Source organism: Carcharodon carcharias, chromosome 33 (genome assembly GCF_017639515.1).
Source record: "Carcharodon carcharias isolate sCarCar2 chromosome 33, sCarCar2.pri, whole genome shotgun sequence".
Taxonomy (NCBI): Eukaryota; Metazoa; Chordata; class Chondrichthyes; order Lamniformes; family Lamnidae; genus Carcharodon; species Carcharodon carcharias.
In genome coordinates, this window is record NC_054499.1 from 11,181,524 (window position 1) to 11,244,503 (window position 62,980).

Sequence of the window (62,980 nt, forward strand, 5' to 3'; positions counted from 1 at the left end):
CTCGGACTCAGCAACATTCTGGCCTCCAGCAGTCCTGCGAGTGCCTGGGACCTGGGAAGACCCTGCCTCCACCTGCTGTGGATCAGAAAGTGCGATGTGCACAGCAGCTTGTGACTCCGAGGCGACTCTAAATCTAGGGCTTACTGAGGTGTGTGTCTCTGCGCTGGTAGAGGGTGTGGGCCAGCACTGTGATGGGAGTTCAGAGGGGCTACCTCCAGATTCCACTTCTGAGGTTTCCTCGGGGCTTGACTGGAGGCTCAAGGTGATGGAATTTATATATAGAATAACAGATTTACAGAATTACAGACTGGAATCTAATCTCAGGGTTTATGTGGTTTATTTAGAGAATAACAGATTTACAGAGTTACCGGCTGCACTTTAGGATTAGGAGTTTCCCTGTTCCTGAGAGCATTCCGGGACTGGGTTTCTATTGGGTGAGATTTATTGGCGATTCCGAAATAACCACTTTCTATTTCTCTCTCCCCGAGTGATGATAAATGGGGATGGTTTCACTGTGTCACAGCCTGAGCGCCTCGAGGGGCTGATAGGGAAATCGATCGATATCCCCTGTTCATTCACTTACCCAGAAACACACAAACCCAGAAAGATAAACATTTACTGGAGAAGATATAAGTTTGACGGAGAATTTATATTCAGCGTCTCAGAGAATTACACTCACTACCATTACCACGGCCGGATTGATTTCCTGGGAAATACATTTCGGAACGACGGAACCATCCGGATAAACCACCTGAAACTCAGTGACCACAACAGGTATTACTGTCGTGTGGAGACAACAGGAGATAACAGAGAGATCTGGCAAAACATCAATGGGACACTCCTGATTGTACGAGGTAAACACTGATTTGGATCTTTGCATTTCTCTCTCACAAAAATTGGATAAACTCGTTTTATTTACTTCTCAGTTTGTGGTTCAGATTTGACTCATTTTCAAATGTCTTTTTTTTTAATTTCCTCGCATCCCTTTAACCCTGTCTGAGTGATTTCCTCACAACCCACAACTCTCCAAATTACCTGCTCTCCTCCAGTTCCAGCCTTTCCCCTCCCTCCCCATGGTCTCCCATACTGACACTCCTGTCTCCCCCAGAGTCTCCGACACTGACTCTCCTGTCTCCCCTAGGGTCTCCCACACTGACACTCCTGTCTCCCCCAGGGTCTCCCACACTGACACTCCTGTCTCCCCCAGGGTCTCCCACACTGACACACCTGTCTCCCCCAGCGTGTCCCACACTGACACTCCTGTCTCCTCAGGGTCTCCCACACTGACACACCTGTCTCCCCCAGGGTCTCCCACACTGACACTCCAGTCTCCCCTAGGGCCTCCCACACTGACACTCCTGTCTCCCCCATTGTCACCCACACTGACACTCCTGTCTCCCCCATTGTCTCCCACACTGACCCTCCTGTCTCCCCCAGGGTCTCCCACACTGACACTCCTGTCTCCCCCAGAGTCTCCGACACTGACTCTCCTGTCTCCCCTAGGGTCTCCCACACTGACACTCCTGTCTCCCCCAGGGTGTCCCACAACGACACTCCTGTCTCCCCCAGGGTCTCCCAAACTGACACTCCTGTCTCCTCAGGGTCTCCCACACTGACACACCTGTCTCCCCCAGGGTCTCCCACACTGACACACCTGTCTCCCCCAGGGTCTCCCACACTTACACTCCTGTTTCCCCCAGGGTCTCCAACACTGACACTCCTGTCTCCTCAGGGTCTCCCACACTGACACACCTCTCTCCCCCAGGGTCTCCCACACTGACACACCTGTCTCCCCCAGGGTCTCCCACACTTACACTCCTGTTTCCCCCAGGGTCTCCAACACTTACACTCCTGTCTCCCCCAGTGTCTCCCACACTGACACTCCAGGCTCCCCAGGGTCTCCCACACTGACACTCCTGTCTCCCACAGTGTCTCCCACACTGACACTCCTGTCTCCCCCAGGGTCTGCCACACTGACACTCCTGTCTCCCCCAGGGTCTCCCACACTGAATCTCCTGTCTCCGCAGTGTCTCCCACACTGACATTCCAGTCTCCCCCAGGGTCTCCCACACTGACATGCCTGTCTCCCGCTGGGTCTCCCACACTGACACTTCTGTCTCCCCCAGGGTCCCCCAAACTGCCACTCCTGCCTCCCCCAGGGTCTCCCACACTGACTCTCCTGTCTCCCCCAGGGTCTCCCACACTGACACTCCTGTCTCCCCCAGGGTCTCCCTCACTGACACTCATGTCTCCCCCAGGGTCTCCCACACCGACACTCCTGTCTCCCCCAGGGTCTCTCACTTTGACACTCCTGTCTCCCCAGGGTCTCTCACACTGAATCTCTTGTCACCCCCGGGACTACAAGAAGCTTAATCCTGAGGAGATCCACACGATATGAGGAATGAAAGCATAATGAAGGTGATAATCAGGCCAGCCATGATGTTATTGAAGTCTCTGTTACGATGCTCCAATGGTGCAGAATGTCAACTTTTAATGTGGTGGATGTGGTTGGATTCTGTCTTGTTGGAGATGGCCATTGCCTGTCACTTGTGTGGTGTGTATGTTAGTTTGTCGGGTAGATGCCCGTGTTATAGGTGTACTCGGGCAACTTGGCTAGAGACATGGCTAGGTCTGGAAAACAAGTCTTCAGTACTATTGCCCTAGCCTCTGCTCTATCCGGTGCCTTCAGCTGTTTCTTGATATCACATGGAGTGGATCAAATTGGCTGAAGACTGGTATCTGTGAAGCTGGGACCTGCGGAGGAGGCTGAGATGGATCATCCACTCGGCACTTCTGGCTGAAGAATGGGTGGGTGAACCTCGTTCACAGACACCGAGTGCCTTCTCTAGATACCTGACGTCAGGAAGAGAGTGTACTGCTGAACGTTACCACCATTGTTCCCCCACAGTGCCCCTCCACGCACCCTGATCCACAGCGATCCCACTCTCTCTGAACCCCCCCATCTTGCCCCCACTTACCAGCATCCCGGGATCCACTGTCGATACTCAAGCTGGTCCTGGGCACAATAATCAGCCTCAGCCTGAGATGAGGGGAGGGGTTTTCTTAACCAGAGCAGGTTGTGAGATTAAAGAAACAGGAATTTGTAAAGCAGAACTAACTACTCAGATGTGTATAACAAAGTCCCATCTCATCGTTCCATGAACATCGAAGCCTCTCCCAGACCCGCAGAGTGAGGTGAGGAGCAGCAATGGGCTCTGCTGTCTGCCTGATCCTTCTCTACCTCTCTGTCGGTGACTAAACCGTATCTGATATCCCTGCCTCTTGCTTTGTACCCACCACTCCTCCCTCAGCCTCCCTGCAGCTCCTCACCACCCACCCAGACTCTCCCAAAGTCACAGAGCCTTGTGGGACCTCCCAAAGGTTTTCCTGGCTTTCCATTTGACGGAGGGATGGTCAACCCAACTGGCGCTGATGTGATGCCCACTCAGGTTGAAGAGTTAAGGAGAGACCACAACAACAACACTGGAGAAGCCCCTTTAACAAAGGAAAATTTTCCAAGGTGCTCACCAGAAGCGTCTTCATCAAAGGGACTCAGAGCCAAAGGAGATATTAGGAGGAGAGACCCAATGATCGGTCAAAGATATGGATTTTAAGGAAGGTCTTGAAGGAAATGGAAAGAGAGGCAGGGAGATTAGGGAGGGAATTCCAGAGCTAAGGATTCAGATAGTTAAAAGCACAAATTCCAACGTTGAGACAAAGGGAGTGAAAGACTGGACTTGGAGGAGGCCAGACCTGGGGGGAGGCAGAGATCTTGCAGGGTTGTAGGTCTGGAGGAGGTTCGAGTGAAAGGGGGGGTGGGTGTGGTGGAGGCAATGGAAGGATTTAAGGAGCAGGGTGAGGATTTTAAACAGGAGGTGTTGGTGGACTGAGAGGCCGTGGGGGTGAGTGAGAATGTGGGGCGGAGGGTGAAGGTGGGTGAGCAGGAGTTAGAGTGGGATAGGATACGGGGCAGTAGGGATTTGGACGATGAGTTGAGGAGTGTGGAGGAGGGAGAGTGAGCTGGAAGTGATCGATGGGGGAGGTCAGGAAATGGTTGTCAGGATAGACTGAGCTGTGGTTTTACAAAGTAAAAGACAGAAATGGAGACGGTGCTGGGAGCTGCTCATTACAGACACCGGGTGGAAATGGTGGGTTTAACAGTGCAGTGAGCTGGTGTTGTATCTCTGACGCTGATGGCTGAGGGGGTGGGAGGGGATTCAGTTACACAGAGAGAGTGGCCCAGGAACCAGTTAAAGATCAACACCCGCCCCCAGTCAATGCCTCTGTCCCAAAAAATCAGCTGCTTTGGGTGGAGTTTCCTGGCGGGCAGCGGGCATGATGGGTGGTGTGTGTGTTCAATATGTCGCCATCAGCTTCACGACAGCAGGAAGGCAGGTTCTCACACCCCACCCCCCACCCCTCCCGCCGGATCACCCATCCACGTTGGCGGGAAAGCACGTCAACGTGTTTCACAACAGCGCACAGGCCACGTACACTTGGCGGCCTTCACTCTGGGGGAAACTGGAGGTGAGTGAGCAGCAACGTCCTGCAGAGCTCGCCCAGGGTCAACTGTTGTCCACACGGGAGGGACCCCTGTATAAACTGACCTTTCCTCTGCAATCGGGACAGGTCAGGCACAGCCACAGTGATATGGTCGGGGTCGGCCTCCCAGCCAGCCCGCCCACACAAGCAATGCGGAGGCACCAATGTGCCACCAAGCCCTCCAGACCTTACCCACCCAGCACCCTGGCACAGGCTGCAAGTCCGCGGCCACTTTACTGGACTGCGGAGCAGTTGGACTGCACACGTTGCACAATCTCCTCGCTAACACTGGCCATGTAGCAGTCACTGCTGGAGGTGCTCACAGCCCCTTGCAATCTCAGCATCCCAGTTTGCACCAGTGTCTCCCGTGTCGCAGGTTGACAGGGCAGCCAAGCAGCGCACACATCTCTGGACATCCGAGGGGTGACCAGCACTCTCCGGGAAGCTTCAAGTGCCAGGAAAGGTGCTAAGTACAGCCATGATAACCACGTCTCTCTCTCTCATTCATGCTGCAGAAGAACCATGTCAGGATCAGGGACCCTGGTGGCCACTCTGTGTGCCTCATGGCCTACTGAGACCGGAGAAGACAGAGAACAGAGCAACTGAGGCTAGGGCTGTGCACAGGGAGAAGCAGCATCCTCTTGAAGAAGTGGCTGCTGGGGGTCCCACACTCGCTGCCCAGGACTGACAGCGAGCCATGTCTAGTCAGTGCACGAGACCCACGGTCTATAGACACCTCCTGCCATTCCTGCAGATGACTGAGAACCAATGTCGCTGACGACTGCGCATTTCTAGGGACCTGGTGACTCACATCTGCCACTTACTGCAGGACTTGGCACAAAGGGGACATGGAGGGCATCCACTGCCCATGGCTGTGAAAGTGATCGCGGTGCACAATTTCTATGCCAGTGGCTCCTTTCAGGGCTCCACAAGTGACCTCTGTGGGATTTCACAATGCACTGCCCACAAATGGATCCATGAAGTGAAGGATGCATCTTCTCCATGGCAACAACTTTGTGCATTTCGACCGAGACCGGGACAGCCTGGATGTAAGAGCCATTAGATTCTCACGGATCTCAGGATTCCCACAGGTGCAGGGTGTGATTGACTGCGCCCATGTGGTGCCCAGGTCTCCATCGCTATACTCGGTGGACTTCACCAACCACAAGGGCTTCCACTCACTGAATGTGCAGCTGGTATGTGACCACCAGAAACACATCCTGCAGGAATGCACATTCTTTCCAGGGAATGTGCCCGACTCCTACATCCTGAGTCCTTCACAAATCCCTGGAGTCTTCCAGGGTAAACAAATGTTTAAGAGATGACTGCTCGGGGACAGAGACTGTGGCTGATGATACCCATGTGGCAGCCTCAGACTGCAGCAGAGCGACGCTATAATGAGGCTCATGCAGCAACTCACATCTTGGTGGAGCAGACCATCGGGATGCTGGAGATGAGGTTCCGGTGTCTGGACCGGTCTGGTGGAGCCCTGCAATACAGCCCACAGAGAGTCTCACACATCGTTGTCCGCTGCACCCTTTACAACCTGGCGCTGCAACAGGGAGAGGAGCTGGCTGAGCAGGAGTTGCAGGAAATGCACGTCTCCTCTGATGAGGAACTTGAGGGTGAGGATGTCCTTGGAGGTGACAATGACGAGGATGAGGCCCTCGTACTGGCCAGACGAGGATGACGCACTCAGGAGGCCCTCATAGCTGCTAGATTTGTGGTGGATGATGACCAGATGCAGTGAGGTGTCTCCGTAGACCCTCACATCCCAGTTGTGAATGTTTGACTCCAGTCTGGCTTATGACAGCACAAATAGCATCTGTGAGAATGCTCCTGTCATGAAGATGCAGTGGAGGCCCTACTAGTCACTCAAACATAGGGAGATGATGATGCAGTGAGGACACTCCATAGATCTTCACATGGTCTCTGCGAATGTCTGTCTGGCCGAGGGCAGCTCGCTTGTGTTCCATGATCAGGGTCATATGATAGAGACACAGCCATGAAACTTTAGAAGTATCTGATGCTTTGTTCACCGTCAGCACCTGAGCCCTTCAGGAGCTGGAGAACAGCATCAGTGGTCACAGATGCTGAAGAGATGGGGCCAGACTCACTTTACAGGCACTGAGAACACATTGAGAGAATGGGAGAACTCTGTGACATCTGCCCACTACATTCTGGCAGCAATGACCAGCACCACCGAGGTGCAGACATCAGTAATGTTTCCAGGGAGTGTGAGGCTGGACCATCACTGTGGTCTGAAGGCTGCACAGACACAGGGAATAGGCCCTGGACTGAGACAGCTGCCTTTATCATGTGTAGAAAGGTTTCACATCTGAGTGAGAAGAACACTGCTCATCAGAACAAGGAGCCACAGGCAGGGAGACATTCTTGGGAGTTTATTGACAATAGTGAACATTATGCACAAGTGATCAACACCCGTATCCAGGCTGTGTAACTAATTCGCCTTAACCTTCCTAATCCTGCCACTACGTCTTGGTGCTCCCCAGACATCCACAGTGGAGGTGGAGACAGCCTGCTGACTGTGAAGCCCTGTCTGTGATGCCCCTGGCGGGAGTCCTCTGGAGGGCTGAGACTTGGAGGGCCTCGGCCTGCTTTCGGGGTCCTGCTGTGTGGCAGTGACTCCCTCCTCGGCCTGTGGAGCTGAAGCTACGGAGTTCACAGGAACAGGCGGTCGATGGGCCGGACACTCCCAGAGACTCCTGGGTGGGTGGGCAAGGAGTGTGCACCTGCTGATCCTCCTCCCTCTGGGTGCCCGAGGGCCCCAGGCTGACTCCATGTGGAGCAGGGGTGGCTGGAGTGAGACCGAGCTGCCCAGCACCGTCTCACGTACACACTGTTGGAGGCCAACAATGGCATCAGTGATGGAGTTCAGCCCGTGCAGCAGGGCAGGAGTGATGTCCTGGACCAAGGTCTCCATGGTGGCTGCCACCCTGCCAGTGTTGACCTCGATGCGTTGGCAATGTCGGCGCTATCAACTCAGACTGAAGACGGAGACTCCTCCATCGTGCCTTGCAATCTGAGGAGTGCAGCAGATATCCCTTCCTGAGGTTCCCCAGCTTGCCTGTGCAGCTCCAGCGACAGTAAAATGACTGAGTCCAGAGGCTCATCGTCTGACTCGGACTCAGCAACATTCTGGCCTCCAGCAGCCCTGCGAGTGCCGGGGACCTGGGAAGACCCTGCCTCCACCTGCTGTGGATCAGAAAGTGCGATGTGCACAGCAGCTTGTGACTCCGAGGAGACTCTAAATCTAGGGCTTACTGAGGTGTGTGTCTCTGCGCTGGTAGATGGTGTGGGGGAGCGCTGTGATGGGAGTTCAGAGGGGCTACCTCCAGATTCCACTTCTGAGGTTTCCTCGGGGCTTGACTGGGGGCTCAGGGTGATGGAATTTATATATAGAATAACAGATTTACAGAATTAAGACTGGAATCTAATCTCAGGGTTTGTGTGGTTTATATATATAGAATAATAGATTTACAGAATTACAGACTGGAATCTCATCTCAGGGTTTGTGTGGTTTATATATGGAATAACAGATTTACAGATTTACCGGCTGCACTTTAGGATTCGGAGTTTCCCTGTTCCTGAGAGCATTCCGGGACTGGGTTTCTATTGGGTGAGATTTATTGGCGATTCCGAAATAACCACTTTCTGTTTCTCTCTCCCCCAGTGATGATAAGTGGAGATGGTTTCACTGTGTCCCAGCCTGAGCGCCTAGAGGGGTTGATAGCGAAATCGATCGATATCCCCTGTTCATTCACTTACCCAGAAACACACAAACCTAGAAAGATAAACATTTACTGGAGAAGATATAAATTTGACGGAGAATTTATATTCAGCGTCTCAGAGAATTACACTCACTACCATTATCACGGCCGAATTGATTTCCTGGGAAATACATTTCGGAACGACGGAACCATCCGGATAAACCACCTGAAACTCAGTGACCACAACAGGTATTACTGTCGTGTGGAGACAACAGGATATAACAGCGAGATCTGGCAAAGCATCAATGGGACACTCCTGATTGTACGAGGTAAACACTCATTTGGATCTTTGCATTTGGCTCTCATAATAATTGGATAAACTCGTTTTATTTACTTCTCAGTTTGTGATTCAGATTTGACTCATTTTCAAATGTCATTTTTTTTAATTTCCTCGCATCCCTTTAACCCTGTCTGAGTGATCTCCTCCAATCCTACAAATCTCCAAATTACCTGCTCTCCTCCAATTCCAGCCTTTCCCATCCCTCCCCAGGGTCTCCCACACTGACATTCCTGTCTCCCCCAGGGTCTCCCACACTGACACTCCTGTCTCCCCCAGGGTCTCCCACACTGACACTCCTGTCTCCCCAGGGTCTCCCACACTGACACTCCTGTCACCCCCAGGGTCTCCCACACTGACATTCCTGTCTCCCCCAGGGTCTCCCACACTGACTCTGCTGTCTCCCCAGGGTCTCCCACACTGACACTCCTGTCACCCCCAGGGTCTCCCACACTAACACTCCTGTCTCCCCCAGGGTCTCCCACACTGACACTCATGTCTCCCCCAGGGTCTCCCACACTGACACTCCTGTCTCCCCCACGGTCTCCCACACTGACACTCCTGTCTCCCCAGGGTCTCCCACACTGTCACTCCTGACTCCCCAGGGTCTGCCACACTGACACTCCTGTCTCCCAGGGTTTCTGACACTGGGTCTATTTCCCTTGTTTCCCATCACACTCTGTTCCTGGTTTGCGTCCGTGTTCCTGTTTCCACATCATTGCTTTCCATTCCTGTATTTCACAGGACAGGGACCCACACCCTCAACAGCCCCGTTAACCCCCTCAGTGACTGCATCAACATCAGAGCTCACTGGGGAAGATGAAGACAAACTGGGCCAGGGTGTAATCCTGATCATCCGGTCCGTTCTAGCTCTGGGAATGCTGGCGATTGTCTGGCTGATCGGAATTTATCTGATGAACAGCAGGGAAGTTACGGTAATCTGAGTTCTGTGATATCATCAATATTTCCTGTGATGTAGATAAACATAATGTTTGTTTTAAAGAAATTGGGACATGGCCTCTCAATGAATCTGGAGCCCACCCCAGTGGACAGTCAGAGTCTCTGTATAACTGAGCTCCTGTCCTCATTCCAGCCTTGCTCCAAACCTGGATAACAGGGCTGAATTCCAGAGGTGAGGTGACAGTGACTTCTCTTGAGATCAGGGTAACATTTGACCGAGTGTGACATCAAGGAGCACTGGGGAATCTCTCCACTGGATAGAGTCACATCGAGCACAAAGGAAGGTGGTTGTGGTTCCCAATCCCAGGACCTCGATGCAGGCATTCCACAGGGATGTGTCCGAGGGCCAATCATCTTCAGCTGCTTCTTCAATTACCTTCCTTCCATCCTGAAGTCAGAGATGGGGATGGTCACTGGTGACTGTACAATGGTCAGCACCATTCGTGACTCCTCAGTTACAGATGCTGATGACACCTGCATGGTGCAAGACATGGAGACCATTCAGGCTTGGGCTGGTGAGTGGCAAGTAACGTTCGTGCCACACCGGTGCCAGGCAATGACCATCTCAAATAAGATAGAGTCTAACCAGCACCCCCTTGACATTTAAAGATGTTTCCATTGCTGAGTCCCCCACTATCAACTTCCTGGGAGTTACCATTGAAGAGACTTAAACTGACCCAGCCATATAAACACTGTGGCTACAAGAGCAGGGTAGGAATTCTGCAGCAAGTATCTCACCTTCTGACTCCTTGAAGGCAGCACACCATCTACAAGTCAGGAGTGTGATGGAATACTCTCCACTTGCCTGGATGAGCTCAGCTCCTACCACACTCAAGAAGCTCCACAGTATCCAGTACAAAGCAGCCCCGCTTGATTGGCACCATATCCAGAAACATTGAATCACTCCACCACTGACACACAGAGACATCAGTGTGTACCAGCTACAAGATGCACTGCAGCAACTCCCCAATGTCCCTTTAACTGAAGTTCGAAACAGGGAACCTCAACCACTCAAAAGGACAAGAGCAGCAGATGTATGGGAACACCACCAATTGCCTGTTCCCTTCTAAGTCACTCACTATCCTGCCTTGGAAATATAACACCATTCTTTCACTCTCTCTGGGTTAAAATCTTGGTATTCCCTCCCTAACAGCACTGTGGGTGTACCTACACCACACGGACTGCAGCGGTTGAAGAAGGAGCTTCACCACCACCTTCTCAAGGGCAGTTAGGGATGGGCAATAAAGATTGGTCGAGCCAGTGATGCTAACACCTCATGAGTGAAAGTTGCAAGCATTGAGTGTCCATCTTTCTGGTCTATTGGAATTCCTGTTTGTTGCCTCAGTCTTTTCACATGGGAGTTTTCCTGCTATAAACCTGTGTCATCAATTTCAGATTCTCCCGATCGAAGGTTCTGGGAACAGACCAAACGAGAGACGAGTGGATCAAACTGAAATCACCAGTCGGAATCTGTGACTGAGAGCCATGTATACCTGATGTGATGGGCCCTGCAATTTTACCGAATCCCACTTTCTCACACAACGGAGACAAACCCTCAACAGAACTCACTTTTCCGAACTAATTATAACCTCCTTTTGAAGCAGATGCTCTTGAAGGCTTGCTTTAGTGCAGAATTGAAACAAACTGGGTCAAAATCCTGGAGCTCCCTCCCGAACAGCTGTGTGGATGTACCTACACACCATAGGCTTCAGCGGCACAAGAAAGCATCTCATCACCACCTTCTCAAGGGGCATTAGTGATGGGCAATAAATGCTGGCCTAGCCAGCGATGCCCATATGCTGTAAAAGAATAGAAATAACAGACCCTGTTCACTGAGTAAATAAACTCTACATTCTGTTCATTTCTGTGTTGAAATAGTCTCTGTTTGCTGCTAATTTTTTTTTGTGGTAATTTAAATTCTGTTGAGTGTCAGCTCTGCCATGAACCCAGAGCCAGGGAGAAAAGTCACGGGCAAAGGCTCTTCTCCTGTTTCCGGACCCTTATTTGTTTATTTTTCACTCTTTCACAGGATGTGGGCTTCGCTGGGAAGTTCAGCATTTGTTGCCCATCCCTAATTGCCCCTTCAAATGAGTGGCTTGCTCAGACAATGGAGAGGGCAGTTAAAATTCAAGCGCATATTGTGGGTCTGGAGTCACAGGAAGGCCAGACAGAGTAAGGATAACAGATTTCCTTCCCTTAGGGGCATTAGTGACCCAGATGAGTTTTTACAATAATTGATGACAAATTCATGGTCACCATTCTCGAGACTAGATTTAGATTCCAGACTTCGTTAATTAATTGAATTTGAATTCCACCACCAGCCCAGATGGGATTCGAACCTGTTTCCCAGAGTGTTTGCATTTTCATTCCACCCACCTCACCCACAACACCCTGCCACCTCTTTAACCCTCTCCTCTCACTATTACTGATATTTTATCCCCCTTCCGAGATTCACCGACCAAGTCACCAAACAATGACAGAGAGGTGCTAGCAAAATGATAAAGCCAATTGTTGGCATCGGGTTAAAAATGCTGCTCGATATCTATGCAGCAAAGCTCGTTAATATTGAGAGTAGCAGCAATATAACGCTGTGTTAGTTTGAGTGCATCGTATAGGTGATCCCACCATGACTATTAAGCAGAGAGTACAAATTTTAATTCAACAGCATCATGCACTTTTATTAATTTGACAGGAAACTATCCCAGTGGCTCCTTCGAAAGCACCTTCCAAACCCACGAGCACTAGCATCTAGAAGGACAAGGTCAGCAGACACATGGGGAATATCACCAACTGGGAGATCCCCTCCAAGTCACTCACCATCCTGACTTGGAAATATATCGCCGTTCCGTCACTGTCGCTGGGTCAAAATCCCGGAAATCCCTCCTGAGCAGCACGGCGGGTGCATCTACATAATGTACTGCGGCAGCTCAAGAAAGCAGCTCATCACCACCTTCTCAAGGGCAACTAGGGATGGGCAATAAATGCTGGTGCAGCCAGTGAAGCTCACATCCCAGAGATGAATAAAATAAATTTTATTCGATATAATTATTTCATACAAGGGATGTATTTGGATTCTATTTTAACAGGTATCTCACACGGTAGAAAAAGCAAACGGCCCCTGAGCAGCATATATGGGATGATTGAACAACATGGGTCCGTGAGAAGAATAGGAGCCCTCTGGTGTTTCTGTGCAGCACAACATTTAAGGGGCCTCAGGGCAAAGAGTAACTGGTTCACAATTGTCCCTGTGTTTTCTTGATCAGCAAGTCTGAAGACACTGCTCTTTGCTGCTTCTCTCTGCAATAAATTTTCAATATTTACTATGCAACACAACTTTATCACATATTTCAACAGCTCAAAAACTCATGACAGCACCAAGATAATGTGAGCTATTGGGTAAGTAGACAATTGGACAAAATTAAATCAATGGGAAAGCCTCTTGAGAATCATGTGCAGTGAAACAGGTTACTGATTCACTCTGAGACCATTACACACTCCTGTCCTGGCAATCTCACCCCACACAGCCTACTCAGTAAACCTCCATTTGCAACTAAATCAACAGAACTCCAGCCATGATTCCACCCTCTGTTCACATCATGATTATGGATAACAGAAGCCCTCTAACACAGCTCATTTCATCCATCCGAATGATGTATAAATGTATGTATTAGGAGCAGGAGTGGGCCATTCGGCTCCTCGAGCCTGCTCTGCTTAACTTATGCCAGTGACTATCACAACTTAAATGCTACATTTGTGCTAAAGCAACTTGAGACATTGTGAAAGGTCCTACATAAATGAAGCTTTTGTCTGTGTTTCTTTACACCCACATGTAGTTGCAGGGTGACTGTAGCACTGTTGAAATTGAAGGCCTAATTCTGATTCTCTAAGGATAACCAATCACAGGGCAATCAACTGATGTGAGGGAAATGGCCAGAAAGAAATCGCTACATTTACCAAACATTTCAACTCTGTAACTAATACAACCTTACCATCCTAACTTCTCTGGAACCTACCCAACATATACCATAAATGGCATCTGCCCCTTTTACAGCCTCTCTGGGGTGAACCCAGGATGGAGTAGAGATTTGAAAGGTCTTTCTTTAATCGATCTCTTAGTGACACATAGGGATTTTGTTACCACAGTTTTCAAGAGTAATAAAATGGGCGATCGTGATTCAAAACCCTGTTTTGCATCAATCCTGGTCTTTAGCTTTTTACATTTATTTTGGTAAGACCCAAGGTTCACCAGTGCTGTGAGTAAGGACAGCAGAGATTTGTATAACCTCAAATTTACAGACAGTGCAATGTGGGAGACCAGCCAGGACTGACTTGGAATAGTCAAGACTCAAGGTAAAGAGGCTTCAGTGAGGGTCTCAGTAGCCGATGAGCTGATACGGGGTGGAATTGGGTGGTGTTATGGAGGTGAAAATAGGTGGTCTTAGTGACTTGTATTCGGAAGCTCATCTCTGGGTCAATATGACTGTTTCCAGGGAGAGGGATAGAATTGGTAGCTAGGGAGTGGAGATTGTAACCAGAACCAAAAACAGTGTTTTCACTCTTCCCAATATTGAACTGGATGAAATTCCTGTTTATCGGGTGAGCTTGATAATTTACAGACAGTGGAGGGGTCGAGAGAGGTGGTGGCGGGGTTGATCAGGCTGTCATCAGTGGTCACATGAAGACTAACGCTGGGCTTTCATTTGATGTTGCCAAGGTGCAGAATGAAGATGAGGAATATGAAGGGACCAAGGATAGATCCTTGGGGAACACCTGAGGTCACAGTGTGTGGACAGGAACGGGAGACAGTGCCGGTGATTCTCTGGCTACGATTGGAGAGATGAGAGTGGAACCAGGGGAGAGCAATCCCACCCCGTCCAGGCTGTGGAGAGCTGTTGGAGGAGGATGGTGTGGTCGACCGTGTCAAAGGCTGCAGACAGGCTGAGGAGGACGAGGAGTTAAAAGCTTACCTCAGTCACCCTCACACAGGATGTCATTGGTGACTTTGATAAGAACTGTTGCGACACAGTGTCAGAATTCTTGAGAAGCTCGTGTCCTGAAGTTTCAAGTGTGAGTCTATAGAAATGTCACGGCCAGCAGAGGGTGAAAGGCTTGACAGCTGGGACTTTGAAAGGGAAGTTGGAAATGATTTGGGAGATAGTTTTTCCCCAGAGACAGAAATGGAAGGAAGTTGAGAAAAACAGAACTAACTGCTCGTGGGTTGTGTGTTATACACATCGTCTCATCAGCCTGTGATCAGTGGCGCCTCCTCCAGGCTCACAGAGTGAGGTGTGGCTCCCCAATGGACTCTGATCTCTCTCGGATCGTTCTGTGCCTCTCCGCCGGTGAGTGAAACCTATCTTATTGTCCTGTCCCTGTCTTCGTGCCCCACCAACTTCACCAAAGGATCACGGTGCCAAAGGAAATATCAGGAGGTGTGAGGAGTTGTTTTGAGGATGAAGGGGAGAGAGGTGGAGCGGATTAAGGAGGGAATTCCAAAGGGAAGGCACGGCCGCCAATGGTGGAGCGATTAAACTCGGGGATGTATAAGTGACAGGCATTGGAGGAGTGCAGAGATCTCAGAGGGTGATAGGGCTGGAGGAGTTTACAGAGATAGGGAGGCAGCAAGGCCATTGTGGGTGGCGAATGTAGAGTCAATCCAGATCGATTGATGGGGATCATCAGGAAACCTTGTCTAGAATGAAACTGTTGGGAAACCCCATCAATTATCCAGTGTTTTGACCCTATTTGTAATGGATGAGTGTGGGAGGGGTTCATTTACAGATAAACAGAGAGAGATTTGAGCTGGAGTGGTGAGGGAAGCGGAAGAGAGGAGAGGGGAGGGGATGAGGGGAGATAAGAGGAGAGGAGATAAGAGGAGCGGAGGTGAGAGGAGAGTGGAGGAAAGGAAAGGAGAAGAGAGGGGAGGAGAGGGGAGGGATGAGATAAGAGGAGAGGGTATGAGACAAGATAGGAGGCGAGGAGGCGAGTCACGACAGGATAAGGCGAAAGGAGAAGAGAGGAAAGTGGAAAAGAGGAGAGGAGATAAGAGGAGTGTAGAAGAGAACATAGAGGAGAGCAGAGGGTGGAGAGGAGAGGGCAGAGGGAGGAGAGGTGAGAAGAGAGGAGGGCAGAGGGAGGTGAGGTGAGGAGAGAGGAGGGCAGAGGGACGAGAGGTGAGGAGAGCAGAGGGAGCAGAGGAGAGGAGAGAGGAGGGCAGAGGGAGCAGATGTGAGGAGAGCAGAGTGAGGAGAGGTGAGGGGAGAGGAGGGCAGAGGGAGGTGAGGAGAGGGGAGAGGAGAGCAGAGTGAGGAGAGGTGAGGGGAGAGGAGGGGAGATGAGAGGACGTGAGACGGGAGGAGATGTTTGAGATGTTCAGGATATTCAGGAAAGACACCTTCAGTTCTCGAGGTTTTACGTTAAGCTAATAGAACATTACATTAATTTACACAAGGTAAAATATATCAGCAGGGCTACAGATTACAGGTATCTTCATTCCGGCAATCCATAGACTAAACCAAACTCCAGGCAAAGCCTTTTCACCTTACAGATTGAAAATGAAGTTATTTTCACCGTGGAGCATGTTGGAGGTTTGCAGCTGCCTTTTGATTTTACATGGTCTCTGCCCGGTACACCCGAAAACTACTGAAGTTATACCGACCACCACTGATTGGATTCAAATTCGCCTTGTCCCACAGGCCTCTCCCCAGGGTCTCCCAAACTGACACTCCTGTCTCCCCCAGGGTCTCCCCCACTGACACTCCTGATCCCCCAGGGTCTCCCCCACTGACTCTCCTGTCTCCCCCAGTGTCTCCCACACTGACACTCCTGTTTCCCCCAGGGTCTCCCACACTGACACTCCTGTCTCCCCAGGGTTTCCCACACTGACACTCCTGTCTCCCCAGTGTCTCCCACACTGACACTCCTGATCCCCCAGGGTCTCCCCCACTGACTCTCCTGTCTCCCCAGGGACTACAAGAAGCTTAATCCTGAGGAGATCCACACGATATGAGGAATGAAATTATAATTAAGATGATAATCAGGCCAGGCATGATCTTATTGAAGTCTCTGTTACGATGCTCCAATGGTGCAGAAGGTCAACTTTTAATGCGGTGGATGTGGTTGGATTCTCTCTTGTTGGAGATGGCCATTGCCTGGCACTTGTGTGGTGTGAATGTTAGTTTGTCGGGTGGATGCCCGTGTTATAGGTGTACTCGGACAACTTGGCTAGGGACATGGCTAGGTCTGGAAAACAAGTCTTCAGCACTATTGTCATAGCCTCTGCTCTATCTGGTGCCTTCAGCTGTTTCTTGAGATCACATGGCGTGAATCAAATTGGCTGAACACTGGTATCTGTGAAGCTGGGACCTGCGGAGGAGGCTGAGATTGATCATCCACTCGGCACTTCTGGCTGAAGAATGGGTGGGTGACCCTCGTTCACAGACACTGTGTGCCTTCTCTAGGGACCAGACCTCAGGAATAGAGTGTACTGATGAATGTTATCACCATTGTGCCCCCACAGTGCCCCTCCACGCACCCTGACCCCCGGCGATCCCCCTTTCACTGAACGTCCATCCTGCCCCAACTTACCAGTGTCCCGGGATCCACTGTCTATCTTCAGGCTGGTCCTGGGCACAATAATCGGCCTCAGCCTCGGATGAGGGGAGGGGATATCCTAAACAGGATATTACTGAAATGGTAAAATGAAAAGCAGAACTAACTGCTCAGATGTGTGTGACAAAGTCCCATCTCATCATTCCGTCATCATCGAAGCCTCTCCCAGACCCGCAGAGTGAGTTGAGGAGCTGCAATGGACTCTGCTGTCTGCCTGATCCTTCTCTACCTCTCCGTTGGTGAGTAAAATCTATCTGATATCCCTGCCTCTTGCTTTGTACCCACCACATCACCAGACTCCCCTGCAGCTCCTCACCACCCACACAGATCCTCCCAAAGGCACAGAGCCTTGTGGAACCTGCCAAAGCTTTTCCTGGCATTCCATTTGACGGAGGGATGGTCAACACAATTGGCACTGATGTGATGCCCACTCAGGTTGAAGAGTTAAGGAGAGACCACAACAACAACAGCTGGAGAAGCCCCTTTAACAAAGGAAATGTTCCCAAGGTGCTCACCAGAAGCGTCTTCATCAAAGGGACTCAGAGCCAAAGGAGATATGAGGAGGAGAGACCCAATGATCAGTCAAAGATATGGATTTTAAGGAGGGTCTTGAAGGAAAGGGAGAGAGAGACAGAGAGGTTTAGATAATGAATAGCAGAGCTAGGGATTCAGATAGTTAAAAGCACAAACCACTATGTTGGCACAAAGGGAGTGAAAGATGCACTGGATGCTGGACCTGGGAGAAAGCAGACATATTGGAGGGTTGTAGGGTTGGAGGAGGTTAGAGTGAAAGGGTGGGGTGGGTGTGCTGGAAGCAATGGAAGGATTTAAAGAGCAGGAGGTGTTGGTGGACTGGGCACCGTGGGGTTGAGTGAGAACGGGGAGGGCGGAGGGTGAAGTTGGGTGAGCAGGAGTTAGAGTGGGATAGGATTTGGAGGATGAGTTGAGGAGTGTGGAGGAGGGAAAATGAGCTGGCAGTGATCGATGGGGGAGGTCATTAAATGGTTGTCAGGAAACACTGAGCTGTGGTTTTACAAAGTAAAAGACAAAAATAGAGACGGTGCTGGGAGCTGCTCATTACAGACTCCGGGTGGAAATGGTCTGTTTAACACTGCAGTGACAGAATTACAGAATCACAGAGTCACACAGTGCAAAAGAGGCCCTTCGGCCCATCGAGTCAGCACCGATACATGAGAAACACCTGCCCTACCTCCCGAATCCCATTTACCAGCACTTGTCCCAAAGCCTTGAATGTTATGACATGCCAATTGCTCATCCAGGTACTTTTTAAAGGATGTGAGTCAACCCGCCTCCACCACCCTCCCAGGCAGCACATTCCAGACCCTCACCACCCTCTGGGTAAACAAAGGTTTCACTCACATCCCCCCTAAACCTCCTGCCCCTCTCCATGAACTTGTGTCCCCTTGTGAATGATCCTTCAACTAAGGTGATCAGCTGTTCCTATCCACCCCGTCTATGCCCCTTATCATCTTGTACACCTCGATCAGGTCGCCCCTCAGTCCTCTCTGCTTCTTTGTCTGGTTTATAAGTCTCCCATGTGGGACCTTGTCAAAGGCTTTGCTGAAATCCATGTAAATTACATCAACTTCTCTACCCTCATCTACACACCTGGTCTCCTCCTCAAAAAATTCAGACAAATTTGTTAGGCACTGGGTGGTTGTCCTGATCTGAAGGGGGTTGGTGCTGACTACCATTGCCAACACCTCCCAAGCTGGGTTGGTCACATCGCTGCCCTTCCTGTGGCCAGAGCGGGGGCTACAGGATATCCTGGTCAGACCCTCCACATTCACAGTCACTCAAGGGAGCAGTCACTGATGTGGGGGTGGGGGGGGCGGGGGAGGTGGTGTGCTCCACTCTTATTTTCATTGCTGATGGGTAAAATCTCGGTTTGCTTGGTGCCAATTTGGGAAAATTCCACTCAAAGAAACATTAGGAGAGGAAAAGAGTCAATCATCAAGGCCCCACAGTCACCGCCAATCAAAACTGAGAACTGTTAGAGACACATTAAAAACTGGAGTCTGATCAAGGAATTGAGGGGGTTAATACATAGATTAGCAGATACCCAGGAGTGAGTTACAGAGTGGGGTCTAATCTCAGGGTTCATGTGGTTTATGTACAGAATAACAGATTAACAGTGTCACAGAATGAAATCTAATATCAGGGTTCGTGTGGTTTACATAAAGAATAACAGATTTAGAGATACAGACTGGAATCTAATCTCAGGGTTCGAGTGGTTTATATACAGGATAACAGATTTACAGAGTTACAGACTGGAATCTAATCTCAGGATTCATGTGGTTTATATACAGAATAACAGATTTACAGAGTTACAGACTGGAATCCAATCTCAGTGTTCATGTGGTTTATATATAGAATAATAGATTTACAGAGTTACAGACTGGAATCTAATCTCAGGGTTCGTGTGGTTTATATATAGAATAACAGATTTACTGAGTTTCAGACTGGATCTAATCTCAGGGTTAGTGTGGTTTATATATAGAATAACAGATTTACAGAGTTACAAACTTGAATCTAATCTCAGGGTTCGTGTGGTTTATATCTAGAATAACATATTTTCAGTGTTACAGACTGGAATCAAATCTCAGGGTTCGTGCGATTTATATATAGAATAACAGATTTACAGAGTTACAGACTGATATCTAATCTCAGAGTTCGTGTGGTTTATATATAGAATAACAGAGTTACAGACTGGAATCAAATCTAAGGGTTCTTGCGGTTTACATATAGAATAACAGATTTACAGAGTTACAGACTGGAATCTAATCGCAGGGTTCGTGTGGTTTATGTATAGAATAACAGATTTACAGAGTTACAGACTGAAATCTAATCTCATGGTTCGTGTGGTTTATTTTCAGAATAACAGATTTACAGAGTTACAGACTGAAATCTAATCTCAGGGTTCATGCGGTTTATTTTCAGAAAAACACACTTACTGAGTTAAAGACTGAAATCGAATCTCATTGTTCGTGTGGTTTATATATACAATAACAGATTTACAGAGTTACAGACTGGAATCTAATCTCAGGGTTTGTGTGGTTTATATATAGAATAACAGATTTACAGAGTTACCGGCTGCACTTTAGGATTCGGAGTTTCCCTGTTCCTGAGAGCATTCCGGGACTGGGTTTCTACTGGGTGAGATTTATTGGCGATTCCGAAATAACCACTTTCTATTTCTCTCTCCCCCAGTGATGATAAATGGAGATGGTTTCACTGTGTCCCAGCCTGAGCGCCTCGAGGGGCTGATAGGGAAATCGATCGATATCCCCTGTTCATTCACTTACCCAGAAACACACAAACCCAGAAAGATAAACATTTGCTGGAGAAGAAATAATTATCACGGAGAATTTATATTCAACCTCTCACGGAGATACACTCACCCTCATTACTTCGGCCGGATTGATTTCCTGGGAAGTCCATATCAGGAAAACACTGGAACCATCCGGATAAACCACCTGAAACAGCGTGACCAGAACAGGTATTTCTGTCGTGTGGAGATAACAGGAAATTATAACGAGCAGTGGCAAAGCATCACTGGAACATTCCTCACTGTACGAGGTAAACACTCAGTTGGATTTTCCATTTCTCACTCTACCATTTTGAGACTCGGTCTCCCCAGGGTCTCCCACACTGACACTCCCGTATCCCCCAGGGTCTCCCACACTGACATTCCCGTATCCCCCAGGGTCTCCCACACTGACACTCCTGTCTCCCCCTTAGTCTCCCACACTGACACTCCTGTCTCCCCCAGGGTCTCCCACACTGACACTCCTGTCTCCCGAGGGTCTCCCACACTGACATTCCTGTATCCCCCAGGGTCTCCCACACTTACAGTCCTGTCTTCCCAGGGTCTCCCACACTGACACACCTGTCTCCCACAGGGTCTCCCACACTGACACTCCTGTCTCCCCCAGGGTCTCCCACACTGACACGCCAGTCTCCCCCAGGGTCTCCCACACTGACACTCCTGTCTCCCGAGGGTCTCCCACACTGACATTCCTGTATCCCCCAGGGTCTCCCACACTTACAGTCCTGTCTTCCCAGGGTCTCCCACACTGACACACCTGTCTCCCCCAGGGTCTCCCACACTGACACTCCTGTCTCCCCCAGGTTCTCACACACTGACACTCCTGTCTCCCCCAGTGTCTCCAACACTGACACTCCTGTCTCCCCCAGGGTCTCCCACACTTACAGTCCTGTCTTCCCAGGGTCTCCCACACTGACACTCCTGTCTCCCCAGGGGTCTCCCACACTGACACTCCTGTCTCCCCCAGGGTCTCCCACACTGACACTCCTGTCTCCCCCAGGGTCTACCACACTGACACTCCTGTCTCCCCAGGGTCTCCCACACTGACACTCCTGTCTCCCCCAGGGTCTCCCACACTGACACTCCTGTATCCCCCAGGGTCTCCCACACTGACACACCTGTCTCCCCCAGGGTCTCCCACACTGACACTCCTGTCTCCCCCGTGGTCCCCCACACTGACACTCTTGTCTCCCCCAGGGTCTCCCACTCTGACACTCCTGTCTTCTCAGGGTCTCCCCCACTGACTCTCCTGTCTCCCCCAGGGTCTCCCAGACTGACACTCCTGTCTCCCCCAGGGTCTCCCACACTGACACTCTTTTCTCCTCCAGGGTCTCCCACACTGACACTCCTGTCTCCCCAGTGTCACCCAGACTGACACTCCTGTCTCCCCCAGGGTCTCCCACACTGACACTCCTGTCTCCCCCAGGTTCTCACACACTGACACTCCTGTCTCCCCAGGGTCTCCCACACTGACACTCCTGTATCCCCCAGGGTCTCCCACACTGACACACCTGTCTCCCCCAGGGTCTCCCACACTGACATTCATGTCTTCACCAGGGTCTCCCACACTGACACTCCTGTCTCCCCCAGGGTCTCCCACACTGACACACCTGTCTCCCCCAGGGTCTCCCACACTGGCACTCCTGTCTCCCCCGTGGTCCCCCACACTGACACTCTTGTCTCCCCCAGGGTCTCCCACTCTGACACTCCTGTCTTCTCAGGGTCTCCCCCACTGAACCTCCTGTCTCCCCCACGGTCTCCCACACTGACACTCCTGCCTCCCCAGGGTCTCCCACACTGACATTCCTGTATCCCCCAGAGTCTCCCACACTTGCAGTCCTGTCTTCCCAGGGTCTCCCACACTGACACTCCTGTCTCCCCAGGGTCTCCCACACTGACATTCCTGTATCCCCCAGAGTCTCCCACACTTGACACTCCTGTCTCCCCCGGGTCTCCCACACTGACACTCCTGTCTCCCCAGGGTCTCCCAAACTGACACTCCTGTATCCCCCAGGGTCTCCCACTCCTACACTCCTGTCTTCCCAGGGTCTCCCACACTGACACTCCTGTCTCCCCCAGGGTCTCGGACACTAACACTCCTGTCTTCCCAGGGTCTGCCACACTGACACTCCTGTCTCCCAGGGTTTCTGACACTGAGACTATTTCCCGTTTCCCATCACACTCTGTTCCTGGTTTGTGTCCGTGTTCTTGTTTCCACATCATTGCTTTCCATTCCTGGATTTCACAGGACAGGGACCCACACCCTCACCAGCCCAATTAACCCCCTCAGTGACTGCAGCAACATCAGTGCGCACTGTGGAAGATGAAGACAAACTGGGCCAGAATGTAATCCTGATCATCCGGTCCGTTCTCGCTCTGGGAATGCTGGCAATTATCTGGCTGATCGGAATTTATCTGATGAAGAGCAGAGAAGTTACGGTAATCTGAGTTCTGTGATATCATCAATATTTCCTGTGATGTAGATAAACATAATATTTGTTTTAAAGATAATGAGACATGGCCTCTCAGTCAATCTGGACCCCACCCCAGTGGACAGTCAGAGTCTCTGTATAACTGAGCTCCTGTCCTCATTCCAGCCTTGCTCCAAACCTGGATAACAGAGCTGAATTCCAGAGGTGAGGTGAGAGTGACTGCTCTTGAGATCAGGGTAACATTTGACCGAGTGTGACATCAAGGAGCACTGTGGAATCTCTCCACTGGATAGAGTCACATTGAGCGCAAAGGAAGGTGGTTGTGATTCACAATCCCCGGTCCTCGATGCGGGCATTCCACAGGGATGTGTCCGAGGGCCAAACATCTTCAGCTGCTTCTTCAATGACCTTCCTTCCATCCTGAAGTCAGAGATGGGGATGGTCACTGGTGACTGTACAATGGTCAGCACCATTCGCAACTCCTCAGGTACAGATGTTGATGACACCTGCATGGTGCAAGACATGGAGACCATTCAGGCTTAGGCTGGTGAGTGGCAAGTAACGTTCGTGCCACACCAGTGCCAGGCAATGACCATCTCAAATAAGATAGAGACTAACCAGCACCCCCTTGACATTTAATGACGTTTCCATTGCTGAGTCCCCTACTTTCAACTTCCTGGGAGTTACCATTGAAGAGAATTAAACTGACCCAGCCATATAAACACTGTGGCTACAAGAGCAGGTTAGGAATTCTGCAGCAAGTAACTCACCTTCTGACTCCTCGAAGGCAGCACACCATCTACAAGTCAGGAGTGTGATGGAATACTCTCCACCTGCCTCCTCCTACCACACTCAAGAAGCTCCACAGTATCCAGTACAAAGCAGCCCCGCTTGATTGGCACCATATCCAGAAACATTGAATGCCTCCACCACTGACACACAGAGACATCAGTGTGTACCATCTACAAGATGCACTGCAGCAACTCCCCAATGTCCCTTTAACTGAAGTTCGAAACAGGGAACCTCAACCACTCAAAAAGACAAGAGCAGCAGATGTATGGGAACACCACCAATTGCCTGTTCCCTTCCAAGTCACTCACCATCCTGCCTTGGAAATATATCACCATTCTTTCACTATCTCTGGGTTAAAATCCTGGACACCCTCCCTAACAGCACTGTCGGTGTACCTACACCACACGGACTGCAGTGGTTCAAGAAGGAGCTTCACCACCACCTTCTCAAGGGCATTTAGGGATGGGCAATAAAGAATGGCCGAGCCAGTGATGCTAACATCTCATGAGTGAAATTTGCAAGCATTGAGTGTTCATCCTTCTGGTCTATTGGAATTCCTGGTTGTTGCCTCAATCTTTTCACATGGGAGTTTTCCTGCTATAAACCTGTGTCATCAATTTCAGATTCTCCCGATCGAAGGTTCTGGGAACAGACCAAACGAGAGACGAGTGGATCAAACTGAAGTCACCAGTCGGAATCTGTGACTGAGGGCCATATATCCTGATGTGCTGTGCCCTGCAATTCTACCGGATCACACTTGATCACACAATGGAGCCACATCCTCAACAAACCACACTTTTCTGAACTAATTATAACCTCCTTTTGAAGCAGACGCTGTTGAAGGCTTGCTTTAGTGCAGAATTGAAACAAACTGGGTCAAATTCCTGGAGCTCCCTCCCTAACAGCAGTGTGGGTGTACCTACACCCTACCGGCTTCAGCGGCACAAGAAAGCATCTCACCACCATCTTCTCAAGGGGCAATTAGGGATGGGCAATAAATGCTGGCCTAGTCAGCGATGCCCACATACTGTAAAAGAATAGAAATAACAGACCCTGTTCGCTGAGTAAATAAACTCTAATGCTGTACATTTCTGTGGTGAAATAGTCTCTGTTTGCTGCTAAATTTTTTCTGTGGTAATTTAAATTCTGTTGAGTGTCAGCTCTGCCATGAACCCAGAGCCAGGGAGAAAAGTCACTGGCAACGGCTCTTCTCCTGTTTCCGGACCCTTATTTGTTTATTTTTCACTCTTTCACAGGATGTGGGCTTCGCTGGGAAGGTCAGCATTTGTTGCCCATCCCTAATTGCCCTTTCAAATGAGTGTCTTGCTCAGTCAATGCAGAGGGCAGTTAAAATTCAAGCGCATATTGTGGGTCTGGAGTCACAGGAAGGCCAGACAGGGTAAGGTTGGCAGATTTCCTTCCCTTACGGGCATTAGTGAACCAGATGGGTTTTTACAATAATTGATGACAAATTCATGGTCACCATTCTCGAGACTAGATTTAGATTCCAGACTTCGTTAATTAATTGAATTTGAATTCCACCACCTGCCCAGATGGGATTCGAATCTGTTTCCCAGAGTGTTTGCATTTTCATTCCACCCACCTCACCCACAACACCCTGCCACCTCTTTAACCCTCTCCTCTCACTATTCCTGATATTTTATCCCCCTTCCGAGATTCACCGACCAAGTCACCAAACAATGACAGAAAGGTGCTAGCAACATGATAAAGCCCATTGTTGGCATCGGGTTAAAAATGCTGCTCGATATCTATGCAGCAAGACTCGTTAATATTGAGAGTAGCAGCAATATAACGCTGTGTTAGTTTGAGTACATCGTATAGGTGATCCCACCATGACTATTAAGCAGAGAGTACAAATTTTACTTCAACAGCATCATGCAATTTTATTAATTTGACAGGAAAATATGCCAGTGGCTCCTTCGACAGCACCTTCCAAACCCACGAGCACTACCATCTAGAAGGACAAGGGCAGCAGACACATGGGGAACACCTCCAGGTGGAAATTCCACCCCAAGTCACTCACCATCCTGACTTGTAAATATATCGCCGTTCCTTCACTGTCGCTGGGTCAAAATCCCGGAACTCCCTCCTGAGGACGATGGGTGCATCTATACAATGTACTGCGGCAGCTCAAGAAAGCAGCTCATCACCACCTTCTCAAGGGCAACTAGGGATGGGCAATAAATGCTGGCGCAGCCAGTGAAGCTCACATCCCAGAGATGAATAAAATAGATTTTATTCAATATAATTATATCATAGAAGGGATGTAGTTGGATTCTATTTTAACAGGTATCTCACATGGTAGAGGCCCAATTCCGATTCTCTAAGGATAACCAATCACAGGACAATCAACCGATGTGAGGGAATTGGCCAGAAAGAAATCGCTACATTTACCAAACATATCAACTCTGTAACTAATACAACCGTGCCATCCTAACTTCTCTGGAACCTACCCAACATATACCAACGTATTCCCCTTTTACATAACGGAACAAAGTCATAAGTTTGTGACAATCTGACATCTAACGGATGCTCAGCAAGAAAGTACTTTGAATTATTGATCTGAATTTTTCAAATAATAATTCATGGCACAAAAACTTAGTATGGCCTTAAGTCAAGAATTGGTTTGTTTACCCTTCCCCCAGAAGCTGTCATACAAATTATGTTTAACACTCTGAATTTACAGCCTATCTGGGGTGAACCCAGTTTGGAGTAGAGATTTGTAAGGCCTTATTTAAATCAATCTTCTAGTGACACATAGGGATTTTATTACCACAGTTTTCAAGAGTGATAAAATGGGCGATCGGGAGTCAAAACCCTGTTTTGCATCAATCCTGGGCTTTAGCTTTTTACATTTATTTTGATTAGACCCAAGGTTCACCAGTGCTGTGAGTAAGGACAGCAGAGATTTGTATAACCTCAAATTTACAGACAGTGTAATGTGGGAGACCAGCCAGGAATGACTTGGAATAGTGAAACCTCAAGGTAAAGAGGCATCAGTGAGGGTCTCAGCAGCCAATGAGCTGATACGTGTTGGAATTGGGTTGTGTTATGGAGGTGAAAATAGGTGGTCTTAGTGACTTGTCATTGGAAGCTCATCTCTGGGTCAATGTGACTGTTTCCAGGGAGAGGGATGGGATTGGTAGCTAGGGAGTGGAGATTGTAACCAGAACCAAAAACAGTGGTTTCACGCTTCCCAATATTGAACTGGATGAAATTCCTGTTTATCGGGTGAGCATGATAATTTACAGACAGTGGAGGGGTCGAGAGAGGTGGTGGCGAGATTGATTAGGCTGTCATCAGTGGTCACATGAAGACTAACGCTGGGCTTTCAGATGATGTTGCCAAGGTGCAGAATGAAGATGAGGAATAGGAGGGAGCCAAGGATAGATCCTTGGGGAACACCAGAGATCACGGTGTGTGGACAGGAACGGGAGACATTTCAATTGATTCTCTGGCTACGATTGGAGAGGTATGAGTGGAACCAGGGGAGACCAGTCCCACACCGTCCAGGCTGTGGAGAGGTGTTGGAGGAGGATGGTTTGGTCGACCGTGTCAAAGGCTACAGACAGGCCGAGGAGGACGAGGAGGGAAAATTTACCTCAGTCACCCTTACACAGGATGTCATTGGTGACTTTGATAAGAACTGTTGCGACACAGTGTCAGAATTCTTGAGAAGCTCGTGTCCTGAGGTTTCAAGTGTGAGTCTATAGAAATGTCACGGCCAGCAGAGGGTGAAAGGCTTGACAGCTGGGACTTTGAAAGGGAAGTTGGAAATGGTTTGGGAGATAGTTTTTCCCCAGAGACAGAAATGGAAGGAAGTTGAGAAAAACAGAACTAACTGCTCGTGGGTTGTGTGTTATACACATCGTCTCATCAGCCTGTGATCAGTGGCGCCTCCTCCAGGCACACAGAGTGAGGTGTGGCTCCCCAATGGACTCTGCTCTCTCTCTGATCGTTCTGTGCCTCTCCGCCGGTGAGTAAAACCTATCTTATTGCCCTGTCCCTGTCTTCGTGCCCCACCACCTTCACCAAAGGATCACGGTGCCAAAGGAAATATCAGGAGGTGTGAGGAGTTGCTTTGAGGATGAAGGGGAGAGAGGTGGAGCGGATTAAGGAGGGAATTCCAAAGGGAAGGCACGGCCGCCAATGGTGGAGCGATTAAACTCGGGGATGTCCAAGTGACAGGTATTGGAGGAGCACAGAGATCTCAGAGGGTGATAGGGCTGGAGGAGGTTACAGAGATAGGGAGGGTGCAAGGCCATTGTGGGTGGAGGATGGAGAGTGAATCCGGAGCGATCGATGGGGAACATCAAGAAACCTTGGTTAGAATGAAACTGTTGGGAAACACCATCAATTATCCAGCGTTGTGACCCTGTTTGTAACGGATGAGTGTGGGAGGGGGTCACTTACAGATAAACAGAGAGAGATTCGAGCTGGAGAGTGATGAGGGAAGTGGAGGAGAGAAGATGAGAGGGGAGGGGAGATAAGAGGAGAGGAGATAAGAGGAGAGGAGGTGAGAGGAGAGTGGAGGAAAGGAAAGGTGAGGAGAAGAGAGGAAAGTGGAGGAGATGAGATAAGAGGAGAAGGTATGAGACAAGATAGGATGACAGGAGGTGAGGCAAGACAGGATGAGGCGAAAGGAGAAGAGAGGAAAGTAGAGAAGAGGAGAGGAGATAAGAGGAGTGTAGAGGAGAACTTAGAGGAGAGGAGAGGGGAGAGAAGAGCAGAGGGAGGAGAGGAGAGGAGAAAGGAGAGCAGAGGGAGGAGAGGAGAGGAGAGAGGAGAGCAGAGGGAGGAGAGGAGAGGAGAAAGGAGGGCAGAGGGAGGAGAGGAGAGAGTAGAGCAGAGGGAGGAGAGGAGAGGAGAGAGGAGGGCAGAGGGAGGAGAGGAGGGAGGAGAGCAGAGGGAGGAGAGGAGAGAGGAGAGCAGAGGTAGGAGAGGAGAGGAGAGAGGAGGGCAGAGGGAGGAGAGGAGAGGGGAGAGGAGAGCAGAGAGAGGAGAGGAGAGGAGAGAGGAGGGCAGAGGGAGGAGAGGAGAGGGGAGAGGAGAGCAGAGGGAGGAGATGTGAGGGGAGAGGAGAACAGAGGGAGGAGAGGTGAGGAGAGATGAGAGCAGAGGGAGGAGAGGAGAGGAAATAGGAGGGCAGAGGGAGGAGAGGAGAGGGGAGAGGAGAGCAGAGGGAGGAGAGGAAAGGGGAGGGCAGAGGGAGGAGAGGAGAGGGGAGAGGAGAGCAGAGGGAGGAGAAGATAGGGGAGGGCAGAGGGAGGAGAGGAGAGGGTAGAGGAGAGGAGGGGAGATGAAAGGAGGTGAGATGGGAGGAGATGTTTGAGATGTGAATCTAAATTCAGGAATGACACCTTCAGTTCTTGAGGTTTTACGTTAAACTAATCGAACATTAAATTAATTTCCACCGGGTAAAATATATCAGCAGGGCTACAGATTACAGCTATCTTCATTCTGGCAGCAGCAATCCATAGACTAAACCAAACACCAGGCAAAGCCTTTTCACCTTACAGATTGAAATTGAGGTTATTTTCACTGTGGAGCCAGTTGGAGGTTTGCAGCTGCCTTTTGATTTTACATTGTCTCTGCCCGGTACACCCGAAAACTACTGAAGTTATACCGATCACCACTGATTGGATTCAAATTCGACTTGTCCCACAGGCCTCTCCCCAGGGTCTCCCAAACTGACACTCCTGTCTCCCCCCAGGGTCTCCCACACTGACACTCCTGTCTCCCCCCAGGGTCTCCCACACTGATACTCCTGTCTCCCCCAGGGTCTCCCACACTGACACTCCTGTCTCCCCCAGGGTATCCAACACTGACACTCCTGTCTCCCCAGGGTGTCCCACACTGACACTCCTGTCTCCCCAGGGTATCCCACACTGACACTCCTGTCTCCCCAGGGTATCCCACACTGACACTCCTGTCTCCCCAGGGTCTCCCACACTGACACTCCTGTCTCCCCCAGTGTCTCCCTCACAGACACTCCTGTCTGCCCCAGGGTCTCCCACACTGACACTCCTGTCTCCCTCTGTCTCCCCAGGGACTATGACAAGCTTAATCCTGAGGAGATCCACACGATATGAGGAATGAAAGTATAATTAAGGTGATAATCAGGCCAGCCATGATCTTATTGAAGTCACTGTTACGATGCTCCAATGGTGCAGAATGTCAACTTTTAATGCGCTGGATTTGGTTGGATTCTCTCTTGTTGGAGATGGCCATTGCCTGGCACTTGTGTGGTGTGAATTTTAGTTTGTCGGGTAGATGCCCGTGTTATAGGTGTACTCGGACAACTTGGCTAGGGGCATGGCTTGGTCTGGAAAACAAGTCTTCATTACTATTGCTATAGCCTCTGCTCTATCCGGTGCCTTCAGCTGTTGCTTGAGATCACGTGGGGTGAATCAAATTGGCTGAAGACTGGTATCTGTGAAGCTGGGACCTGCGGAGGAGGCTGAGATTGATCATCCACTCGGCACTTCTGGCTGAAGAATGGGTGGGTGACCCTCGTTCACAGACACCGAGTGCCTTCTCTAGGGACCAGACCTCAGGAATAGAGTGTACTGCTGAAAGTTACCACCATTGTGCCCCCACAGCGCCCCTCCATGCTCCCTGACCCCCAGTGATCCCCATGTCTCTGACCCCCCATCCTGCCCCCATTTACCAGTGTCCCAGGATCCACTGTCTATCCTCAAGCTGGTCCTGGGCACAAAAGTCAGCCTCGGTCACCAGCAGTTGATGAGAGCAGGTCACTACAAACCCGGAGTAAGTTGTGAGATTACAGAAACAGGAAAGTGAAAAGCAGAACTAACTACTCAGATGTGTATAACAAAATCCCATCTCATCGTTCCATCATCATCGAAGCCTCTCCCAAACCCGCAGTGTGTGTTGAGGAGCAGTAATTGACTCTGCTCTTTGCCTGATCCTTCTGTACCTCTCCGTTGGTGAGTAAACCCTATCTGATATCCCTGCCTCTTGCTTTGTACCCTCCACATCACCAGCCTCCCCTGCAGCTCCTCACCACCCACCCAGATCCTCCCAAAGGCACAGAGCCTTGTGGAACCTCCCAAAGCTTTTCCTGGTTTCCCATTTGACGGAGGGATGGTCAACCCAATTGGCACTGATGTGATGTGCACTCAGGTTGAAGAGTTAAGGAGAGACCACAATAACAACAGCTGGAGAAGCCCCTTTAACAAAGGAAATGTTCCCAAGGTGCTCACCAGAAGCGTCTTCATCAAAGGGACTCAGAGCCAAAGGAGGTATTAGGAGGAGAGACCCACTGATCGGTCAAAGATATGGATTTTAAGGAGGGTCTTGAAGGAAAGGGAGAGAGAGGCAGAGAGGTTTAGATAATGAATAGCAGAGCTAGGGATTCAGATAGTTAAAAGCACAAACCACTATGTTGGCACAAAGGGAGTGAAAGACGCACCAGATGCTGGACCTGGGAGAGGTCAGACGTATTGGAGGGTTGTAGGGTTGGAGGAGGTTAGAATGAAAGGGTGGGGTGGGTGTGCTGGAAGCAATGGAAGGATTTAAAGTGCAGGAGGTGTTGATGGACTGGGCGCCGTGGGGTTGAGTGAGAACGGAGAGGGCGGAGGGTGAAGTTGGGTGAGCAGGAGTTAGAGTGGGATAGGATTTGGAGGATGAGTTGACGAGTGTGGAGGAGGGAAAATGAGCTGGCAGTAATCGATGGGGGAGGTCATTAAATGGTTGTCAGGGAACACTGAGCTGTGGTTTTACAAAGTAAAAGACAAAAATAAAGACAGTGCTGGGAGCTGCCCATTACAGACTCCGGGTGGAAATGGTCTGTTTAACACCGCAGTGACAGAATTACAGAATCACAGAATCACACAGTGCAAAAGAGGCCCTTCGGCCAATCGGCCCATCGAGTCAGCACCGATACGTGAGAAACACCTGCTCTACCTCCCTAATCCCATTTACCAGCACTTGTCCCATAGCCTTGAATGTTATGATGTGCCAATTGCTCATCCAAGTACTTTTTAAAGGATGTGAGTCAACCCGCCTCCACCACCCTCCCAGGCAGCACATTCCAGACCCTCACCACCCTCTGGGTAAAAAAATTTTCCCTCACATCCCCCCTAAACCTCCTGCCCCTCTCCTTGTACTTATGCCCCCTTGTGAATGTCCCTTCAACTAAGGCGATCAGCTGTTCCTATATACCCTGTCTATGCCCCTTATCATCTTGTACACCTCGATCAGGTCACCCCTCAGTCTTCTCTGCTTCTTTGCCTTATTTATAAGTCTCCCATGTGGGACCTTGTCAAAGGCTTTGCTGAAATCCATGTAAACTACATCAACTGCTCTACCCTCTTCTACACACCTGGTCTCCTCCTCAAAAAATTCAGACAAATTTGTTAGGCACTGGGTGGTTGTCCTGATCTGAAGGGGGTTGGCACTGACCACCACTGCCAACACTTCCCAAGCTGGATTGGTCACATTGCTGCATATCCTGTGGCCAGAGCGGGGGGTACAGGATATCCTGGTCAGACCCCCACATCCACAGTCACTCGAGGGAGCCATCATTGATGCAGGGGGTGGGGTCTCCAGTCTTATATTCCATTGCTGGCCATGTCTCCTGGGCATTGGGTGGTGAACTGGAAGCAATGAGCGATGTGCTTGTGACTGGATTTCAAACATGGTGGCCAGCGTGATGCGATGGTGGAGCGATGACAGGCGGGCGAATGAGAGCCTTCCCCCCGTGGAATCGGTGTGTTTCCCGGGCGCGTGTAAATAATGAGGCGGGTTTGGGAAGATGCAGGGTGAAATCCCACCATCGAACCCGGCGGGTAAAATCTCGGTTTGCTTGGTGCCAATTTGGGAAAATTCCACTCAAAGAAACATTAGGAGAGGAAAAGAGTCAATCATCAAGGCCCCACAGTCACCGCCAATCAAAACCGAGAACTGTAAGAGACACATTAAAAACTGGAGTCTGATCGAGGGATTGAGGGGGTTAATACATAGAGGGAGTGAGTTATAGAGAGGGGTCTAATCTCAGGGTTCGTGTGGTTTATATATAGAATAACAGATTTACAGAGTTACAGACTGGAATCTAATCTCAGGGTTCATGTGCTTTACTTTTAGAATAACAGATTTACGGAGTTAAAGACTGGAATCTAATTTCAGGTTTCATGTGGTTTATATCTAGAATAACAGATTTACAGAGTTAAAGACTGGAGATTAATCTCAATGTTCATGCGGTTTATATATAGCATAACAAATTTACAGAGTTACAGACTGGAATCTAATCTCAGGGTTCATGTGGTTTATACATAGAATAACAATTTTACAGAGTTACTGACTGGAATCTAATCTCAGGGTTCGTGCCATTTATATACAGAGTAACAGATTTACAGAGTTCCAGACTGGAATCTAATCTCAGGGTTCGTGTGGTTTATATATAGAATGAAAGATTTACAGAGTTACAGACTGGAATCTAATCTCAGTGTTCGTGTGGTTTATATACAGAATAACAGATTTACAAAGTTACAGACTGGAATCTAATCTCAGATTTCATCTGGTTTATGTATAGAATAACAGATTTACAGAGTTACAGACTGGAATCCAATCTCAGGGATTTTGTGGTTTATATATATAGAATATCAGATTTACAGAGTTACAGACTGGAATCTAATCTCAGGGTTTGTGTGCTTTATATATAGAATAACAGATTTACAGATACAGACTGGAATCTAATCTCGCGGTTCGTGAAGTTTATATATAGAATAACAGATTTACCGAGTTACAGACTGGAATCTAAACTCAGGTTTCGAGTGGTTTATAGGCAGAATAACAGATTGAGAGCGTTACACACTGGAATCTAATCTCAGGGTTCATGTGGTTTATATATAGAATAACAGATTTACAGAGTTACAGACTGGTATCTAATCTAAGTGTTCGCGTGGTTTATATATAGAATAATAGATTTACAGAGTTACAGACTGGAATCTAATCTCATTGTTTGTGTGGTTTATGTATAGAATAAGAGATTTACAGAGTTACAGACAGGAATCTAATGTCAGGGTTCGTGTGGTTTATATATAGAATAACAGATTTACAGAGTTACAGGGTGGAATCTAATGTCAGGGTTCGTGTGGTTTATTATCAGAATAACAGATTTACAGAGTTACAGACTGGAATCTAATCTCAGGGTTCATGTGGTTTATATATAGAATAACAGATTTACAGAGTTACAGACTGGAATCTAATCTCAGGGTTCATGTGGTTTACATATAGAATATGGGATTTACAGAGATACGGACTAGAATCTAAACTGCGGGTTCATGTGGTTTATATATAGAATAACAGATTTACAGAGTTACAGACTGGAATCTAATCTCAGGGTTCATGTGGTTTACATATAGAATATGGGATTTACAGAGATACGGACTAGAATCTAAACTGCGGGTTCATGTGGTTTATATATAGAATAACAGATTTACAGAGTTACAGACTGGAATCTAATCTCAGGGTTCGTGTGGTTTATATATAGAATAACAGTTTTACATAGTTACAGACTGCAATCTAATCTCAGGGTCCGTGTGGTTTATATATAGAATAACAGATTTACAGAATTACAGACTGGAATCTAATCTCATTGTTCGTGTGCTTTATATATAGAGTAACAGATTTACAGTGTTACAGACTGGAAACTAATCTCAGGGTTCGTGTGGTTTATATATTGAATAACAGATTTACAGATAGACTGGAATCTAATCTCAGGGTTCGTGTGGTTTATATATAGAATAACAGATTTACAGAGTTACAGACTGGAATCTAATCTCAGGGTTCATGTGGTTTATTTTTAGAATAACAGATTTACGGAGTAAAAGACTGGAATCTAATCTCAGGTTTCATGTGGTTTATATCTAGAATAACAGATTTACAGAGTTACAGACTGGAGTCTAATCTCAGTGTTCGTGTGGTTTATATATAGAATAACAGATTTACAGAGTTACAGACTGGAATCTAATCTCAGGGTTTGTGTGGTTTATATATAGAATAACAGATTTACAGATACAGAATGGAATCTAATCTCAGGGTTCGTGTGGTTTATCTGTAGAACAACAGATTTACAGAGTTACAGACAAGAATCTAATCTCAGGGTTTGTGTGCTTTATATATAGAATAACAGATTCACAGATACAGACTGGAATCTAATCTCGGGGTTCGTGTTGTTTATATATGGAATAACAGATTTACAGAGTTAGAGTCTGGAATCTAATCTCACGGTTCGTGAAGTTTATATATAGAATAACAGATTTACCGAGTTACAGACTGAAATCTAAACTAGGGTTCGTATGGTTTATATGCAGAATAACAGATTTAGAGCGTTACATACTGGAATCTAATCTCAGGGTTCGTGTGGTTTATATATAGAATAACAAATTTTCAGGGTTGCAGACGGAACCAAATCTCAGGGTTCGTGTGGTTTATATATAAAATAACAGTTTTACATAGTTACAGACTGGAATCTAATCTCAGGGTCCGTGTGGGTTATATATAGAATAACAGATATACAGAGTTACAGACTGGAATATAATCTCAGGGTTCGTGTGGTTTATGTATAGAATAACAGTTTTACAGAGTTACAGACTGGAATCTAATCTCAGGGTTTGTCTAGTTTATATATAGAATAACAGTTTTACATAGTTACAGACTGGAATCTAAACTCAGGATCCATGTGGTTTATGTATAGAATAACAGATTTACAGAGTTACAGACAGGAATCTAATCTCATTGTTCGTGAGGTTTATATACAGAATAACAGATTTACAGTGTTACAGACTGGAAACTAATCTCAGGGTTCGTGTTGTTTATATATAGAATAACAGATTTACAGATACAGACTGGAATCTAATCTCAGGTTTCATGTGGTTTATATCTAGAATAACAGATTTACAGAGTTACAGACTGGAGATTAATCTCAATGTTCATGTGGTTTATATATAGAATAACAAATTTACAGAGTTACAGACTGGAATCTAATCTCAGGGTTCAGGTGGTTTATACATAGAATAACAATTTTACAGAGTTACAGACTGAAATCTAATCACAGGGTTCGTGTGGTTTATTTTCAGAATAACAGATTTACTGAGTTACACACTGAAATCTAATCTCAGAGTTCATGTGGTTTATTTTCAGAATAACAGATTTACGGAGTTACAGACTGGAATCAAATCGCAGGGTTCATGTGGTTTACATATAGAATATGAGATTTACAGAGGTACAGACTAGAATCTAAACTCCGGGTCCGTGTGGTTTATATATAGAATAACAGAGTTACAGATTGGAATCTAATCTCAGGGTTTGTGTGGTTTATATATAGAATAATCGATTTACAGAGTTACAGACTGGAATCTAATCTCAGGGTTTGTGTGGTTTATATATAGAATAACAGATTTACAGAGTTACAGACTGTTATCTAATCTCAGGTTTGTGTGGTTTATATATAGAATAACAGATTTACAGAGTTACAAACTGGAATCTAATCTCAGGGTTCATGTGGTTTAGTTTCAGAATAACAGATTTACAGAGTTACAGACTGGAATCTACTCTCAGGGTTCGTGCCATTTATATATAGAATTACTGATTTACAGAGTTACAGACTGGAATCTAATCTCAGGGTTCATGTGGTTATATATAGAATAACAATTTTACAGAGTTACAGACTGGAATCTAATCTCAGGGTTCGTGCCATTTATATACAGAATAACAGATTTACAGAGTTCCAGACTGGAATCAAATCTCAGGGTTCCTGTGGTTTACATATAGAATATGAGATTTACAGAGATACAGACTAGAATCTAACCTCCGGGTTCATGTGGTTTATATATAGAATAACAGTTTTACAGAGTTACAGACTGGAATATAATCTCAGGGTTCATGTGGTTTATATATAGAATAACAGTTTTACAGAGTTACAGACTGGAATCTATTCTCTGGGTTCATGTAGTTTATATGTACAATAACTGTTTTACAGAGTTACAGACTGGAATCTAATCTCAGGGTCCCTGTGGTTTATATATTGAATAACAGATTTACAGAGTTACAGACTGGAATCTAATCTCATTGTTCATGTGGTTTATATATAGAATAACAGATTTACAGTGTTACAGACTGGAAACTAATCTCAGGGTTCGTGTGGTTTATATTTAGAATAACATATTTACAGAGTAACGGACTGGAATCTAATCTCAGGGTTCATGTGGTTTGCATATAGAATATGGGATTTACAGAGATACGGACTAGAATCTAAACTGCGGGTTAGTTTGGTTTATATATAGAATAACAGTTTTACATAGTTACAGACTGGAATCTAATCTCAGGATCCACGTGGTTTATGTATAGAATAACAGATCTACAGAGTTACAGACAGGAATCTAATCTCATTGTTCGTGTGGTTTATATACAGAATAACAGATTTACAGTGTTACAGACTGGAAACTAATCACAGGGTTTGTGTGGTTTATATATAGAATAATCGATTTACAGAGTTACAGACTGGAATCTAATCTCAGGGTTTGTGTGGTTTATATATAGAATAATAGATTTACAGAGTTACAGACTGGAATCTAATCTCAGGGTTTGTGTGGTTTATATATAGAATAACAGATTTACAGAGTTACAGACTGTTATCTAATCTCAGGTTTGTGTGGTTTATATATAGAATAACAGATTTACAGAGTTACAAACTGGAATCTAATCTCAGGGTTCATGTGGTTTAGTTTCAGAATAACAGATTTACAGAGTTACAGACTGGAATCTACTCTCAGGGTTCGTGCCATTTATATATAGAATTACTGATTTACAGAGTTACAGACTGGAATCTAATCTCAGGGTTCATGTGGTTATATATAGAATAACAATTTTACAGAGTTACAGACTGGAATCTAATCTCAGGGTTCGTGCCATTTATATACAGAATAACAGATTTACAGAGTTCCAGACTGGAATCAAATCTCAGGGTTCCTGTGGTTTACATATAGAATATGAGATTTACAGAGATACAGACTAGAATCTAACCTCCGGGTTCGTGTGGTTTATATATAGAATAACAGTTTTACAGAGTTACAGACTGGAATCTAATCTCAGGTTTCATGTGGTTTATATATAGAATAACAGTTTTACAGAGTTACAGACTGGAATCTATTCTCTGGGTTCATGTAGTTTATATGTACAATAACTGTTTTACAGAGTTACAGACTGGAATCTAATCTCAGGGTCCCTGTGGTTTATATATTGAATAACAGATTTACAGAGTTACAGACTGGAATCTAATCTCATTGTTCATGTGGTTTATATATAGAATAACAGATTTACAGTGTTACAGACTGGAAACTAATCTCAGGGTTCGTGTGGTTTATATTTAGAATAACATATTTACAGAGTAACGGACTGGAATCTAATCTCAGGGTTCATGTGGTTTGCATATAGAATATGGGATTTACAGAGATACGGACTAGAATCTAAACTGCGGGTTAGTTTGGTTTATATATAGAATAACAGTTTTACATAGTTACAGACTGGAATCTAATCTCAGGATCCACGTGGTTTATGTATAGAATAACAGATTTACAGAGTTACAGACAGGAATCTAATCTCATTGTTCGTGTGGTTTATATACAGAATAACAGATTTACAGTGTTACAGACTGGAAACTAATCTCAGGGTTCGTGTTGTTTATATATAGAATAACAGATTTACAGATACAGACTGGAATCTAATCTCAGGTTTCATGTGGTTTATATCTAGAATAACAGATTTACAGAGTTACAGACTGGAGATTAATCTCAATGTTCATGTGGTTTATATATAGAATAACAAATTTACAGAGTTACAGACTGGAATCTAATCTCAGGGTTCATGTGGTTTATACATAGAATAACAATTTAACAGAGTTACAGACTGGAATCTAATCTCAGGGTTCGTGCCACTTATATACAGAATAACAGATTTACAGAGTTCCAGACTGGAATCTAATCTCAGGGTTCGTGTGGTTCATATAGAGAATGACAGATTTACAGAGTTACAGACTGGAATCTAATCTCGGGTTTTTTGGTTTATATATTGAATATCAGATTTACAGAGTTACAGACTGGAAACTAATTTCAGGGTTTGTGTGGTTTATATATAGAATAACAGATTTACAGATACAGACTGGAATCTAATCTCAGGGCTCGTGTGGTTTATCTATAGAATAACAGATTTACAGAGTTACAGACAAGAATCTAATCTTAGGGTTTGTGTGCTTTATATATAGAATAACAGATTTACAGATACAGACTGGAATCTAATCTCAGGGTTCGTGTGGTTTATATGCAGAATAACAGATTTACAGAATTACAGACTGAAATCTAATCACAGGGTTCGTGTGGTTTATTTTCAGAATAACAGATTTACTGAGTTACACACTGAAATCTAATCTCAGAGTTCATGTGGTTTATTTTCAGAATAACAGATTTACAGAGTTACAGACAGGAATCTAATCTCAGGGTTCGTATGGTTTATATAAAGAATAACAGATTTACAGAGTTACAGACTGGAATCAAATCTCAGGGTTCATGTGGTTTACATATAGAATATGAGATTTACAGAGGTACAGACTAGAATCTAAACTCCGGGTCCGTGTGGTTTATATATAGAATAACAGATTTACAGAGTTACAGATTGGAATCTAATCTCAGGGTTTGTGTGGTTTATATATAGAATAATCGATTTACAGAGTTACAGACTGGAATCTAATCTCAGGGTTTGTGTGGTTTATATATAGAATAATAGATTTACAGAGTTACAGACAGGAATCTAATCTCAGGGTTTGTGTGGTTTATATATAGAATAACAGATTTACAGAGTTACAGGGTGGAATCTAATGTCAGGGTTCGTGTGGTTTATTTTCAGAATAACAGATTTACAGAGTTACAGACTGGAATCTAATCTCAGGGTCCCTGTGGTTTATATATTGATTAACAGATTTACAGAGTTACAGACTGGAATCTAATCTCATTGTTCATGTGGTTTATATATAGAATAACAGATTTACAGTGTTACAGACTGGAAACTAATCTCAGGGTTCGTGTGGTTTATATTTAGAATAACATATTTACAGAGTAACGGACTGGAATCTAATCTCAGGGTTCATGTGGTTTGCATATAGAATATGGGATTTACAGAGATATGGACTAGAATCTAAACTGCGGGTTAGTTTGGTTTAAAAATAGAATAACAGATTTACTGAGTTACAAACTGGAATCTAATCTCAGGGTTTGTGTGGTTTATGTATAGAATAATAGATTTACAGAGTTACCGGCTGCACTTTAGGATTCGGAATTTCCCTGTTCCTGAGAGCATTCCAGGAATGGTGTTCTATTGGATGAGATTTATTGGCGATTCCGAAATAACCACTTTCTATTTCTCTCTCCCCAAGTGATGATAAATGGAGATGGTTTCACTGTGTCCCAGCCTGAGCGCCTCGAGGGGCTGATAGGGAAATCGATCGATATCCCCTGTTCATTCACTTGCACAGAAACACACCAACCCAGAAAGATAAACATTTACTGGAGAAGAAATAATTATCACGGAGAATTTATATTCAACGTCTCACGGAGATACACTCAACCTCTTTACCACGGCCGGATTGATTTTCTGGAAATCCATATCAGAAAAACACCGGAACCATCCAGATAAACCACCTGAAACAACTTGACCAGAACAGGTATTTCTGTCGTGTGGATATAACAGGAAATTTTAACAAGCAGTGGCAAAGCATCACTGGAACATTCCTCATTGTTGGAGGTAAACACTCAGTTGGATCTTTCCATTTGTCTCTCTATCATTTTGAGACCCTGTCTCCCCAGGGTCTCCCACACTGACACTCGTCTCCCCCAGGGTCTCCCACATTGACACTCGTCTCCCCCAGATTCTCCCACACTGACACTCCTGTCTCCCCCTGAGTCTCCCACACTGACACTCCTGTCTCCCCAGGGTCTTCCACACTGACACTCCTGTATACCCCAGGGTCTCCCACACTGTCACTCCTGTCTCCCCCAGAGTCTCTCACACTGACACTCCTGTCTCCCCAGGGTCTCCCACACTGACACTCCTGTCTCCCCCAGGGTCTCCCACACTGACACTCCTGTCTCCCCCAGGGTCTCCCACACTGACACTCCTGTCTCCCCCAGGGTCTGCCACACTGACACTCCTGTCTCCCAGGGTTTCTGACACTGGGGCTATTTCCCCTGTTTCCCTTCACACTCTGTTCCTGGTTTGTGTCCGTGTTCCTGTTTCCACATCATTGCTTTCCATTCCTGTATTTCACAGGACAGGGACCCACACCCTCAACAGCCCCGTTAACCCCCTCAGTGACTGCAGCAACATCAGAGTGCACTGGGGAAGATGAAGACAAACTGGGCCAGGGTGTAATCCTGATCATCCGGTCCGCTATCGCTCTGGGAATGCTCGCAATTGTCTGTCTGATCGGAATTTATCTGACGAACAGCAGGGAAGTTACGGTAATCTGAGTTCTGTGATATCATCAATATTTCCTGTGATGTAGATAAACATAATGTTTGTTTTAAAGAAATTGGGACATGGCCTCTCAATGAATCTGGAGCCCACCCCAGTGGACAGTCAGAGTCTCTGTATAACTGAGCTCCTGTCCTCATTCCAGCCTTGCTCCAAACCTGGATAACAGAGCTGAATTCCAGAGGTGAGGTGACAGTGACTTCTCTTGAGATCAGGGTAACATTTGACCGAGTGTGACATCAAGGAGCACTGGGGAATCTCTCCACTGGATATAGCCACATCGAGCACAAAGGAAGGTGGTTGTGGTTCCCAATCCCAGGTCCTCGATGCAGGCATTCCACAGGAATGTGTCCGAGGGCCAAACATCTTCAGCTGCTTCTTCAATGACCTTTCTTCCATCCTGAAGTCAGAGGTGGGGATGGTCACTGGTGACTGTACAATGGTCAGCACCTTTCGCAACTCCTCAGGTACAAATGCTGTTGACACCTGCATGGTGCAAGACATGGAGACCATTCAGGCTTGGGCTGATGAGTGGCAAGTAACGATCGTGCCACACCAGTGCCAGGCAATGACCATCTCAAATAAGATAGAGTCTAACCAGCACCCCCTTGACATTCAATGTCATTGCTATCGCTGAATCCCTCACTATCAAAATCCTGGAAGTTACCAATGTAAAGTGACCCAGCCATACAAACACTGTAGCTACAAGAGCAGGTTAGGAATTCTGCAACGAGTAACTCACCTTCTGACTCCCCAAAGGCAGCACACCATCTACAAGTCAGGAGTGTAATGGAATACTCTCCACTTGCTCCCACTACACTCTAGAAGCTCCACAGCCTCCAGTACAAAGCAGCCCTCATGATTGGCTCTCCATCTCTCACCCTAAACATTAGGACGACCACTGAAACACTAGCATCAGTGTGTAAGATCTACAAGGTGAACTGCTGCAACTCACCAAGGTCTTTTGAGTGAAGTTCTAAACAGGAAACCTGAACCACCAAAAAAGACAAGGGCAGCAGCTGCATGGGAACACCACCAGTCCCCCTCCAAGTCACTCACCATCCTGACTTGGAAATATATCATCATTCTTTCACTGCCGCTGGGTTAAAATCCCAGAACTTCCTCCTGGACAGCACGGTGGGTGCATCTACATAATGTACTGCAGCAGCTCAAGAAGGCAGCTCATCAGCACCTTCTCAAGGGCAACTAGGGATGGGCAATAAATGCTGGCGCAGCCAGTGAAGCTCACATCCCAGAGAAGGATAAAATAAATTTTATTCAATATAATTATTTCATACAAGGGATGTAATTGGATTCTATTTTAACAGGTATCTCACACGGTAGAAAAATCAAACGACCCCTGAGCAGCATATGTTGGATGATTGAACAACATGGGTCCGTGAGAAGAATTGGAGACCTCTGGTGTTTCTGTGCAGCACAATTTTTAAGGGGCCTCAGGACAAAGAGTAACTGGTTCACAACTGTCCCTGTGTTTTCTTAATCAGCAAGTCTGAAGACACTGCTGCTTGCTGCTTCTCCCTGCAATAAATTTTCAATATTTACTATGCAACACAACTTTATCACATATTTCAACAGCTCAAAAAACTCATGCCAGCACCAAGATAATGTGGGCTATTGGGTAAGTAGACAATTGGACAAAATTAAATCAATGGAAAAGCCTCTTGAGAATCATATGCAGTGAAACAGGTTACTGATTCACTCTGAGACCATTACACACTCCTGTCCTGGCAATCTCACCCCACACAGCCTACTCAGTAAACCTCCATTTGCAACTAAATCAACAGAACTCCAGCCATGATTCCACCCTCCGTTCACAACATGATTATGGATAAGAAAGTCATTTAGCACAGCTCATCTTATCAATCCAAATGACGTATAAATGTATGTATTAGGAGCAGGAGTGGGCCATTCAGCCCCTCGAGCCTGCTCTGCTTACCTTATGCCAGTGACTATCACAACTTAAATGCTTCACTGGTGCTAAAGCAACTTGAGACATTGTGAAAGGTGCTAAATAAATGAAGTTTTGTCTGTCTTTCATTACTCCCACATGTAGTTGCAGGGTGACTGTAGCAATGTTGAAATTGGAGGCCCAGTTCTGATTCTCTAAGGATAACCAATCACAGGGCAATCAACTGATGTGAGGGAAATGGCCAGAAAGAAATCGCTACATTTACCAAACATTTCAACTCTGTAACTAATACAACCTTACCATCCTAACTTCTCTGGCACCAACCCAACATATACCATAAACGGCATCTGCCCCTTTTACAGCCTCTCTGGGGTGAACCCAGGATGGAGTAGAGATTTGTAATGTCTTTCTTTAAGCAATCTCCTAGTGACACATAGGGATTTTATTAATACTGTATTCAAGGTTAATGAGATGGGCGATAGTGAGTCAGAACCCTGTTTTGCATCAATCCTGGTCTTTAGTTTTTTACATTTATTTTGATGAGACCCAATGTTCTCAAGCCTCTGGTACATCAATACAGCATGTCGTCAGAATTTGCCTCTACTTTAGAGCAGAATGAAACTTCAGACTGCTTGCTATTTGCTGGGTTACATTCAAGGGGAATGTTGGCACACATAAATTATTCAATTTTGTGGCACTAAACCATAAAAGTTCCTCCCTCCCCCCACACCCACCCAACCCTCCATCCCTACACACTCACTGGGCCCCTGAACTCACCCACCTCCCACACCTACAAATTTACTCATCCCACCACCCCACATCTCCCTCATCTCACCACCCCACACCAGTCCCTTCACTCACCCCCTGCCCACGCACGGTCACCTCAGGACAGCACCCATACCTCCTCACTCACCCCTCTCACTCACACACCCACTATTCATTCCCCTACCCTAAGCGCCTCAACTCAGCCACATCCACAACCACATACCCCACCACCACCATCAACTACAAACCCTGAATTGAACCCAGCCCAAAACACCCTCTATCTCCACTGAATCCCTCCATCCCCATCCTTCTCAACTCACCCAACTACCCCACCCCTCAGGCTATCACCCCTACACTCAGCACTCCACCCACGCACATGCCTAAACCCTCACCTCACTTTCCCTCCATCCCCACACACCTCCACACCCCAACTCAACCCCACACCCCCAGCTCAAACCACTCATCTGACCACCACCCCCCCCCAACACCTCCCACTTCCACAAACCCCCAACCCCTCATCGCGCCCTCCACACACCTCAGCCCCCTCACCTTACCTCCCCCCACTCACCAACATTCAGTTAGCGTTAAAATGATTAAGGGAGTCACCATTTCTCGAAAATAATTTCAATCAAGAACATCCTCGGTTGCAGTTTCTGACATTTCGACACTCCATGGTTTTTTGAGGGGGCTTTGCAAAAATGGGAACCACGAAGCTGCCTGAAGGTCAGAAGCAGCCGCTCACTCAAACTAAGCTGAAAAACTTTATTTTAATAATCGGAACTTTCATGCAGTTGGTTTTGATGTTTGTTTGTTTGTGGCCTGGCCTCCTCACTCTGGACACTGTTACAACACCGAGCATGGCCCCCAATAGCGCCCAGACCCGGGCGTTTCACACTGTCTGCACACCCCTCCCCCAGACCTCGTCTGCATCCATATCGTTGGCTGTCACCGTGTCAATTGACACTTTGGGGAAGGACTTGGAAATGAGCTGACCTTACAAATCCCCGAGATTGACATCAAGACCCAGCTCAGGTGAACAGCTGGAGTGAATGGCTCCACGCAATGGAGGCCATTCAGCCCATCCCACCTGTGCCAGGGCGAGGTCATCGAGCCAAGCCGTTGACTGGCTCCAGCCCTCTCCACACAGCTGAGGATCATCCTGTGTTACAAACGCGGCCGAACGGACATGAAGGACATTCTAAGAAACTATCCCTTGTGATGAAATACAGCCAAATTTCCCAATTCAATAACAACTTGCATTTACATAGCGACTTTAACATAAAAAACATCCGAAAGAGCTTCACAGGAGCATTAATAATCAAAGGATTTTTTTTTTATTGGTTCATGGGATGTGGGCATCGCTGGCATTTATTGCCCATTCTTCCAGGCATCAGACACATTGCTCTGGGCCTGGACTCACATGTGAGCCAGGTCAGGTGAGGGTAGCACATTCCCTCCCCTAAAGGCCCATGAATGAACCAGATGGGTTTTTACAACAATCAACAAGGGTTTCACGGTCATCATCAGACTTTTAATTCAAGATTCTTATTGGATTCAAATGTTACCATCTGCCGTGTTGGGATTCAAACCAGGATCCGCGAGGAATTAGTCTGGGTTGTGGGAATGCGAGTCCTGTGATTCTACCACAATGGCAACACCTCCTCACACAGTCACATGGTGTAAATGACCTTCAGTGAACATTGGTCAAAGAAGAAGAATTTCCAGAGTTTCTTAAAGAAGGAGAAAAAGGGGGAGAGATTGAGGGACGCAATTCCAGAGTTTAGGACCCAGCCAGCTGAAGGGATGGTTGACAAAGGTGGAACTGTTAAAATTGGGGTAGCCTGAATTAGAGGAGCAGAGAGATCTCAAAGGGCTGTAGGGTTGTGGAGTGGCACGGGGGTGGGGGGGAATGAGGATTTGTAAACGAGGGTGAACATTTTAAAACTGAGGCATTGCTTAACCAGGAGCCAGTGTAGGTCAGAGGGCACAGGTCTGAAGGGTGAACAGTGCTGTGAGTAAAGGCAACAGAGACTTGTATAGCCTCAAATTTACAGACAGTGTAATGTGGGAGACCAGCCAGGAATGACTTGGAATAGTCAAGCCTCAAGGTAAAGAGGCATCTTTGAGGGTCTCTGCAGTCGATGAGCTGATAGGGGGTGGAATTGGGTGGTGTTATGGAGGTGAAAATAGGTGGTTTTAGTGACTTGTCATTGGAAGCTCATCTCTGGGTCAATGTGACTGTTTCCAGGGAGAGGGATGGGATTGTTAGCAAGGGACTAAAGATTGGAGCGAGAACCAAAAACAATGGTTTCAGTCTTCCCAATATTGATTTGGTGGAAATTCCTGTTTATCGGGTGAGCATGATAATTTAGACACAATGGAGGAGTCGAGAGAGGTGGTGGCGAGGTTGATCAGGCTGTCATCAGTGGTCACATGAAGACTAACGCTGGGCTTTCAGATGATGTTGCCAAGGTGCAGAATGTAGATGAGGAATAGGAGGGGGCCAAGGATAGATCCTTGGGGAAAAGCTGAGGTCACGGTGTGGGAGCAGGAACGGGAGACAGTGCTGGTGATTCTCTGGCTACGATTGGAGAGGTGAGAGTGGAACCAGGGGAGAGCAATCCCACCCCGTCCAGGCTGTGGAGAGCTGTTGGAGGAGGATGGTATGGTCGACCGTGTCAAAGGCTGCAGACAGGCCGAGGAGGACAAGGAGGGAAAGTTTACCTCAGTCACCCTCACACAGGATGTCATTGGTGACTTTGATAAGAGCTGCTGAGGTACAGTCTCAGAAAATGAAGCCTGACTGGAGGGATTCAAACATGGATTTGCCGGAAAAGGGACATTGTTTGGGAGCTGACAACATGTTCAAGGACTTTGGACAGGAAAGGGAGGTTTCAAATGGGATGGTAGTTTGTAAGGCCCATGTGACCCAGTCTGTGGGTGATGGTGGCATCGTGCTAATGTCACTGGGCTAGTAATCTAGAGTCCCAGGCTAATTCCCAGTGGACATGAGTTCAATTCCAGAGGTGATGCAGTTTAAAATCAATAAGATCTGGAAATAAAAGCAAGTCTCAGTAATTGTCATGAAGCTATTAAAGTACATAATATTTTGGAAAACAATTTTCTTTCAAAATAGAGGTTTAGTTTGCGGGTGTGTCTTAATTAGATTAAAGCCAGCCAGTCTGGTTACTTTGATGGGTACTAGTTTTGATATGTGAGAGAAAGCGTGCATTTGCAATTTTTTGATTAGAGCATTCAAGAAATGGGGTGAAAACTGATGCCTATCTAGCAGCTACCAAGCCATATGTTTATATTACTAATAAAATTGGCACTTTGAAAGGGTTTTCATTGTTAAAAGGTGAAGTTCAAAGAGGCTGGTGAGGCAATGAGGATTCGAATCCAATCAGTGGTGGTAGGTGTAACTTCAGTAGTTTTCGGGAGTGCAGAGCAGAGGTAATGTGAGATCAAAAGGCAGCTGCAAGCCTCCAACTGGCTCCACAGGAACCAAAGTTGAAAGAACCTCATTGTGAATTCCTAAGGTGAAAATGCTTTACCTGGTTTCTCATTAAGTCTATGGTTTGCAGTTGCTTTAAAGGGGATTAGTTTGGGAATTTGTTAAAAGTTATGACAGCAGTAAATTGTAACCATGCATACAAAAATTTGTATAAGTTAATAAAATGTTTCATTTAGTCTAATGTAAAACCTTGAGAACTGGGGGTCTGATTCCTGAATTGAGAGTCGCATCTCAAACATAACAGCAAAATTACAGGTTATGACAGTTGTTTTAAGTTTCCCTCTGGGATTTTTAAACCACTCAGCCTTTACCAACTGCATCGTCCATAACAGTGATGTTAACCATGAACTATCATTGATTGTCATAAAATCCAATCGAATTTCACTCATGTCCTTTAGGAAAGGAAATCTGCCAACCTCACCCAGTCTGGCCAATATGAGACCCCAGTCCACACCAATGTGGTTGGCTCTTAACGGCTGAGCAAGCCATTCAGTTCAAGAGCAATTAGGAAGGGCTGCAATGATTCTACTACTTTTACCCTCCTGGGATGGTAAATTTAATCAGTTTTTAGTCTTACTCCTTGACTAGGGATCATTTTAAATCATTAGTAGAGCTCAGTCAGTTATACTATCCATAGCCTTGGTCTTACAATAAAATGTCCTCTCTCACAGGAATATTTAGGCTAAACAAAGGTATCTCAGAATAAAATATACTTAGTCGGTAAACTGTCATCGAATTGACTCCTTTGAGTCAAACACACTCAGTACATAGAATTCCCCATCTTACAATTCTTGAGAAGCTTGTGTCCTGAGGTTTCAAGTGTGAGTCTATAGAAATGTCACGGCCAGCAGAGGGTGAAAAGCTTGACAGCTGGGACTTTGAAAGGGAAGTTGGAAATGATTTGGCAGATAGTTTTTCCCCAGAGACAGAAATGGAAGGAAGTTGAGAAAAACAGAACTAACTGCTCGTGGGTTGTGTGTTATACACATCGTCTCATCAGCCTGTGATCAGTGGCGCCTCCTCCAGGCTCACAGAGTGAGGTGTGGCTCCCCAATGGACTCTGCTCTCTCTCTGATCGTTCTGTGCCTCTCCGCCGGTGAGTAAAACCTATCTTATTGTCCTGTCCCTGTCTTCGTGCCCCACCACCTTCACCAAAGGATCACGGTGCCAAAGGAAATATCAGGAGGTGTGAGGAGTTGCTTTGAGGATGAAGGGGAGAGAGGTGGAGCGGATTAAGGAGGGAATTCCAAAGGGAAGGCACGGCCGCCAATGGTGGAGCGATTAAAATCGGGGATGTCCAAGTGACAGGTATTGGAGGAGTGCAGAGATCTCAGAGGGTGATAGGGCTGGAGGAGGTGAACAGAGATAGGGAGGGTGCAAGGCCATTGTGGGTGTAGGATGGACAGTGAGTCCGGAGTGATCGATGGGGAACATCTGGAAACCTTGGTTAGGGATACACAAAACTGCGGTTTCTAAAACTGAATCAAACTGTCGGAGAAATTGAGACTGAGCAGTGCGGACGTGTGGGGTGGAGAACGGAGCTGACTGGCTCTGCACTGTGACTACAGAAAGGAAACTGCTGGGAAACCCCATCAATTATCCAGTGTTGTGACCCTGTTTGTAATGGGTGAGGGGTGGGAGGGGGTAATTTACAGATAAACAGAGAGAGATTCGAGCTGGAGAGGAGAGGGAAGCAGTGCAAGAGAATAGAGGAGTGGCGAGGTGAGGAGAGGCAAATAGAGGGAATGAGAGGGGAGGGGAGTATAGGAGAGGGGAGAAGACTAGATAAGAGGAGAGGAGAGGAGAGGAGGGGAAGTAGATGAGATGGGAGGAGTGGAGAGGAGAGAAGGGATGCAGAGTGGAGCAGAGAGGAGAAAAGAGGAGATAAGAGACGGGAGGAGATAAGAGATGACAGGAGAGGAGTGGTTCTCGAGGTTCTACAGTAAACTAATAGAACAGTTTATTAATTTACACAGGGTAAAATATATAGACATTGCTACAGATTACTACTATCTCAATCAATGCAGCAGCTACCCGTGGGCTAAACCAAACACCAGGCAAAGCCTTTTCACCTCACAGATTGAAAATGAGGTTATTTTCACTGTGGAGCCAGTTGGAGGTTTACAGCTGCCTTTTGATTTTACATTGTCTCTGTCCTGTACACCCGAAAACTACTGAAGTTAGACCGACCACCACTGATTGGATTCAAATTCTCTTTGTCCCACAGGCCTCGCCCCAGGGTCTCCCACACTGACACTCCTGTCTCCCCCAGGGTCTCCCACACTGACACTCCTGTCTCCCCCAGGGTCTCCCACACTGACACTCCTGTCTCCCCCAGGGTCTCCCACACTGACACTCCTGTCTCCCCCAGGGTCTCCCACACTGACACTCCTGTTTCCCCCAGGGTCTCCCACACTGACACTCCTGTCTCCCCAAGGGTCTCCCACACTGACGCTCCTGCCTCCCACAGGGTCTCCCACACTGACACTCCTGTCTCCCCCAGGGTCTCCCACACTGACACTCGTCTCCCCCAGGGTCTCCCACACTGATACTCCTGTCTCCCACAGGGTCTCCCACACTGACACTCCTGTCTCCCCCAGGGTCTCCCACACTGACACTCCTGTCTCCCCCAGGGTCTCCCACACTGACACTCCTGTCTCCCCCAGGGTCTCCCACACTGATACTCCTGTCTCCCCCAGGGTCTCCCACACTGACACTCCTGTCTCCCCCAGGGTCTCACACACTGACACTCCTGTCTCCCCCAGGGTCTTCCACACTGATACTCCTGTCTCCCCCAGGGTCTCCCACACTGACTCTCCTGTCTCCCCAGGGTCTCCCACACTGACACTCCTGTCTCCCCCAGGGTCTCCCACACTGACACTCGTCTCCCCCAGGGTCTCCCACACTGATACTCCTGTCTCCCACAGGGTCTCCCACACTGACACTCCTGTCTCCCCCAGGGTCTCCCACACTGACACTCCTGTCTCCCCCAGGGTCTCCCACACTGACACTCCTGTCTCCCCCAGGGTCTCCCACACTGATACTCCTGTCTCCCCCAGGGTCTCCCACACTGACACTCCTGTCTCCCCCAGGGTCTCACACACTGACACTCCTGTCTCCCCCAGGGTCTTCCACACTGATACTCCTGTCTCCCCCAGGGTCTCCCACACTGACTCTCCTGTCTCCCCAGGGTCTCCCACACTGACACTCCTGTCTCCCCCTTGGTCTCCCACACTGACACTCCTGTCTCCCCCAGGGTCTCCCACACTGACACTCCTGTCTCCCCTAGGGTCTCCCACACTGACACTCCTGTCTCCCACAGGGTCTCCCACACTGACAGTCCTGTCTCCCCCAGGGTCTCCCACGCTGACACTCCTGTCTCCCCAGGGTCTCCCACACTGACACTCCTGTCTCCCCCAGGGTCTCCCACACTGACACTCCTGTCTCCCCAGGGCCTCCCACACTGACACTCCTGTCTCCCCCAGGGTCTCCCACACTGACACTCCTGTCTCCCCAGGGCCTCCCACACTGACACTCCTGTCTCCCCCAGGGTCTCCCAAACTGACACTCTTATTTCCCAACGGACTGTGATAAGCTTAATCTCTAGGAGATTTATGCGTTATGAGGTAAGAAAATATAATTAAGGTGATAATGAGGCCAGCCATGATCTTATTGAAGTCACTGTAACAATGCTCCAATGGTGCAAAAGGTCAACTTTTAAAGTGGTGGATGTGGTGCTGATCCTTATTTGTCTTGAACTGCGTTGAGTTTTTGAGTGTTGTGGGAGCTGCACTCCTCCAGGAAAGTGGGGAGTATTCCACCACACTCCTGACTTGTGCCTTGTGGATGGTGGACAGGTTTTAGGGAGTCAGGATGTGAGTTACTCTCCGCAGGATTCCCAGCCTCTGACCTGCTCTTGTAGCCAAAGTATTTATATGGCTAGTCCAGTTCAGTTTCAGGTCAATGGTAACCCCAGGATGTTGATAGTGGGAGTTTCAGTGATGGGAATGCCATTGATCACCAAGGGGCGATGGCTGGATTCTCTCTTATTGGAGATGGCCATTGCCTGTCACTTGTGTGGTGTGAATGTTAGTTTGTCGGGTAGATGCCTGTGTTATAGCTGTAATCGGGACAACTTGGCTTGGGGCATGGCTATTTCTGGAAAACAAGTCTTCAGTACTATTGCCATAGCCTCTGCTCTATCTGGTGCCTTCAGCTGTTTCTTGAGATCACATGGAGTGAATCAAATTGGCTGAAGACTGGTATCTGTGAAGCTGGGACCTGCGGAGAAGGCTGAGATGGATCATCCACTCGGCACTTCTGGCTGAAGAATCGGTGGGTGACCCTCGTGCACAGACACCGAGTGCCTTCTCTAGCTACCTGACCTCAGGAAGAGAGTGTACTGCTGAAAGTTACCACCATTGTTCCCCCACAGTGCCCCTCCATGCCCCCTGACCCCCGGTGATTCCCCCTCTCTCTGAACACCCCCATCCTGCCCCTACTAACCAATATCACGGGATCCACTGTCGATCCTCAGTCTGGTCCTGGGCACAATAATCAGCCTTGGTCACCAGCAGTTGATGAGACCAGTTCACTTCCAAACCGGAGGAGCTTGTGAGATTAGAGAAACAGGAAGGAGAATAGCAGAACTAACTATTCAGATGTACTGATGTGTGTGACAAAGCCCCATCTCATCGTTCTGTCATCATCGAAGCCTCTCCCAGACGCACAGAGTGAGTTGAGGAGCTGCAATGGACTCTGCTCTCTGCCTGATCCTTCTCTACCTCTCCGTCGGTGAGTAAACCCTATCTGATATCCCTGACTCGTGCTTTGTACCCTCCACATCACCAGCCTCTCCTGCAGCTCCTCACCACCCACCCAGATCCTCCCAAAGGCACAGAGCCTTGTGGAACCTCCCAAAGCTTTTCCTGGCTTTCCATTTGACAGAGGGATGGTCAACCCAATTGGCGCTGATGTGATGCCCACTCAGGTTGAAGAGTTAAGGAGGGACCACAGTAACAACACTGGAGAAGCCCCTTTAACAAAGGAAATGTTCCCAAGGTGCTCACCAGAAGCGTCTTCATCAAAGGGACTCAGAGCCAAAGGAGATATTAGGAGGAGAGACCCAATGATCGGTCAAAGATATGGATTTTAAGGAGGGTCTTGAAGGAAAGGGAGAGAAAGGTAGGGAGATTTAGGGAGGGAATTCCAAAGCTAAGGATTCAGATAGTTAAAAGCACAACACCCAGTGTTGGGACAAAGGGAATGAAAGACGCACCGGATGCTGGACCTGTGGGAAGGCAGAATTCTTGGAGGGTTATAGAGCTGGAGGAGGTTCGAGTGAAAGGGTGGGGTGGGTGTGGTGGAGGCAATGGATGGATTTAAGAAGCAGGGTGAGAACTTTAAACAGGAGGTGTTGGTGGACTGGGAACCCGTGGGTGTCAGTGAAAATGAGGGGGAGGCAGAGTGTGAAGGTGAGCGAGCAAGAGTTAGAGTGGGATAGGATACTGGGCAGTTGGGATTTGGAGGATGAGTTGAGGAGTGTGGAGGAGGGAAAGTGAGCTGGAAGCGATCGATGGGGGAGATCAGGAAATGGTTGTCAACGTAGACTGAGCTGTGGTTTTACAAAGTAAAAGACAAAAATAGAGCCAGTTCTGGGAGCTGCTTATTACAGACTCCGGGTGGAAATGGTCTGTTTAACACCGCAGTGACAGAATTACAGAATCACATAATCACACAGTGCAGAAGAGGCCCTTCGACCCATCGAGTCTGTGCCGACAAGTGAGAAACACCTGCCCTACCTCCCTAATCCCATTTACCAGCACTTGTCCCAAAGCCTTGAATGTTATGATGTGCCAAGTGCTCATCCAGGTGCTTTTTAAAGGATGTGAGTCAACCCGCCTCCACCACCCTCTGGCAGCGCATTCCAGACCCTCACCACCCTCTGGGTAAAAAAAGTTTTTCCTCACATCCCCCCCTAAACCTCCTGCCCCTCACCGTGTACTTGTGCCCCCTCGCGACTGACCCTTCAACTAAGGGGAACAGCTGCTCCCTATCCACCCTGTCCATGCCCCTCATAATCTTGTACACCTCGATCAGGTCGCCCCTCAGTCTTCTGTGCTCCAACGAAAACAACTCCAGTCTATCCAACCTCTCTTCATAACTTAAATGTTTCATCCCAGGCAACATCCTGGTGAATCTCCTCTGCACCCCCTCCAGTGCAATCACATCCTTCCTATAATGTGGCGACCAGAGCTGCACACAGTACTTCAGCTGTGGCCTCACCAAGGTTCTATACAACTCCAACATGACCTCCCTACTTTTGTAATCTATGCCTCGATTGATAAAGGCAAGTGTCCCATATGCCTTTTTCACCACCCCACTAACATGCCCCTCTGCCTTCAGAGATCTACGGACACACACACCAAGGTCCCTTTGTTCCTCAGAACTTCCTAGTGTCATGCCGTTCATTGAACACTTCCTTGTCAAATTACTCCTTCCAAGGTGTATCACCTCACGTTTTTTCAGGGTTAAATTCCATCTGCCACTTATCTGCCCATTTAACCATCCCGTCTATATCTTCCTGTAGCCTAAGACAATCAACCTCACTGTTAACCACCCGGCCAATCTTTGTTTCATCCGCAAACTTACTAATCCTACCCTCCACATAGTCATCTATGTTGTTTTATAAATGACGAATGATCGGGGACCCAGCACAGATTTCTGTGGTATGCCACTGGACACTGGCTTCCAGTCACTAAAGCATCCTTCTGTCATCATCCTCTGTCTCCTACAACTAAGACAATTTTGAATCCACCTTATCAAATTAGCCTGTATCCCATGTGCATTTGCCTTCTTTATAATTCTCCCATGTGGGACCTTGTCAAAGGCTTTGCTGAAATCCATATAAATTACATCAACTGCAGCTACCCTCATCTACACACCTGGTCATCTCCTCAAAAAATTCAATCAAATTTGTTAGGCCTGACCTCCCTCTGACAAAGCCATGCTGACTATCCCTGATTAAACCTTGCCTCTCCAAGTGGAAATAGATTCTCTCCTTCAGAACTTTCTCCAATAGTTTCCCTACCACTGATGTGAGACTCAGTGCTCTGTAGTTTCCTGGGTTATCTCTACAACCCTTCTTAAATAGCGGAACCACATTAGCTGTTTTCTATTCCTCTGGCACCTCCCTCATGGCCAGAGAGGAATTAAAAATTTGGGTCAGAGCCCCTGTGATCTTCTCCCTTGCCTCCCTCAGCAGTCTGGGACATCAATCATCCAAACCTGGGGATTTGTCCACTTTTAAGCCTGCCAACATCTCCAATACCTTGTCACTCCCTGTATCAATTTGCTCAAGAACCTCGCAGTCTCACTCCCCGAGTTCGATATCTTCATCTTCATTCTCTTGGGTGAAGATGGATGTGAAGCATTCGTTCAACACTCTAGCGATGTCCTCTGGCTCCACCCATAGATTGCCCACATGGTCCCTAATGGGCCCTACTCTTCCCCTGGTTATCCTCTTCCCAGTGATATACTTATAGAATATCTTGGGATTTTCCCTACTTTTACCAGCCAGAGCTTTCTCATATCCCCCTTTTGCTCTCCTAATTGCTTCCTTAAGCTCCACCCTCCACTTTCTGTACTCCACTAATGCCTCCATTGATTTGCTTCCCTTGTACCTGCTAAAAGCCTCTCTTTTCCTTCTCATTGTAATCTGAATATCTCTGCTCATCCATGGCTCTCTGGGCTTGTTACTCCTTCCTATCACCCTAGAGGGAACAAGTTGAGCCTGTACCCTCCCCATTTCCTTTTTGAACCATACCTTCCACCCACCGTCACTGCTCTTCTGCAGATTTCCCCACAAGTAGCTGTTCCTAGTCTACCTTTCCCAGATTCTGCCTTATTTTACTAAAATTCCCTCCCTCCCAAACCAAAACATTTTTTTGCAACTTGTCTATTTCTTTGTCCATAACAAGCTTAAATTGCACCATGTTGTGTTCGCTATCACTAAAATGCTCCCTCACCACCACCTCAGCCACCTGTCTGGCTTTATTCCCCAGAATTAGGTCCAGCAATGCACCGTCCCTTGTTGGACCCTCTACATATTGACCTAAAAAGTTCTCCTGTACACATTTCAAGAAATCCACTCCATCCAAGCCCTTAACACTATGTCTATCCCAATTGAGCTGCCAATTCTGCTGCTCCCTCAACCACATCTCTCTGATGACTACTATATCACAATTCCACATGTCAATACTCACCCTTAACTCATCCTGTAATACTCCTGGCATTAAAATAGAGGCCATCCAGCCTTGCCTTACTCCCTTGAATCTTAATGCAGCTGTACTCCCCCTGACATGATTGTTTTGCTGTATTTTGATATGTCCCTATCCTGCTAACATTCTGTGTCCCCTCCCTCTGTCGAATAAGTTTAAACTCCTCCAAACAGCACTAGCAAACCCGCCCGCTCTGGCTCAGATGTAGACTGTCCTGATTGTACAGCACCCACCTTCCCCAGAAACGGTCCCAGTGATCCCGGAATCTAAAACCCTCCCTCCTGTACCAGCTCTTAAGCCACGTATTCATCTGCGCTATTCTCCTATTTCTGAGCTCGCTAGCACGTGGCACTGGGAGTAATCCAGAGATTAGAACATGAGAGGTCCTGTTTTTTAGTCCACTGCCAAACTCCCTGAATTCTTGATGCAAGACCTCATCCCTCTTTCTATGTCGTAGGTACCAACATGTACCATGACCGCTGCCTTATCACCCTCCCCCTTCAGGATGCCCTGCAGACGTTCAGTGACATCCCGGACCCTGGCACCAGGGAGGCAACATACCATCCTGGAGTCACGTTGACAGCCACAGTAGAGCCTATCTGTTCCCCTGACTATAGAATCCTCTATTACTATTGCTCTTCCTCCCTTCCTCCCCTCCTGTACAGACAGGTTGCTTGTGGTGCCAGAGTCTTGGCCCTGTCTGCATCCCTAGAGGAACCAGCACCCTTATCAGCCTCCAAAATGGAATACCGATTTGCAAGCGGGACCCCAGGGGACTCCTAAACTAACTGCCTGTTTCTCTTGGACTGCCTGGTGGTCACCCAGTCCCTTCCTTCCTCAAGTCCCTTCAGCTGCGGTGTGGCCACCTCTCTAAACATGCTATCCACGATGCTCTCAGGCTCGTGGATGGTCCACATGGAGCACGAAGAGCACACCATGGCTTTGATCTCTCCTGCCATGACTTATCCCTTTAAATTAAACCTTTTAAATCAATTACTCTAGGGCCCTTCTTTCCTGATCCTCGACACTACAGAATATACAAACTGTAACCCACAATAATACCTTAAACTATAAGCAATAAAAGTAGTCAATACTTACCCGACCTTACCCACTACTTACCAGCCATTCCTCTCCCTTGTAGCCTCTACTGCTGCAGCAGGGCAAGACCACTCTCTGAAGATTTAAGAAGTTGGATAGCAAAGAAAAAACACAAAGAGCACCTCTTCCCCTCTGCACTGAATTCGCAGTGGGCACCAAATTGCCAATACCCACACTCGCTCTGGCTGTGTCTCACTCAGGATGAGGTCTCTCCCCTGCTGGTCTGCAAGCACGACCTGGTGTCGTATCTCTGACGCTGATGGCTGAGGGGGTGGGAGGTGTTTCAGTTACACAGAGAGGGTGGCCCAGGAACCAGTTAAAGATCAACACCATCCCCACCACCACCCCTCCACCCCCCCAACCCCAGTCACTGCCTCTGCCTCCAAAAATCAGCTGCTTTGGGTGGAGTTTCCTGGCGGGCAGCGGGCATGATGGCTGGCGTGTGTGGTCAATATGGCGCCATCAGCTTCACGACAGCAGGAAGGCAGGTCACAATCGCTCGCTCAGCCCACCAACAGTGGGATGAGATTCCCGCCAACGGTTGTCAGGGAGCTCATTGTAGTACACCGGCATCTCATTAAAAAGCCATCCCGCCAGGTTCTTGCACCCCCCCCACCGGATCATCCATCCACAGAGGCTGCAGGCTTGGCTCCTCGGGGACAAGGGTTACCCCACAGAGACTGTGGCTGATGACACCCGTGCAGCAGCCTCAGACTGCAGCAGAGCGACGCTATAATGAGGCTCATGCAGCAACCCACAGCTTGGTGGAGCAGACCATCGGGATGCTGGAGATGAGGTTCCGGTGTCTGGACCGGTCTGGTGGAGCCCTGCAATACAGCCCACAGAGGGTCTCACACAGATCGTCGTCTGCTGCGCCCTTTACAACCTGGCGCTGCAACAGGGAGAGGAGCTGGCTGAGGAGGAGATGGTGTAGCTGCGCATCTCCTCTCATGAGGAACTTGAGGGTGAGGAGGTCCTTGAAGGTGACAATGAGGAGGATGAGGCCCTCGTACTGGCCAGATGAGGATGGCGCACTCAGGAGGCCCTCATAGCTGCTAGATTTGTGGTGGATGATGACCAGATGCAGTGAGGTGTCTCCGTAGACCCTCACATCCCAGTTGTGAACGTTTGACTCCAGTCTGGCTTATAACAGCACAAATAGCCTCTGTGAGAATGCTCCTGTCATGGAGATGCAGTGGAGGCCCTACTAGTCACTCAAACACAGGGAGATGATGATGCAGTGAGGACACTCCATAGATCTTCACATGGTCTCTGAGAATGTCTGTCTGGCTGAGGGCAGCTCGCTTGCATTCCATGATCAGGGTCATATGATAGAAACACAGCCATGAAACTTTACAAGTATCTGATGCTTTGTCCACCTTCAGCACCTGAGCCCTCCAGGAGCTGGAGAACAGCATCAGTGGTCACAGATGCTGAAGAGATGGGGCCAGACTCACTTTACAGGCACTGAGAACACATTGAGAGAATGGAAGAACTCTGTGGCCTTGCCCACTACATTCTGGCAGCAATGACCAACACCACCGAGGTGCAGACATCAGTAATGTTTCCAGGGAGTGTGAGGCTGGACCATCACTGTGGTCTGAAGGCTGCACAGACACAGGGAAGAGGCCCTGGACTGAGACACCTGCCTTTATCTTGTGTAGAAAGGTTTCACATCTGAGTGACAAGAACACTGCTCATCAGAACAAGGAGCCACAGGCAGGGAGACATTCTTGGGAGTTTATTGACAATAGTGAACATTATGCACAAGTGATCAACACCCATGTCCAGGCTGTGTAACTAATTCCCCTTAACCTTCCTAATCCTGCCACTACGTCTTGGTGCTCCCCAGACATCCACAGTGGAGGTGGAGACAGCCTGCTGACTGTGAAGCCCTGTCTGTGATGACCCTGGCAGGAGTCCTCTGGAGGGCTGAGACTTGGAGGGCCTTGGCCTGCTTTCAGGGTCCTGCTGTGTGGCAGTGACTCCCTCCTCGGCCTGTGGAGCTGGAGCTACGGAGGTCACAGGAACAGGCGGTTGATGGACCGGACACTCCCGGAGACCCCTGGGTGGGTGGGCTCGGAGTGTGCACATCCTGATCCTCCTCCCTATGGGTGCCCGAGGGCCCCAGGCTGACACCATGTGGAGCAGGGGTGGCTGGAGTGAGACCGAGCTGCCCAGCACCCCTCTCACGTACACACTGTTGGAGGCCAACAATGGCATCAGTGATGTAGTTCAGCCCGTGCAGCAGGGCAGGAGTGATGTCCTGGACCAAGGTCTCCATGGTGGCTGCCACCCTGCCAGTGTTGACCTCGGTGCATTGGCAATGCCGGCGCTATCACCTCAGACTGAAGACGGAGACTCCTCCATCGTGCCTTGCAATCTGAGGGGTGCAGCAGACATCCCTTCCTGATGCTCCCCAGCTTGCCTGTGCAGCTCCAGCGACAGTGCAATGACTGAGTCCAGAGGCTCATCATCTGACTCAGACTCAGCAACATTCTGGCGTTCAGCAACCCTCCGACTGCCAGGGACCTGGGAAGTCCCTGCCTCCGTCTGCTGTGGATCGGGAAGTGAGATGTGCTCAGCAGATTGTGCTCACCAGGAGCTACTCTAAAGCCAGGTCCTTCCGAGGTGTATGTGTCTGCGCTGGTGGAGGGTCTGGGTGAGGCTGTGATGGGAGTTCAGGGAGGGGGCCTCCAGATTCCACTCCAGAGGTTTCTTCGGGGTTTTATTGGAGTCCCTGGGTCATGGACTCTGTCGGCTGTTTAGCAGATGTGCCTGCGGAAGAGAGGAGAGATAATGAGAGTATGGAAGTGGCCTGTGAACGAGGACACATCACTCACGGCCCGGCTGTCTGATGGATGTTGCACTGCTGGATCCTCACATGGTAGAGCAGCACTGACCTCACTGTCAGCACAGGAACGCTCCAGATCCTCGCCAGCCAGCTGGATGGCTCTGTTTCCAAAGTCCGTGAGGACCTTGATTTCGGGCATTCTGCCACCGGTCTGTGACCTCTCCCTCTTGTTGTGTGCCAGCTTGTCCTGCATGGATACATATGGAGAAGGTGTAAACAGGACACCTGCCGGGCCAGATGATAAGTATGCCCGGCCTGTGTGGGTGGTGAGTGGTCCCATGGACAGGGTGAGGACAATGACGGTGAGCGTGAGAGAGTGAATGGTGATGTCCTGTAAACTGGCAGTGAGTGAGGGCCCTGTGGGTGTGTGATGGGTTTGTGAGTGTGTGAATTGAGAATGATGAGACGAGTGACTTACCCTGGTGGAACAGAGGAGATCATTCATCCTCTTGTGGCACTGGGTGGCTGTTCTCTTCTGAACGGCATTGGTGCTGACAGCCACCGATACCCAGGAGTGAATTATAGGCTGGAATCTAATCTCGGGTTTAGGGGGATTATATATTGAATAACAGATACCCAGGGGTGAGTTACAGACTGGAATCCAATCGAGGGACTCGGGTGGTTTATACATAGGATAACAGATATCCAGCAGAGAGTCACAGGCTGGAATCTAATCTCAGGGTTCGTGTGGTTTATATATAGAATAACAGACTTACTGATTTACAGACTGGAATCTAATCTCAGTGTTTGTGTGGTTTATATATAGAATAACAGATTTACTGAGTTACAGACTGGAATCTAATCTCAGGGTTCGTGTGGTTTATATATAGAATAACAGATTTACAGAGTTACCGGCTGCACTTTAGGATTCGGACTTTCCCTGTTCCTGAGAGCATTCCGGGACTGGGTTTCTATTGGGTGAGATTTATTGGGGATTCCGAAATAACCACTTTCTGTTTCTCTCTCCCCCAGTGATGATAAGTGGAAATGGTTTCACTGTGTCCCAGCCTGAGCGCCTAGAGGGGTTGATAGGGAAATCGATCAATATCCCCTGTTCATTCACTTACCCAGAAACACATAAACCCAGAAAGATTAACATTTGCTGGAGAAGAAATGAATTTCACGGAGAGTTTATATTCAACCTCTCACGGAGATACACTCACCCTCATTACTTCGGCCAGATTGATTTCCTGGGAAGTCCATATCAGGAAAACACTGGAACCATCCGGATAAACCACCTGAAACAGCATGACCAGAACAGGTATTTCTGTCGTGTGGAGATAACAGGAAATTATAACGAGCAGTGGCAAAGCATCACTGGAACATTCCTCACTGTACGAGGTAAACACTCAGTTGGATCTTTGCATTTCTCTCTGTGAACTTTTGATAAATTCCTCTCTCATTTCGTTCTTAAATTGTGATTCAGCAATGCCTCATATTTAAAATTCTCCTCCAGGTTTTCAACTGACCTGATCCCTGCTCCCCACCAATCCCCTTTTCAACCCCCTCCCCCAAACCCCCCTTCCAACCCTCTCCCCCACCCCCTCCACCCCCCTTCCCCAACCTCTTCCAACTCCCTCCACCCACCTTCCCCAACCCCCTCCACCCCCCACCCACCCCCTTCAACCCCCTCCTCCGGTCTACTCACCACTTCTAGCCACAGAACCCTTTGAGATGTCTGCACCTCTCTAACTTTGGCCTCTTGAGCACTCCTGATTTCTATTACTCCACCATTGACAGTCATGCCTTCAGCTGCCTGGACCCTAAGCTCTGGAATTCCCTCCTTGAACGGCTCCTTTAAGACACTCCTTAAATCCGACCCCTTGGCCCTGACATCTACAAAAGTGGCTCGATGTCAAATTATGCCCGATAACGCTCCCTTGAAGCTCTGGGATGTTTTGCTAGTTTCCCGGCGCTATAGGAATTCAGTTGATGCTGCTGTCACGGGGTCTGAACCTTAATATCCTGGCCTGTGATTTGCCTACGATTGTACAGGAAGAATCTTTAACGGTGTGCCCATTTTGAGAAGAAATTTGGGACCAAGATCCAAAATGGCCACCAGCTATCAACAATGAAATGAAAGAGAGGCTATGGAGGTCAAACATGGACTAAAAAGCTACTTCTAGAATAATGGATGAAAGGGAGAGAGAATCGGACCAAAATGGAGAACCTTGTTGCTAGAGGAGCAGCAAACCCTTGCCCAAAACATAAACTTTGACTCTGACCCCATGACATTTAACTGCACCACATGACCTTTGGCCACGCCCTTAATCTTCCCTTAATATCAACTCGTGACTGAAGTTCCATGAAACTGGCCCACCCATTCCATAAACTCTTCATGATGCCACCTGTAAACAGCATTCGGCCTGTTCAGTCAGATCATGGGTTACCTGCGTCTTTATCACCTTGGTTCCATAAGCCTTAGTCCCTTTGCTCAACAAAACTCTCACCAATTTCAGCCTCAAAATTTTCAGTTGACCACCGCCACCCGCCCCCCCCCCTCCCCAGCCCAGACAGCGCTTTTTCAGGGAGAGAGTTCCAGATTCCCAATGCCCTTTTTCTGACATCGCCCCTGAACGGCCTGGCCCCCTTCCCACCAGAAAAGTACCCTGTCAAATCTTTGAATCATGTTAACCACTTGAGTACAGGAGGAAGGATGTCTTACAGCAGCTGTACAGGGCCTTGGTGAGACCACACCTGGAGTATTGTGTGCAGTTTTGGTCTCCTTACCTGCGAAAGGATATACTTACCATAGAGGGAGTGCAGCGAATGTTCACCAGACTGATTCCTGAGATGGCAGGATTGTCGTATGAGGAGAGGTTGGGCCGACTAGGCCTGTGTTCACTGGAGTTTAGAAGAATGAGAGGGAAGCTTGTTGAAGTGTATAAAATTCTGACAGCACGGGCTGGTTGAGTACGATCTGTACTCTGCCTATTATGAAGAACCAAAGGGCCATATTGTTTGATCCTGACTGCGCTACTAACTGCACTAACAACCAATTTAAGATAATCAGTCGAGCTTTCAATGCGGCTCACTTATGCTTGCTAGAAGTGACGTATATTCATACACAGGGACGCGCTCTCTACAAATAAGAGGAATATGTTCAAGCAGGACTGTTGTATGAGGAGATATTGGGTCGACTAGGCCTGTATCCACTGGAGTTTAGAAGAATTAAAGGGGATCTCATTGAATCATATAAAATTCTGACAGGGCTGGAC

General features: G+C 47.8%; 3 protein-coding genes across 4 annotated transcripts in view; all 3 read left to right on the top strand.

The window, feature by feature from the left end:
• The first annotated feature begins 834 nt into the window (after window positions 1-834).
• LOC121272367 (paired immunoglobulin-like type 2 receptor alpha) lies at window positions 835-11,390 on the top strand. Its single transcript, XM_041179012.1, has 5 exons — window positions 835-853; window positions 2,355-2,418; window positions 8,237-8,602; window positions 9,355-9,545; window positions 10,966-11,390. The coding sequence occupies exons 3-5, from the start codon at window positions 8,239-8,241 to the stop codon at window positions 11,044-11,046; spliced, it is 636 nt and encodes a 211-aa protein (XP_041034946.1). The 5' UTR covers window positions 835-853; window positions 2,355-2,418; window positions 8,237-8,238; the 3' UTR covers window positions 11,047-11,390.
• Window positions 11,391-17,340: 5,950 nt separating this feature from the next.
• Window positions 17,341-24,828, top strand: LOC121272362 (paired immunoglobulin-like type 2 receptor alpha). The gene is made up of 4 exons (XM_041179006.1): window positions 17,341-17,420; window positions 20,413-20,781; window positions 22,779-22,969; window positions 24,378-24,828. Exons 1-4 carry the CDS (start codon window positions 17,378-17,380, stop codon window positions 24,456-24,458), a joined length of 684 nt encoding a protein of 227 aa, XP_041034940.1. The 5' UTR covers window positions 17,341-17,377; the 3' UTR covers window positions 24,459-24,828.
• Window positions 24,829-48,546: 23,718 nt separating this feature from the next.
• Window positions 48,547-62,980, top strand: part of LOC121272336 (paired immunoglobulin-like type 2 receptor beta) — a 55,266-nt gene continuing 40,832 nt past the window's right edge. The window contains exons 1-3 of one of the 2 annotated variants that reach the window (XM_041178963.1): window positions 48,547-48,627; window positions 52,246-52,325; window positions 60,735-61,103. In XM_041178963.1, coding sequence (XP_041034897.1) covers window positions 52,283-52,325; window positions 60,735-61,103 — 412 coding nt within the window. In that variant the 5' untranslated portion in view covers window positions 48,547-48,627; window positions 52,246-52,282. The remainder of the gene's footprint in view (window positions 48,628-52,245; window positions 52,326-60,734; window positions 61,104-62,980) is intronic. The other variant, XM_041178962.1, reaches the window with a different exon arrangement.

Coding starts and splice junctions, on each gene's coding strand:
- LOC121272362 (XM_041179006.1), top strand. CDS start 17,378: ATGGACTCTGCTGTCTGCCTGATCCTTCTCTACCTCTCCGTTG. Junction 17,421..20,412: donor CCTTCTCTACCTCTCCGTTG/GTGAGTAAAATC, acceptor TCTCTCCCCCAG/TGATGATAAATGGAGATGGT. Junction 22,970..24,377: donor TGAAGAGCAGAGAAGTTACG/GTAATCTGAGTT, acceptor CATCAATTTCAG/ATTCTCCCGATCGAAGGTTC.
- LOC121272367 (XM_041179012.1), top strand. CDS start 8,239: ATGATAAGTGGAGATGGTTTCACTGTGTCCCAGCCTGAGCGCCTAGAG. Junction 8,603..9,354: donor GACACTCCTGATTGTACGAG/GTAAACACTCAT, acceptor TGTATTTCACAG/GACAGGGACCCACACCCTCA. Junction 9,546..10,965: donor TGAACAGCAGGGAAGTTACG/GTAATCTGAGTT, acceptor CATCAATTTCAG/ATTCTCCCGATCGAAGGTTC.